Source organism: Pantherophis guttatus, chromosome 9 (assembly GCF_059756535.1).
Source record: "Pantherophis guttatus breed Tessera chromosome 9, ASM5975653v1, whole genome shotgun sequence".
Lineage (NCBI taxonomy): Eukaryota > Metazoa > Chordata > Lepidosauria > Squamata > Colubridae > Pantherophis > Pantherophis guttatus.
In genome coordinates, this window is record NC_142071.1 from 1839654 (window position 1) to 1910194 (window position 70541).

Sequence of the window (70541 nt, forward strand, 5' to 3'; positions counted from 1 at the left end):
TTGATCACACGGCCATTGGGGGGATGCTGCAATGGTCGTGTGGAAAACGGTCATAAGTCACTTTTTTCAGCGTAACTTTGAACGGTCATTAAACAAATTCTTATGAGAACTACCTGTATTGTGTTGTATTGTATTGCATTGCATTGCATTGCATATATTTATTGTATTGTATTGTATTATTTATTGTATTGTATTGTATTATTTGTAAGTCCCTAGGGAGTTGGGCGGCATAGAAATATGATTAATTAAATTAAATTAAATTGTATTATTTATATGGATTGTATTTTATTTTATTGTATTATTTATATTATATTTATTGTATTGTATTGTATTATTTATTGCAGGGGTGGGCAACTGTGGCCCTTTTACAACCTCTGGACTTCAACTCCCAGAATTCCTGGGAGTTGAAGTCCAGAGGTTGTAAATGGGCCACAGTTGCCCACCTCTGATTTATTGTATTGTATTGTATTATTTATATGGATTGTATTTTATTTTATTGTATTATTTATATTATATTTACTGTATTGTATTGTATTGCATATATTATATTTATTGTATTATTTATATTTACTGTATTGTATTGTATTGTATTGTATTGATTTGTATTGTATTGTATTTATTGTATTGTAATATTCCTCTTTTCAATTTCAGATGCTCTGAACTCAGAAAATGTAAATAAATAGTGAAAGCTTAACTCTTGTGACTTGACGGGCCCATCTGTAGCTTTCTTGCCCACAAGTTGGAAATAGTTTGCCATTCTCTTCTGCTCTTGTTTTTGGAAGTTTCCCATTCCTGCCCCTGACCCTTCTAGGAATTGTTTCTTTATCATTTCTCATCTAAGGACTGTTGTCATCTCTGTAGCTGGCCAAGCTGAATTTTTCAAGAGTAGCCAAAGCCCACCAGCTGCTGCCGAGTTCTAGGAGATCTTCCAAAAATTGCCACCACGCTGTAATTTTTAATGCGACAGAAGGGGAAATTATTAAATTTACGGGGACTAATCACATTCATTGCCTGGAATTTAGTTTCCTGTGAATGACGTTTTAGTATAATTAAATGAAATGTTCTCACTCTCTCCATTTTTTTTTTTTTTGATGTGCAGCTGTTAGGATGAGAATGACCAAAATGATCCTAATTGTCAATAAAATTGCACACGCTTGTTTTAAAATCCTATCAGTGTTTCCCAACTTTGGTAGCTTGAAGATATGTGGACTTCAATTCCCAGAATTCCCCAGCCGGTAAGGAATTCTGGGAGTTGAAGTCCACATATCTTCAAGCTGCCAAGTGTGAAAAACGCCATCCTAGATCCTGTATGGGTACAAGTAGTTCTCAACTTATGACCATTCAGAGTTATGACTGACCCCCAAAAAAAGACTTATGATGCAATTCAAGCTTTGACAGTTGTCTGTGGTCATGGGATCACACTTCATGAGCTTGGCATGTCGTCCGCCATTTGCATTATCCCACGCGCATGTCACTGTGTCTTACAACGGTTTTTGTGAAAACCAACACTTTCGATTTTTGGCAAATCAGTGCCCAAAGCGAATGATTGGTTCCCTTAACAACCGCAGCACTCATGATGATTTGCTTAACAACATATAACGCTATAAAAAGATGTTGAGACTCTAGAAAGAGTGCAGAGAAGAGCAACAAAGATAATCATCAGGGGACTGGAGGCTAAAACCTATGAAGAACAGTTGCAGGAACTGGGCATGGCTCGTCTAGTGAAGAGAAGGACCAGGGGAGACAGGATAGCTGCCTTCCAATATTTGAGGGGCTGCCACAGAGAGGAGGAAGGGGGTCAAGCTATTTTCCAAGGCACCCGAAGGCCAGACAAGGAATAATGGATGGAAACTGACCAAGGAGAGATTCAACCTGAAAATAAGGAGGAATTTCCTGACAGAACAATCAACATATGGAACAGAAGTTGCCTTCGGAAGTTGTGGGAGCTTCATCACTGGAGGCTTCCAAGAAGAGTCTGGACTGCCATCTGTCAGAAATGGTCTAAGGCAGTGATGGCTAACCTTTTTGCCATCGCGTGCCAGGAAGTGGGGGGACGGGGGAGGTTTGCGCGCGCGTGTGCCCACACCCATAATTCTATGCGCCCTGCCCCACGCATGTGAGCGTGAACCCCCCTTCCCCCTCTCCTGGCACGCGATGGCCCGGTAGGCCCATTTTTCTTTCTCACCTGGTTCCAGATCCTCTCTATGCATCTGGGGAGGACAAAAACAGCCTTCCAGAGGCCCGAAACAACCCATTTCCCAACTTCCAGTTGGACAGAAGTGACTTTTTTGCTGTCCCCAGCCTCCAGAGACTCCTAGCGCCAGAGCTGAGCTGGCGTGCCAGGAGACATGGCTCCAGGTGCCATCTGTGACACGCGTGCCATAGGCTCGCCATCACGGGTCTAAGGTCTGCTGCTTGGGCGGAGGTTGGACGACTTACAAAAGTCTCAGTTCCTTTGTCTCCTACATACAATTCATGGAATTATCTCCTGCAGAGGATTAAAACCCCAACAGCATGCAGCCTTCTCGGTTAGATCCAGGAGGTGCAACTTATGATGGGATGGGAAACATTTATGAATGGGAAGGCGCGAGACGCTCCAGGAAAGATTTGCCATCAAACCTTGAGAAGATCCCCTTAATGAGGCGTTTTTCTTTTTACATCACCCTCAAGCAGACAAGCCCTTCTTTCCAATCTTCTTTTTTACTCTTACCCCTCCAGCTTGGAGGATCTTCTGGTCTAGAGTTTGGTTAAGCGTGCACTCGTCCAGGCTCCCTTCTCCAGCCTCTGCTTTCCTATTGCCACAGCAAAATTGGCAAGAATCCCTTGACATGCCCCTAAGGGTTGCCAGTCTTATTTCCCAGCACTGTGCCTGTGGCGCTAACGACAACTTCAGATGTAGAAAATAAGCAGGGGAAATTCACAAGTCCCTTTGCACCCTGTGCTGTTAAAGGGTGTGTGTTTGTATGAGGAAAAATGTGTGTGTGTGTATGAGGAAAAATGGGGTTGCATTTTATTTCTCCCTCTCTCGTCTGTTTCTTTAACTCAGCAGAAGAGAGAGAGAGAGAGAGAGAGAGAGACAGAGAGACAGAGAGACAGAGAGACAGAGACAGAGAAACAGAGACAGAAAGAGAGAGACAGAGAAAAACAAAGAGAGAGAAAGAGAAAGACAGACAGAGAGAAACAGACACACACACACAGAGAGACAGACAGACAGACAAAGAGAGAAAGAGAGAAAGAGAGAGACAGAGAAAAACGAGAGAGAAAGACACACACAGAGAGAGAAACAGAAACATACACAGAGAGAGAGACAGACAGAGAAAGAGAGAGAGAGAGAGAAACAGAGAGAAACAGAGGCAGAGAGGCAGAGAGGGAGAAAGTGAGACAGACAGACAAAGAGAGAAATAGAGACAGACACACACAGAGAGAAAGAAACAGGGACAAGAGACAGAGAGAAAGAGAGAGAGACAGAGAAAAACAAAGAGAGAAAGAGAAAGACACAAAGAGAGAAACAGAAACAGACAGAGAGAGAGAGAGAGAGACAGAAACAGAGAGAAACAGAGAAAGAGAGGCAGAGAGAGAGAAAGTGAGACAGACAGACAGACAAAGAGAGAAATAGAGACAAAGAGAGAGAGAGAGAGAGAGAGAGAGAGAGAAAGAGTAAGAGAAACAGAGGCAAAGAGGCAGAGAGAGAGGAAGTGAGACCGACGACAGAGAAAGAGAGAAATAGAGAAGAGAGACACACACACAGAGAAAGAGGTAGAGAGAGACAGAAAGAGAGAGAGAACAGAGACAGAGAAAGCGAGACAGATAGAGAGAGAAAGAGAGAAATAGAGACAGAGAGAGAAAGAGAAAGAGAGAGAGAGAGAGAGAGAGACAGAGAGAGAAAGAGAGAGAGAGCGCGCGCAATCTGTTTCGTTGCTCTTTCTCATACAAGCCTGAGAAAAAGCAAACCAGCCCCTGGGAACAAGGAGCCTGTCAATCCAAAAACTGACAGCTGACATGACTCTGTCCATTTGCAAAAGCACTCAGCCCTTGCTAACCGCCAGCTGTTCCTTGCGCCGTCTAGTTAGACAATTCTGGGGTGCCAGGATGAGGCCCTTGCTCCAAAGTCAGGGCAGGTGATCCTTAACTTGCAATCCCTCCTTTCAGTGAGTAACTCAAAGTTACAACAGCACTAAAAGGGGGAGGGGAGGGACGACGTATGACCATTTCTCACATTTACGACAATTGTAGTATCCCCACGGCCAGTCGCCGGGAAGGCATCTTAAGAAACATTTCTAGCTGGGCATAGTTTAGGAGGAAACGCTTCTCTGAAGATGGCGCCACTCAAAATCTTTTGCCCTAGAACAATGATGGCTAACCTTTTTGCCATCGCGTGCCAAAAGCATGGGGAGCGGGGGGGGTCACACATGCGTGTGCCCACACGCATAATTTAATCCCCCGTGCCCCGCCCTCCTGCATGCATTTGCGACACCCCCCATGCGCGCGACCCCTGTTTTTGGCATGCGGCGGCAAAATGGTTACCTGTGGGCCCGTTTTTTGCCCTCCCCAGGCTCCGGAGGCTTTTTTGGAGCCTGGGGAGGGTGAAAACGGCCTCCTCCATCCCCCCGGAGGCCCTCCAGAGGCCGGAAACGGCCCATTTCCTGACTTCCGATGGGCCCAGAAGGCCCCAAAATCACCTGGCATATGTGTGCTGGAGCTGAGCTAGGGCAATGCTCACGTGCCCACAGATATGGCTCCACGTGTCACCTGTGGCACGCGTGCCATAGGTTTGCCATCACGGCCCTAGAACTTCCTTTGTAACGTTTGGGCAATTGAACTAGATCCGAATCCTGCACTGGGTGAAATCAGGACGGCCATCGCTTGGGGAATCTGATTCCCACAGCTTCTAATAAAATAAAATAGTAATTAAAAAAAAAAAACCATGTATTGCAAGTGGTGTTACAGCAAAGGCTTGCTGACTTGAGTAGAATTGGAAAGAAGGGAGAGAAAAAAAGAGAAGAAAAATGAGTGGAGACGTCATTGAAAGCCTGCCAGAACCAAATGAAAAATCATGACTTAAAAGCAGGGGTGAAATGCTCCCGGTTTGGACCGGATCGCCCAATCCGGTAGCGATGGTGGTGGGTGGTTTGGAGAACCGGTAGCAAAAATCCCTGCGCCCCCCACCATGCTCAGCTGAGTCGTACGATCACCAGAGGCTTTTTTTTTTTAAAGCATTTTTTCTACAACCTCTTCGGATGAAAAAATGCTTTTAAAAGTTTTTAAAAAAAGCCTCTGATGATCGCGCGGCTCAGCTGGGATCGTCAGAGGCTTTTCAAAGCATTTTTTTCTGCAACCTCTTGGACGAAGAGGTGGTTTTAAAAAATGCTTTGAAAAGCCTCTCTGACGATCCCAGCTGAGTTGCCTGATCGGCAAAGGCTTTTCAAAGCATTAGAAAAAATACTTTGAAAAGTTTTTTTTTAAAAAAAAAAAGTTGGCCACGCCCACCCAGTCACATTACCCCCCCCCACCAAGCCACGCCCACAGAACCGGTAGTAACACATTTTACATTTCACCCCTGCTTAAAGGTCAGACCGAGCTGCCCCGAAGAAGAGAAGGGGTCAACCTGGAGGGCAGGACAAGAAGGAGAGACCCCACAAAGAAATAAGGAGGAATTTCCTGGCACAGAGAACAATTAATCAGCAGAATGGCTTCCCTTCAGAAGTTGTAAATGCTCCAACACTGGAGGTTTTTAAGAAGAGATTGGACAACCATTTGTCTGAAGTAGTATACGGTCTCCTGCTTAAGCAGGGGGTTGGACTAGATGCCCTCTGAGGTCCCTTCCAACTCTGTTAACCTGTTAAATAAAGCTGTTCATTAGAGCTGATTTGCAGTGATTTTAAAGTTCCTTACCCTACTCAAAGAGATGATCCTTAATGAAAACCAACACCTTTGTTGCAATTTAGGATTAACTAAGACCTAGGAAGCCCTTGACTTACAAGCATCCGTTTAGTGACCGTTCGTAAAACCGACTTACGACCGTGTCTCCCACTTACAATCTTTGCAGCCTCCCCGTGACCACGTGATCAAATTTCTTGTAGCGTCCACAGGATCACCTGATCTCCTTGTGCGACCTTCGGACAAGCAAAGCCAACGGGGGCAGCTGGATTCGCTTAACGACCGTTGTTGCTAGCTTAACAGCGGAAACATTTACTTAACAATGGCGGCAAGGAAGATCATTAAACGGGACCAAGCTTTGCGTCCGCCTTGCTTAGCAACGGAAATCTGGGGCTCGCTTCTGGTCATAAGTCGAGGACTACCTGGAGAGAGGAAGTCACTAAGATCCAGACAGTGTCCGTGATTATGTGACTGAGCCCACTCTCGAGGGTTGTTTTTTTTGTTTTTGACCATGGCAGCTTTAGCCTCCTTCTGTGCTGTTAGGAACATGCAAAAAAAGTTGGCCATTGAAACATGGATGGATTTGGCAAAGAGCCGATAGCAAAATCTTTTCCAGCTAGAGCTTAAGAGCACGGCTGGTTTTTTTAAAAAATGGCAACCTGCCATAGAGCGAAGCAGAATTATCAACAATGATCCCATCCCCACATCAGCAAATGTTTCACAGTCCACCCAGGAGGCCAATGTCCGCTCCAGCGATGTGTTTATATATTTTTTTTTCCCCTTCTGCATGGACCAAATATCTATATTCAGCCACGTGTTTTATTTTGGGCAGTTGTTATACCTCTGCTGTCTTTCTTCTTCTTCTTCTTCTTGTCCCTGAAAGTCAATTTTCAAACCCAGATTCCTGAACCGAAAGATACTTTGTGCAGATTTATTTCGAAATGCGTTCCATTGCCGCTCCGAAATATTTTTGGGCAACCCAAAACGGCAAATGACAACAAGGAGTGAATCTATTTCCCCCTTAGCTCGGTGCAGAGTCTCCGTACGCAGAAACGCCTGATAATATTTGCCTTCCGATCCCAAATACGCTGAAGAGTTAGAGGGCTTGTAAACTAAAGTTTGCCCATCTTTAATCGTGCCCTTGTCTTGCCCAGAAAGCAGAATAAAAAATTGTTCCCCCCACCTCCCCCGCTCCAAAAAAAGAATTAATCAGAAGACTTTGGACAATTGGCAAGTCATTTTAGTGAAAAACATACATTGGCAAAAACATAAGCAAAAAACACACGTCCGTTTTTGTACACACTTGTCTCTCTCGGGGACACGGTCACACACACTTCCTTCCCCAACCAACTTTCCGAAAAAGCCACCTTAGATCCAGCACTCGCCTCGCTCCCTCACCTGCCGACCCAAAAGGGCCCCCTCCCAATAAATAGGTTTCTGGGTTTTCGTTTATAAGAGTTGCCGAGTTCCCTCTTTTGTCAAGAGAGATGCTGGGGAACCCCCCCCCACAAAAAAACCCCACCTTCCCTCTTGGTCTCTCCCCGTTGGATCCCAGCCGGTCTCACCAAGCCGTTTGAGTCCACTGCCTGCAGAGAATTTTCCGGAAGGCTTTGCGGAAGTCCTGGTTGAAGATGGTATAGATGACCGGGTTCAAAGAGCTATTGCAGTAGCCAATCCAGAAGAAAAACTTGAAGGTGCTGTCCGGGATGGAGCAATAGCCCGAAGGGCAGATGGCACGTAGGCTGTAGAGGAAAAAAAAGGGGAACCAACAAATGATAAACACCCCAATCACCACCGTGAGAACAAAAGTGAACCTCTTCTCTCGGTTGAGGTGAGTCTTCCTCTTCCAAGGGTTGGCACTGAGGGTCTTGACTTTCCTCACCAGCTGGACCTCCCCTCGGGCCGTGGCCAAAGTGTCCATGGCTCGTGGCGACTTGGAAGGTGCTCCGTTGCTCCTCTGGATGTCGTTCCTTGGAAGACAATCCACGGGGCTCGATTCTGAAGATGGTTTCTTCTCCGGCAAAGATGGGGAAGGGCTACCGGCAGAATTTGGCTCTGGGTCTCTGCCATCCTGGCTTTGGAGAGAAAAGTTTTTGGTAGAGAGCGAAGGGGAGTCTGCTTGGTCACCTTCCTGGGGAGGGACCTGAAGTCCATTCGACTCCACTTTTCCTCCTGGCTTTGCCTGGTCCTGCTTGGGAAGAGCAGCCTCAGGTGGGCTCCCCTTGTTCGGCGACTTCTCGTCTTGGGCCTTCTCTTTGGGCCCCTTAGGTTGAGATCCATGTCTGTTCCGGCGCCTGGCTATAAAATAGATCCTGAGATACACCAAAATCATGATGACGCAGGGAGCAAAGAAGGAACAGGTGCTGGAGGACAGGACATACCACGGCTCGTCGTTGAGTTCGCATCTGGGGATGTCCTCTTCGGCAAGGTTCGGGTTCTCCTTGAGGACCAGCGGGGGCAAGGAGATCAACGCCGAAACCAACCACACCATCAGGATGATGCACTTGATCCGACGGGGGGTCCTCTTGAAGTTGTACTCGATGGCCTGGCTGACCGACCAGTAGCGGTCCAAGCTGATGGCGCAGAGATGCACAATGGAAGCCGTGCAGAAGAGGACATCCAGCGCCAGGTAGGACTTGCACCAGGTCTTGCTGAAGTACCAGTAGCCCATCAGCTCGTTGACCAAGGAGAAAGGGATGATGAGGGTGGCCACCAGAATATCCGCCGCCGCTAAGGACACCAGGAAGAGGTTCTGAGGAGCCTTCAGGGACCGACTAGTCAACACGGCGATGATCACCAGCACGTTGCCAAAGATGGTGAAGAGGATGAGGAAAGTGGTGACCGCGGCGATGGTGGCCGTGGCTTGGATGGTGTAGTTCTCCTCGCTCCCTAAGGTGCCCATGGTCCTTTTGGAGCAGCCCACCGGAGGGAGGGGCGGCTGACTTCTCAGCTTCACGGGTGCTTGGAGGGCCACACTTCAGAAGCCTCCATTTGTAGCTGATCCAGAGGAAGAGGAGGAGCAGGAGGAAAGGGGGAGAGAAACTGAGGCACCGGGTCCTGCTTCCATCCTGGGATTCAGCCCTGCAGCTCTGCCAGCTGCAAACTCCGAGCGTTCCTGCTGTTAGCCTAGTAGGACACAAGCATGTTTCTGCCCAGCCATTCCGGCAAATCCCCTTCCTCGGTCTCTCTCTTTCTCTTTTTTGGCCCCTCTCGCTGATGATGGCCAGGTTACAGCATCGCAGTGGCCAAGGACGAGAGGAACCTGGAGTTTCTCCGCTGCCACCTCCTCCTTCTCCTCCTCTCTCGTGCAAAAGTTGGGAGAGGCATGGCCAGCTCCCTTCCTCCCTGCTCTGTGAAGGCAGACCGAGGCTGCCTGCGCCTTTTGAAAGGAGCTGCAAGGGGGGGGGAGAGCTGGGGTTTTTTTTTTCTCTCCCCCTCACTCTCTCTCACTCTCTCTTCTTCCTTCTCCACGCCGAATGTGTGACGTGCGATGCCAGGCAGTTGTGGAGCTCTTGCGAGAGGAAACAAAAGCAGAATGGAAGGAGGAGGAGGAGGAAGAGAGGACCCCCCACACACACCTCTTTCTTGGAACAGCAGGAGAGAGAGAGAGAGGGAGAGAGAGAAAGGGATTGAAGGCAAGAGAGAAAGAAGGAGAGAGAGAGGAGAAAGAGACAGAGAGAAAAAGAGTGAGTGAGAAGGTGAGGAGAGAAAGAGATTGAGACAGAAAGAAAGGGGGAGGGAGAGACTGAGAAAGAAAACAATTGAGAGAAAGGAAGAAAGAGAGAGACTGAGAGAGAGAGAGAGAGAGAGAGAGAGAGAGAGAAAGGAGAAAGAGATTGAGAAAGAGAAATAATAAGAGAGAGAAAGAGCGAGTGGGGAGAGAGAAAGACAGAGAGAGAGGAGAAAGAGAGAGAAAAAGAGACAAAGGAAGAGAGAAAAAGAGGAGAAAGAGATTGAGAGAGAGAGAGACAGAGAGAGAGGAGAAAGAGATTGAGAAATAGTCAGAGAGAGAAAGAGCGAGTGGGGAGAGAGAGAGACTGAGAGAAAGACAGAGAGAGAGGAGAAAGAGAGAGAAAAAGAGACAAAGGAAGAAAGAAAAAGAGGCGAAAGAGATTGAGAGAGAGAGAGGAGAAAGTGATTGAGAAAGAGAAATAGTCAGAGAGAGAAAGAGCAAGTGGGGAGAGAGAGAAAGACAGAGAGAGAGGAGAAAGAGAGAGAGAGAAAGAGGAGAAAGAGATTGAGAGAGAGAGAGACAGAGAGAAAGAGAGAAAGAGAGGAGAAAGAGATTGAGAAAGAGAAATAGTCAGAGAGAGAGAGTGAGTGGGGGGAGAGAGAGAGAGAGAAAGAGAGAGAGAGAAAGAGGAGAAAGAGATTGAGAGAGAGAAAGAGAGGAGAAAGAGATTGAGAAAGAGAAATAGTGTGAGAGAAAGTGAGTGGGGAGAGAGAGAGAGAGAGAGAGAGACTGAAAGACAGAGAGAGAGAGAAAGAGAGACAGAGACAGAGACAGAGAGAAACAGAGACAGAGAGAAAGAGAGAGAAAGAGAGGAGAAAGAGACACACACACAGAGAGAAAGAGAGTTTGGTCGTCTGCTGAATCTTTCCTCTTTGGCCTGACCTCACAGCATCAGGCAGCCTGGGGTTGCCTGGCTGGCCACACAGGTAACTCTATAAACGAATTGCTCATTTACCTGGGGCTCGCCAGGTGTGGGAGGACTCAGAGAAGCCGACTTCGGCCCCGAGGGGGGAAACTTTGATGCAGGATCTGCTTTCCGAATTCATTGGCTCAGGCTGCGATCGCTGCACAAAACGAGAGGATCTACGCAGGGAGGGTGGACAGAAAAATCCACCTGGGCAGCCCCACACCTGAAGCCCTGCCCCCCCTTTTTTCTTTATCAATATCCATCCTGTGGAGCTTGGATCCCATAGAAGCGGAAATGTTTCAGGGGGGCAACTTGAAGCAGACTTGAGGGCCGCTGGGGAGAGGCATAATCTAGTAAAATTGATTTATTACATTTTTATTATTTATTATTTTATTTATTTTATTTATTTTTATTTTTATACCGCCCTTCTCCCGCAGGACTCAAGGCGGTGCACAGCTAAAATAAAACATAGTATACAAAATTTAAAAACAATTAAATAATTTTGGCCCAAATAATTTAAAACAACCCAGATTAAAACCGGATCAATTAAAACTGAGAGGATGGGATCAAGCCATGGGGATGGGATTATGCTGCCCGTCTTCTTTGTTAGGTGATTCTGGGCGGCTTACAAACTGAAGGACAGGTGGAAAATGCCTCCCCCCCCCACCCTCCCCTCCCAGGAGGGAAGACCCTGCGGGCTCACGGAGGATCTTCCCTCTGCAAAGTCTCCGTTCAGAAGAGGCAGCTCTTTTCCGGCGGAAAAATCAGATCGGCAAGCAAAAATATTGGAGCAGTAGGAAGAGGAGAAGAGCTCTTTCCCAGAAATGGAGACATTGGTGGCACAAGATAACAGGAAGGAAGGAAGGAAGGAAGGAAGGAAGGAAGGAAGGAAGGAAGGAAGGAAGGAAGGAAGGGAGGAAGGAAGGAAGGGAGAGAGGGAGGGAGGAAAAGAAAAAAGGAGGAAGGGAAGGAAAGGAAAGGAAGGGAAGGGAAGGGAAGGGAAGGGAAGGGAAGGGAAGGAAGGAAGGAAGGAAGGAAGGAAGGAAGGAAGGAAGGAAGGAAGGGGAAGAAAGGAAAGGATGAAAAGAAAAAAGGAGGAAGGAAAGGAAGGGAAGGAAAGGGAAGGGAAGGGAAGAAAAGGGACGGGATGGGACGGGACGGGAAGGGAAGGAAGGAAGGGGAAGAAAGGAAAGGATTAAAAGAAAAAAGGAGGAAGGAAAGGAAAGGAAGGGAAGGGAAGGGAAGGGAAGAAAAGGGACGGGATGGGAAGGGAAGGAAGGGGAGGAAAGGAAAGGATGAAAAGAAAAAAGGAAGAAGGAAAGGAAAGGAAAGGAAAGGAAAGGAAGAGAAGGAAGGATGGAAGAAAGGAAGGAAAGAAAAAAGGAGGAAGGAAAGGAAAAGAAAAGAAAGGAAAAGAAAGGAAAGGGAAAAGCTGCAATTCTATTGGGAAGGGAAGAGAAATTAATTTAGTTTCGACGTGAATGGGAATATCTGTATTTTTACCTTTTCAAACCAGAATACAAAACTACATTCTCTTCCAACAATCATCACTTCCTCAGTTTCCCAGTGTTATTTGACATGGTTTGTTTTTTTTTAAAAAAAAGGGGGGGGTGGGGAGGCCTATCAAGAGACATAACAGCCATGAACATCAATGCCCATCAATGCACCCTCTTAAGGGAGCATGGCTTGCAAAACAGGTCCATTAGGCAATTACAAATCGGGCACATGTGTTTGGAGAAATGCCCCCCCCCTCCTCCCCAATATGACCATATGTTAGCATTGATTTTTTTTTTTAAAGTCTTTAATTCACTGAAATGAATTTGCCAGAATGATAACAATGAAAACCTGGGCTACGTCCTCCCGTCCTAACCATCATCCAATGCCTTCCAGACAATTCTAAACAGCAGTTCCCACAATTTGCAGCCAAGATAATAAATCATAAATGATGCCGGCACGTGAAAATGAAAACTCGAGGGAGAACGCTGCTTGTTCCTTCTCCCCCTAAGTAGCCAGGATCTAAGAAAAAAATCCTTGTTTACGGCCATAGTGTCTTAAGAGCCCAACAAGCCAGGAATCCCAGTTCAGATATGGCTAATGAACGATAAAACAGAAGCTGCCAAAATTCCTTTAGCAATTTCTGTAGCAGGAAGACCCAAAGAAAAACGACCAAGCTGTTTACTTCGGCAGATTTAGTAATGCCTAATTCGGTGGCTCAGTGGCTAAAGACGCTGAGCTTGTCGATGGAAAGGTCGGCAGTTCAGCGGTTCGAATCCCTAGCACCGCATAACGGGGTGAGCTCCTGTTACTTGTCCCAGGTTCTGCCAACTTAGCAGTTCGAAAGCAGGTAAAAAATGCAAGTAGAAAAATAGGGACCACCTTTGGTGGGAAGGGAACAGCGTTCCGTGCGCCTTTGGCATTGAGTCATGCCGGCCACATGACCACGGAGACGTCTTCGGACAGCGCTGGCTCTTCGGCTTTGAAACGGAGACGAGCACCGCCCCCTAGAGTCGGGAACGACTAGCACAGATGTGCAAGGAGAACCTTTGCCTTTTACCTTTAATCAAACCGATTTTTGGAAAAGAAAATCCTGTGATTCAAGGAAGGATCTTAAAAAGGCCTGGAGTTTTTTTCAAAGGCAAATTTGTCATTTTAATTTTGCTTCTAATATGTTTTTTTTTTTTTTTGGTCTGCGCCGCATGTGATGGCTGGGCCCATACGTGGCCGAATAAAATCCGCAAATCATCCGAAATGCAATTACGGCAAAAAGAAATGTTGAATTTCCTGAGGGGTTGTTTCACGATTTCATAGCACGGGGTACGGCTGTGCGTTTAGCGTGGATTTATAAGAACAATAAAAACGGCTGCAAAATTACAGGGAAGGAACCTCTAACGCTCCCCGGGAGTTGATGACTTATCAATTGTATAATAGGGAGGGGATGTTTATTTACAAAGGAAATGTCATTATCACTTGATGGCTGAGGAAGGAAGCCGTTTTTCTTCCCACCTGCATCATCCATGAGTAAGACGATGATCCGGATCCAAGGATCTTGGATGCGCAGAGCCCCCTTGACTTGCAACCATTCGTTTAGCGACGGTTCGAAGATACAACGGCCCTGAAAAAAAGGGACTTATGATTTCAGAATCCTTCACTCCATCCAAAGAGATGATCCTTATCGAAATCAACAAATCTGTTGCAATTTAGGAGTAATTGCAGAGATGAAGGATTGCAGCTGCTACAGAGAGCCCTTTACTTGCAACCATTCGTTCAGTGACGGTTCGAAGTTACAACGGGCCTGAAAAAAGGGACTCGCGGCCATTTTTCGCCCTTAACGACCGTCGCAGAATCCCCATAATCGTGTGATCAAAATTCAGACGCTTGGCAACTGACTCATATTTATGACGGGGTCAGAAATTCCCCTTTGGCGACTCTCTGACCAGCAAAAGTCAACGGGGGAAAGCCAGATTCACTTAACAACCGTGTGACTAAGTGAACGGCTGCAGTGCTTCGCTTAACAACGGTGGCCAGGAAAGTCGTAAAACGGAGCAAAACCCACTTAACAACTGTCTCCTTAGGGGCGACACTGACTGTTCCTGGATTGTCTTGCTTCGCAAAGGGGAATGCTGGGCTCAATGGCAGTCGTAAGTCAAGGACTGCCTGTATCTCAATGGTGGTTGGTTTTTTTTTTTCCCCTGCCAATTTTTGTTTCCTATCCGAGCCATTTTTCCCCGCTCCATCAAGCAGAATGGAACCGTCTGAGGAAGGGTGGAGATACGGTAAGAGGACTCATTAGAGGCCCCCAGAGATCCTGCAGCCCATCTCTGCTAAGTGCTCTAAAGAGCCGCGGAGGCTGAAGAAGGACCCTGCCTCAGACGGCTCACCATTATCCATGGAGCCAGGAGAGGATGGGAAGGCGAAATGCATGACGCCTCGCCTCCCAGAGACACCTCCTGCTCCCTGAGACCACGATGCCTTGAGTTGGGGGAAGGGGGGGGGGGTAAAGGGGGCTGGAAGCCACAGCTGCAGGACGTCCCAAAGGGGCTTTTTTTCCCCAAGAGGCCACTGGACTTTCTGGTTTTTCTTTGAAGACGTTTCGCTTCTCATCCCAGGAGCTTCTTCAGCTCTCACTGGACTCTTCCCCACCATCCAGTCAGAGCTGAAGAAGCTTCGGGGATGAGAAGCGAAACGTCTTCAAAGCTAAACCAGAAAGTCCAGTGGCCTCTTGAAAAAAAAAAAAAGCACATTTGGGACAACCGTGATTTGAATGACGGAGAATCTCCATGGACACAGCTGCAGAACCACTGAGGAGTGGTTAAAGCGGGGTAGCTCTCAAGGGTTCCAGAATTTCACATCTGGAATAGCTGGATACAGTTTTGGTCACCACAATATAAAAAGCACTGTGAAACGGTATATGAGTCTAAGTGCTATTGCTATTCCTTCCTTCCTTCCCTCCTTCCTTCCTTCCTTCCTTCCTTCCTTCCTTCCTTCCTTGTGCCGCAGTGGTTAGAATGCAGTATTGCAGGCTAATTCTGCGTACTGCCAGGAGTTCGATCCTCACCGGCTCGAGGCTGACTCAGCCTTTCCTCCTTCCGAGGTGGGTCAAATGAGGACCTAGATTGTTGGGGGCAAGAGGTTGACTCTATAAACTACTTAGAGAGGGCTGTAAAAGCACTGTAAAGTGGCTAATAAGTCTAAATCTTGGTGCCCTCCCTTCCTTCCTTCCTTCCTTCCTTCCTTCCTTCCTTCCTTCCTCCCTCCCTCCCTCCCTCCCTCCCTCCCTCCCTCCCTTCTTTCCCTCCTTCCTTCCTCCATCCCTTCCTCTCTTATTCTCCGTCTCCTTCTTGGTGCCGCAGTGGTTAGAAGGCAGTATTGCAGACTGACTCTGCCCACTGCCAGGAGTTCAATCCTCACCGCCTCGAGGTTGACTCAGCCTTCCCTCCTTCCGAGGTGGGTCAAATGAGGACCCAGATTGTTGGGGGGGGGCAAGAGGCTGACTCTGTAAACCGCTTAGAGAGGGCTGTGAAGCACCGTGAAGCGGTATATAGGTCTAAGTGCTGTTGCTAAGGGCTTCTTTGCCTGTTTGGCTTCCCAAACACATGAAAAGAGGGCAGGGAGTCGATCCCATCGTTGGGGCCACCTTGACTCTTTTTTGGACCTTGCCTCCCTGGAAGAATTGATTGAATGCTTAATGGACGATTCAGCACTGAATGAGCGATTTCCCTTTTATTGTTTGATGTCCTTCTGGAGAAATGCACCTGTGGTGACCATGGAAATGTGTCGGTTGAGCCGTGGGGCAACGTGGACTTTGCGTGCCGATGGTGCCGTATCACATAGCATGTCAAAGATGTGGAGATCTTGGAAAAAAGTGCAGAGAACAGCAACTAAGGCCATTAAAGGGCTGGAGACTAAAACATGAGAAATGGTTGCAGGAATTGGGTGTGGCTAGTCTAAAGAAAAGAAGGACTAGGGGGGACAGGATAGCAAGTATTCCAGTACTTGAGCGGCTGCCATAAAGCAGAGGGGGTCAATTTATTCTCCAAAGCACCGGAGGGCAGGACAAGAAGTAACAGAGGGAAACTTATCAAGGAGAGAGCTGACCTTGAACTAAGGAGAAATTTCCGGTCATGAGAACAATTAACCCATGGAACAACTTGCCTCCAGAAGTTCTGAGTGCTCCATCGCTGGAGATTTTTAAGATGAGAGTGGACAGCCACTTGTCCAGAATGGTATATGGTCTCCTGCCCAAACAGGGGGGTGTTGGCGATTTCTCTTCTCTTCTCTTCTCTTCTCTTCTCTTCTCTTCTCTTCTCTTCTCTTCTCTTCTCTTCTCTTCTCTTCTCTTCTCTTCTCTTCTCTCCTCTCCTCTCCTCTCCTCTCCTCTCCTCTCCTCTCCTCTCCTTTCTTCTCTCTTCTCTCCTCTCCTCTCTTCTCTTTTCTCCTCTCTCCTCTCCTCTCCCCTCCTCCCCTCCTCCCCTCCTCTTCCCTCTCCTCTCTCCTCTTTTCTCCTCTCTCCTCTCCTCTCCCCTCCTCTCCTCCTCTTCCCTCTCCTCTCTCCTTTCTCCTCTCCCTTCTTCTTCCCTCTCCTCTCTTTTCTCCTCTCTCCTCTCCTCCTCTTCCCTCTCCTCTTTTCTCCTCTCCCTTCTTCTTCCCTCTCCTCTTCTCTTTTCTCCTCTCTCCTCTCCTCTCCCCTCCTCTCCTCTCCTTCTCTTCCCTCTCCTCTTTTCTCCTCTCCCTTCTTCTTCCCTCTCCTCTCTCCTCTTTTCTCCTCTCTCCTCTCCTCTCCTCTCCCCTCCTCTCCTTCTCTTCCCTCTCCTCTTTTCTCCTCTCCCTTCTTCTTCCCTCTCCTCTCTCCTCTCCTCTCCTACTCTTCCCTCTCTTTTCTCCTCTCCCCTCTTCTCTTTTCTCCTCTTTCTCTCCCTTCCCCTCTTCTTCATGAAATCTGCTAGCCAGAAAAGAGGCCACCAAACTTTTTTTTTTGCTCTCTTTAGCACAATTGGAAAGGCCAAGCCAAGCGATGGCCAAAAATAGGACAAGACTGCCCTCTGCTGGATAAAGAACTTATAAACCCGATTAGCTTTTTTTGTGTCATCATTTTTGTGTCATCTTCCGTCCGGCTTCCAGACAGGAGACTAACACCCCTCCACCCCCCAATTCTTCTGACTTCCATCATTCCCAACCAGATGATTGGAAATGACAGAGCGGGAAGTGCAATCTGTCATGCGACAGAGACCTTTAACTCTCTTCGTTGGGAACTCTGAAACTCAGCCGTAACCCATCCTGACCTGTGTTTTCTATCGGTGCTGGAAAAGATACACGCCTTACAGAATAATAGAGCTGGAAGGGGCCTTGGAGGTCTTCTAGTCCAGCCCTCCCAGTCAAGCAGGAGACTTTATGCCATCCCAGACAAGTGGCTCCCAGGTCTCTTCTTAAAAACCTCCGACTTTTTAATGCTACCTTTTCCCGACAGCGATAATTCCTGCATTTTATCCATTTCCCCGATCAACCCTCTCTGGCGCGGCCTCTTTGAAGGCCATAAACCAAACTTATTAAACTAACCGCATTCAGGGGGGAAAAAAGTATTCCATCAAAGAGCCATTCCCAGCCACAGACTCCACGTCTCCCTATACTCTCTCTCTCTCTCTCATGTAATTTTAATGAACGTAGAAGGGCTATAGAATTAATATCTACTGCAGCTAAAAATGTGACTGATCTTTTTTAAAAAAAGGACTGAACAATTTTGCAAATTGATCGTTCCAAAGTGGACCCCATTGTCTGTCTGGGTCAGCTTCCTCCTCTCTTTAGCCCTAACTCATTCATCTCTTCTTCTGCTGCCTGCGAGGGGATATGGAAACGTATCGTACTGGCAATGAGTGAAAAGCTGGCTTTGTATAGAAAGGCTGGGAAATCTATAGAATGTGGGACGTTTTCAGGCAGAGGAGGAAATCTATTTTTTTTTTTTAATATGCCCTACTTTCCCCAAGGCATTGTATATAATCCCCCAGGCATTGTGCAGAACGAGGACAGAATGAGGAGCTTGGATAGCTCAGCAGATTAATGCATTGTAATTTAACCCCAGCTGCCTGCAATTACTGCAGGTTCGAATCTCACCAGGCTCAAGGTTGACTCAGCCTTCCATCCTTTCTAAGGTAGGTAAATTGAGGACCCAGTTTGTGGGGGCAATAAGCTGACTTTGTATAAAATATACAAAAGTATGAAGGCTATTGCTTAACGCATTGTAAGCCGCCCTGAGTCTCCGGAGAAGGGCGGCATATAAATCAAATTTTAAAAAACAAAACAAAACGATAAGGATTATTTAAGCAAAGTAGGAAAAAGAGACCCAAAAATGCTTTTTTTTTTTTTTCAAGAGGCAACTGGACTTTCTGGTTTTTCTTTGAAGATGTTTCACTTCTTATCAAAGAAGCTTCTTCAGTTCTGACTGGACCGAAGAATGGAAATTCCTCCTTTATTTCCAGGTTGAATCTCTCCTTGTTCAGTTTCCATCCATTCTTCCTTGTTTGGCCTTCGGGTGCTTTGGAAAATAGCTTGAACCCCCTTCCTCCTCTCTGTGGCAGCCCCTCAAATATTGGAAGATGCTATCCTGTCTCCCCTGGTCCTTCTCTTCACTAGACTAGCCATGCTCAGTCCCTGCAACCGTTCATTGTATGTTTGAGCCTCCAGTCCCCTAAATCATCTTGGTTGCTCTTTTCTGCACTCTTTCTAGAGTCTCCACATCTTTTTGATAGATGGGCCTGACTAAGACTTTTTAGAGGGGTATTAATACCTCCTTTGATCTTGATTGTATCCCTCTGTTAATGCATCTTAGATCAGATTAACAGAGTTGGAAGGGGCCTTGCAGGTCATCTAGTCCGACCCCCTTGCCCAAGCAGGAGATCTTACATCTGCCTCTACCTAGGATCGAACTCACAACCTCCTGATTGTGAGGCAAAAGGTCCACCTCTAGGCCACCGCAGCTGGGTATGCCATCTAAAAGGAAAAAAGAAAAATCCTTTTCATTGAAAAAGGACGTAAAATAAGAGGAAGGCAGCCATGCCACCGCGAAGGCAGTAATTAATTCACCACATAGCACGGCGGACATTCGCCTCACCCTGTCAGAGTTTTGGCGGGAACGATCATTGGTGCCTCGATTTAGGCTGCTGGCGGGCGGAAGAGCGGCTTCCTCGACCGCAGACGGCTGGAGAAGGCCGCCTTCCCTCAGGATGGCCAGCGAGGCCGCGAGGCCTGCCCTCCTGGCCGAAGAGAGCGCTCCCGCCACCCGAGAGAGAGAGAGAAAGAGAGAGAGGCGCGCCTGACAGAGCCTCTGACTGGAAAGGAATTCAGCTTTTTGGATGCCCGCTGTTTAGCCTAACAAAGAGAAGACTAGGAGAAGACCTGATAGCAGTCTTCCAATACTTGAAGGACTATCAGAGGGAAGAGGCCCTCAATTTATTCACCAAAGTAACTGAGGGCAGGACAAGAAGCAAAGGGTGGAAACTCGTCAAAGAGAGAGAACTAAGGAGGAATTTCCTGACAGTGGGAACAATTAACCAGTGGGTCACCCTGAGTTGTGGATGCTCCTTCGCTGGAGGTTCTCAAGAAAGAAAAAATTGGGCAACCATTTGTCCAGGATGTTATAAATTTTCCTGCCTTGGACGCTGTCAGGTTTCCAATGGATGCCCTAAATTAAATCATGAGCCTCGAGCCAAGCTTCAAAAGAAATCCAGTTATTTATTAGGAGCTTCATGTCGGCATTTTCCCAAGTGAAGACAGCTCTGACCCTACGTAATTTATGGACCCAATCATGACCCTGTTTCCCCCCTCCAGGGTGTGTCATCAATCACATTCGCCAACAGAGCAATTTCATGGGTTGTAGTGATCACTCCCCTCTGACCGCTGTGGGTAACTCTGAGAGACAGCCTTGAGAGAGATAAGTCTGGAATGTGCATCTGTCTTTGGCTGCCATTGGTTTCATCGGTTTCCCATCCCCCCCCTTTTTTATGGCAACTCAAGAGCAGGCCAGGGATGCTTTGTGAGTTGACAGACAGGGGATTAGACTAGAAGACCTCCAAGGTCCCTTCCTGCCCTAGGATGCTATGAAATACGGAAGACGGAAAGTCACTGAAACTGTGAATCCAAGGTTGCCATATGCTTTATATTTATTTGAATTAATTTGTGACACAGAAGGCGGACCATTCTATTGTAAACATTGCCCACAGGGCTTCTGACAGAGAGACAGATCATCGATTTGAGCTTTGCATCTTACTTCGTTGCCGACGACAATGCCTTCAAGCGCTACCTGTAGAAAGAACACACGGGAGAGAGCACATTCTAAGCACTTGGGTCTTTGGGGGGGGGGAGGGGGGAATCGAATTAAACTTCCGAGAGGAAAAGGGAACCGTTTGCAAGAGTGTGCTATTTTTGTCAGTGGCGAGGACATTTTAAGATAGAGGATAGAGAGAGCCATCAATATCATCTCCACCTTCTTTTGTTTAATGCATTATAATTAAGCAGAGTCCATGTGTCCCAAAAGAGCATTTTTTCAAGAGGAAACTGGACTTTCTGGTTTTTCTTGGAAGACGTTTTGCTTCTCATCCAAAAAGAGGAAGAGGAAGAAGAAGAAAGGAAGAAGAGGAGGAGGAGGAAGAAGAAGAAGAAGAAGAGGAAAAGGAAGAAGAAGAGGAGGAGGAGGAGGAGGAAGAAGAAGAAGAAGAAGGAAAAGAAGAAGAAGAGGAGGAGGAAGAGGAGGAGGAGGAAGAGGAAGAAGAAGAAGAGGAGGAAGAGGAGGAGGAGGAGGAGGAGGAAGAAGAAGAAGAAGAAGGAAAAGAAGAAGAGGAGGAGGAGGAGGAGGAGGAAGAAGAAGAAGAAGAGGAAGAAGAAGAAGAAGAGGAGGAGGAGGAAGAAGAAGAAGAGGAGGAGGAGGAAGAAGAAGAAGAGGAAGAAGAGGAGGAGGAGGAAGAAGAAGAAGAAGAGGAGGAGGAGGAAAAAGAGGAGGAGGAAGAGGAAGAAGAAGAGGAAGAAAAGGAGGAAGAAGAGGAGGAGGAAGAAGAAGAAGAGGAAGAAGAGGAGGAGGAAGAAGAAGAAGAGGAAGAAGAGGAGGAGGAAGAGGAAGAGGAAGAGGAAGAGGAAGAAGATGAAGAAGAAGAAGAAGAAGAAGAAGAAGAAGAAGAAGAAGAAGAAGAAGAAGAAGAAGAAGAAGAAGAAGAAGAAGAAGAAGAAGAAGAAGAAGGAGAAGAAGCTTCTTGGAGGAGAAGCAAAACGTCTTCAAATAAAAGCAATAAAGTCCAGTTGCCTCTTGAAAAAGAGACAGCCATGACTTGGATAACTGAGAATCTTCATAGACATAGTCCACGCAACTACTTCTTACAGATTTAAGAGTTTTTATCAAGCTGCAACATCAACAATTTCAAATTTGGCAGCAACGTTTGCTAAGATTTTGGAAAAGCTTCCAGTGACCCATTTTTAAAGGCACCTATTCAGCATATATAACATAAAAACAATGGAGGGGGAGTTGATTTAATTACTTAGAAAACATGTTTGTTGAATTTTGGGATGGGGAGCAAATAATAGACCTGATAACATCCGTATCATAACCTGCCACGAAGAAGAGGGGGCTCAAATTATCCTCCAAAACACCAGAGGGCAGCACAAGAAACAATGGTTGGAAACTAATCAACGAGAGAAGCAACCTGGAATTAAGGAGAAACTTCCTTAAATTTATTGTGAGGACAATTAACCCGTGGAACAGCTTGCCACCAGATATCGTGGCTGCTCCATCACTGGAGGTTTTTAAGAAGAGACTGGACAGCCACTTCTCTGATATGGTATACGTTCTCCTGCTTGAGCAGGGAGCTGGACTAGAAGACCTCCAAGGTGCCCTCCAGCTCTATTCTGTTCTAATATTCTAATGTTCTACCTGATACACGCTCAATTTACAACATGTATTTAGGATCTGGGGCACAGTGGCCTAGCGGTTAAGACCGCGGGTTTATCAACCAGAAGGTTGGCAGTTCGAGATCCAGCACCATGCAATGGGGTGAGCTCCTGTTCTCCTCACAGTTTGAAAGCATGTAAATGCGAGTAGATAAATAGGTACCACTGGTGGAAAGGTAACAGCATTTCATGCAACTTGGCGTAAAGCCATGCTGGCCACATGACCCCAGAAGTGTCTTTGGACAATGCTGGATCCCTCAGCTAACAAATAGAGATGACCACTGATCCCTTGGACACAACCGGACAGGGGAAACCTTCACCTTTAGGACATGCCATAAATGTTTACCTGTAATGCCCAAGTTGTAGAAATATATACGGCCACTTGATGCCAGCCAATATCTTGCTTTCCCTTCACTGACGTCACTTTATGCCATTTGGTGGAATTCAGACACTTTGTGTAGAAGTTAATTTTGCCTACAAAATATAAACAGCTCAATGACCAGCTATCTACAGAATGAAAAAAAGAAACCATTGCATTTTCTCTTGAAAAAGTATTCACTATTCCTCATTTAGCGACAGTTCAAAGTTACAGTGGAGCTCCCCAAAGCTATGTACGACCCATTTTCTGTCAGAATATTCATGACTGGGAAGACATGGTAACAAGGTCAGCCAATGAATAGGCATAGCAACTAAGTCAGCCAATTGGGAGCTGAGACAGACTGGAGCCAGGGTATGTCTTAGTCTGCAGCTTCTGAGTCTGTGCTGAGAATTGAAACTGAAACCACTGTGTGTGTATTTTTGTGAAGTTGTCTGCTGATCTGAGCTGAAATGAAACTCTTCTCCGCTGTTGGTATTTAATTTAATTAATTAATTTAATTCATTAAATTTATATGCCGCCCCTCTCCAAAGACTCAGGGCGGCTCACAATACATTTTAAAAAACAATTATAAAAAAACATTGAAAAATTAAAAACATTAAAAACTCATTCACGCCATTCATGGCCGGATCTCGCCAGATCACAAGAGTGAGATCAACGGCCCCAGGCCTGCCGGAAAAGCCAGGTCTTCACCGCTTTTCGGAAGGCCAATAGGGTGGGGATGGTCCGGACCTCAGTATTGTATATATATTCTTGCATATAAAGAAGTTTCATAGTTAAATCAATCCTGCTGCATCAGTCCGCCTGTGTGTGCTTTCTGGATTTAATTTTTGCAACAAACTCTGACATTTTCGAAGTCCCAACACCCATGCAATTGCCCGCTCGATTATTGTTGTAAGCCGTGAGCTAAATGCACCAACCTCCCGATGTTCGGCATGCCATTTTCAGGATCAAGTCGCTTAATGCAGCCTGCAGCCGTTTTCAGAATGCAACCCACCCCCCCCAGCTCTGTTGGGAATGCAACCCCAAGATTTTCCAGCCAATACGGCTGAAGATATTTACCTGCAGTGCAGTCTGTCGATCTGTACCAAAATTGGAGACATCGGATGCCATACACAACGGGGCTGATCAAAACAGCCCTTTGCTTTGGGAGATGACCTGAAGGCTTTAGGGAGATATAACCTGGTGAAGAAATGGTATGGGCACAAGTTAGCCTGTCATAATCAAGAGATCTGAAGCTCCTCCCCTCAACTGAATGGTTGCAGGAACCAGGCGTGGCTAGTCTAGTGAAGAGAAGGACCAGGGGAGGCAGGATAGCTGCCTTCCAATATTTGAGGGGCTGCCACAGAGAGGAGGAAGGGGGTCAAGCTATTTTCCAAGACACCCGAAGGCCAGACAAGGAATAATGGATGGAAACTGAACAAGGAGAGATTCAACCTGGAAATAAGGAGGAATTTTCTGACAATGAGAACAATCAACCCATGGAACAGAAGTTGCCTTCAGAAGTTGTGGGAGCTTCAACACTGAAAGCTTTCAAGAAGAGACTGAACCGCCCTCTGTTAGAAATGGAGTAGGGTCTCCCAAACTGACCCACATTGATGAGGCCTACTCCGATCTAAAGGTAAAGGTTCCCCTTGCACATACGTGCTAGTCGTTCCTGACTCTAGGGGGTGTTGCTCATCTCTGTTTCAACGCCGAAGAATCAGCACTGTCCAAAGACGTCTCCGTGGTCATGTGGTCAGCATGATTCAACGCCAAAGGCACACGGAACGCTGTTCCCTTCCCACCAAAGATGGTCCCTATTTTTCTACTTGCCTTTTTTACGTGCTTTCGAACTGCTAGGTTGGCAGAAGCTGGGACAAGTCACGGGAGCTCACCCCACTACGTAGCGCTAGGGATTCGAACCGCTGAACTGCCGATCTTTCGATCGACAAGCTCAGCATCTTACCCACTGAGCCACCACGTCACCACTCCACATCTACAGGGTCGTAAGAGAATGGAATTGTCCCTTACCGTCTAAGCTCCTGAAATGTTTTCCAGAGACTTCCATGGACTCCGAGCTCTTCTCTTCTTCCTTTTCAAGCGTCCAGTCTAGGCTGTCATTTTGTCTTTGCTTCCAGCCACACAAGTTCTCCTTGAAGGAGCAGGATATCAAAATGTCACCTGTTGTTCTCTGGTTGAGCCCTAGTTTATTTCCTCTCTTTTTCTCAGAAGGGGACAACTTTCGGAGAAGACTCCATAACTTGGACTTCAAAGTGGACCTCAATATAAGGTTCTCAGGCTGTGTCACTTTTGTCATGTTTTCTCTTGAAAGGGCCGCATCCTGACCGATGCCAGGATGACTCAGGTATCCTCGTAAGTATCCAGGAAGAAGCAGCCGTTGTACGGTCCCACCTGAAGAAGCCATGATTTTACACATATGCTTCTTTGGGAACAATTTCTTGACTCTCAGTCTTCTGGGGTTTACTTGTCCAATATTTGAGTGTACCAACTTAGGATCAGGAGCTGGTGAAGACAATATGAAAGGAGGTGGAGTTGACGTTATTCCCAGCAGAGATCTCTTGTTGATATGATGGAGATGGATAGGGTTGCTTGCAAGAAAAGATTCATTTTCTTCTAGGTTCCTTTCGTTCTTCTGGCTCCTAGTCATCTGTTCCATGGTCGTTGCTACTTGGGTCTCAGAGATTTGTCGGGACGATTCCGTTGCAAGAGGAAAGAGTTCTCTGTCTTTCACTCTTGTGGGAGTCTCCGTGGCCTTTTCCAGACCTTGGACGACATACGTCGTAGAAGATCTCCTTCCTGTTTCAGCTGAGCCAAGAGTCTGGATCTGGGGCAGAGATATTCCAGAAGGCACCAAAGCCTCTTTAGATAACTTTGTGACCTTATGGTACACATCTGCAGCTTCCACCTTCTCTATATCACGAGGGTGATAGACATCCGAAACAGAAGGTATCACTTTTGATGTTGGAACGTTTGAATGGGGAGGCATCAAAGCAACAGAATATGATTCACTAAAAGGACCACTAGTGCGATGTACATTCTTCTCATTGAAGATTGTGGATTCTTCTGTTTCCTTGGAGGGATTAGTGGGAATTAAGTGAGATGAGGACTTCACACCAAGACCGGTGGCTCCTGTTGTGCCGATATGACTTTCTTCAGATGCTTTTGAGCTAATCCTTGTGAGTTTAGCAGCAGCTGGCTCCTCTGATCTGTAGGCATCATTCTCTTTCGTAAAGATCTTCCATGTCTCCTCCAGAAAGTGGGTTGAAGTTTTTCCATCCAATATTGGCCCAGTGACTTCCTCTGAAGGTTTTGCTTTAGTTTGTGGCCCAGATTCAAACTGTAGGAGCTTGGTGTGTTCCTCATGGGACCCCCTGGTAGAAAGTCCAGCATGAGATGTCCTGTGGGTTTCAGTGGAAGCCAAGGTGCTACCGTTGGTCTCCACTGGCATCTCTTCACTTGGTTTGGAAGGGGTGCCTGTGATCTGTTTTGAATCATATTGCATAATAGTCTGGTTTTCCAGAATGATGGTACTGGACAAATCAGTAGATAGTGCAACTGTAGTGCCCACAAGGGATGTGTTCCTTGGAACCGATGAAGTAGCTGTTCCAAGATGGCCACCAACAGATCCCTCTTTAAGGTTCACAGGCTCAGGAGATAGTAAGGAACCTGTGACTGATGGTGGAGCTGTTTCTTCTAGAGACGTTGGTTGCCTTTCTAATGAAGGAAGCCCCGTGCTATGTCTCCCAGCTGTACCTTCCTGAACACGAGCCGTGGCCAAGCTCATCCCACCCATCGTCAATCCTGCTGTTGAACTGGCTGGCACGAGAGATCTTCCTTCTGCAGAAGGGACAGTTTGATTAAGCTGGAAGGGAAGTTCTGTTTCTGTGGCAAGTTCTAGAGATCGTGTAGGCAAGCTTTCGGGACGCGTTACGGAATCTGTGCCCCCCAAGTGAAAACGGCTTTGGGATCTATTCAGAGTTGGCTTGTCATGAGCCAAGATGGTGAAGAAATGGGAAGAACCAACTGTTAGTGGTGCAACAGGCCTGGTGTCACTTACCACAGTAATCTCTGGAGCCCTTTTCGTTGTAGTTGTTTGTGTGAATTCATTCGTTTTCACTGATAAAGTCTCTTCTTCAAGATGTTCTGTGGAATTACTGGTTCCATTTCTACCTCCTGGCTTCGTGAAACCACCCCAATTTCTGGGAGAAGTATTTCTTTCTCCCCCTAGCTGAAATATCCTACTTGAAGTAGGACCAGATTCTTGAATTCTTGGCCTTGGACTTCTTTTGCCAGTAATCCCCAATTTAAATTGCCTATTTAAAGAGCTGAATTTCTCAGTGGTGTACCCCATAGGTGAAGTCAATGTTCTAGATACAGACACTGCTAATTTCTTACCACATGGTTTTGGGGACACCATTGCCCTCAGCTTATTAGTAGAACTGCTGTCTTGAATCTCATGATGTTCAGCTCCAGCTATTCTTGACAAAGTAGAAGACGGTTGACTTGGAGTTTCTTCATCCCCTTGTTCATGTTGGGTGGACACTTGGCTCCCAGATGGTCCAGTGGGAAATTGTCTCACCAAAGTGGTTCTTCTAAGTCTTTCCCTGTGGTCCAGATCAATCTTTGGAGTCATCGGTAACCTCTCAAAGGTCTTCATTGATGCTGTTTCTGTAGTCTTCCCTAGTGTTTGTCTTTTGACATCTGCAGATGGAGACCATCCCACAGTGACGGACCTCCAAGGATGACTCTCATCGCTGCTCGTTTGGGACCATGACCTATTGTCCCCTGGTCCTGATGCTGTCTTAGAGCTTTGCTCTGTAGGTTGGACAGCCACGTTGGTTTTGATTGCTAAGAAAGCTGCTTTCCCCCAAGTGGGAATTTGGCTTGGCAACTCTGCGTGGTCAACTTCCACTCGCCTTTCTGTAACATGCCAGGAGGAAACAGTTCCAGGAGGCTTACCTGTAATGGATTCCCCCCATTCATAACCATTTCTTGCCAGGTGAGGTGGTAGCGGTGAAAATGATTCTGCTATCCTAGTAGGACTATCATCCAAAGAACCATTCTCCTTTAACTCTGAAGCATCAGGATGGACAGTGACCACTCCCTGAAGAGACGATGGTGCTCCAGAAGTGAACCAACCCATGGATTTTGTTTGAGCTTCCAGAATTTCAGGAACTGGCGTCTCCTTTCTAGGAAGTAGAACGTCTCCATGTTCGCGTATATTTTTCACGCTGGGGGGCTGAATATAAGGAAGCACAGTTGATTTCTCATGGTGTGAACTTCCTGCATCTACTTCCCTCCTCCCTAGGCCAGAAACGGTGACAATGTTTTCTAGAACTTCCACTTCAGTGCCTTGAGATTTTTCTCCCAGTTCCACACGGCTGGAGATGGTGGTTGGGTTCCTGAGGATACTAGAGCTAGATAAAGAGCTGGCCACGATAGTCAAGACATTCTCCACTGGATGTACATAAGCTGGGCTGCCTGTTTCATTCATAGAAGCAGTTACAGCTTGATGGAAAGCCCTCGTCGATTGTCCCTTGGAGTGTTTCTCCACCACAGATGGGGGAGACCTTGGAGAACCCATTCCAACATCTGTCTCATTACTTCCCATGTCCAACGAGCCTGTCAACTCCACAGCTGTAGACAGTTCTCCTTCTCCTGTAGGTTCCAGAATGCTGGCTTTTGAGCCAGAAACTTCCACACTAGCTTCCTTCTGACCAAGTGTTGTTGTAGCTCCATGGATTTTTTCCACTGAAGGAAGGACAGAACCTTTGGCCTGAGAGGAAGATGTCTTCCTCTCCATCTCTGGAGAAGCCGTTACTCTTGTTTCCATGGGGCTTTGCTCAGTTGGTGTATATGCTTTCAGATATTGGTTTCTCAGCTGCCATCCAGTGCTTGGATTCTGGGAAGTCCATGATGCAGGAGATTTCTCAACAACATTGCCTGTTGCCTTTGTCTTCATCTGTCTAGTTTGCGTTGTTTCCAGCACATGTTTTGAAGGCATCTGAAGTTCTCTGCTTGCTTCTCTTGCGTGAGAGGTCATGGCAGATACCACCACACTCTGTTCTGCCACCTCTGTTCTCCTCAACTGACCTGCTACTCTGCTTAGATCTTCACCAACGGTCTTTTGGGATGACAAGATGGGTTCTGTAGTCTTTCTAACAACAGGACTGGCTAAATTGCTTTTAGCAGAACAGGGCTCAGGTTGAACAGGGATGAAGTCCATAACCTTCTCTTTGATGGCTTCCTCAGGCACTGCTTCTGGAAATACAATATTAAAAATTAGATACTCGTGTGCTCCTGGATCATAGAAAAAGACATTCTCTACTCCTTAGCCAGCTACACCTGTGAAAATCCAGTCTTCCTTTATTATGACAACTTGAATAAGCCATAATGGCTTGAGTTCATATATTGAGCAAAGCCATAAAGCCTGGTTTATCAACCAGCATTGAATTCACATTACCCCTTAAACCAAAGCCAAAGAAAACAGCTTAGTGGAACTGATGAATCCCCATAATGTTAAAACAGCCAATGCGCAAGCAAAACATATGAAGTTGAACCTATCCCTGATCAGCTCATCTTCCTTATCCTCTACATATCCATCGCCAGGCACCAAGATTCTCTAATCCCCTTGCAATACACACGGCCAAGAGATTTTGTAAGAAACTAACTGTCAACGGTCCAATTAGCGAACCCAAAACAAGGAAATTGAATTCAAGGAGAACTGAATTCCGAGAAGTAAAACTTTATTGGATACACCATGTTGGTACTGAAGGAAAAAAACCAGCTCTGGTTTTATCCGCGCAAATGCAGTTAAACAAAAACTTCCCATTCTTCCCTAGTTGATCACATTGTCCAATTATGAAATGTTCTTTTGTTATGGGAACAGTCCGTCTCTTTCTCAAGCACCTGAAGTGGTGACCTTGATTGGTTTCCGGGCTCTCACAATCTCTACATACATTCTCCAGATTCCATTTCCCCCTTGTTCCCCCAGTTCATTGCCAAGTTGAAAAGCATTAAGGTTTGAAAGAAGGAACACTCTTGACACAAGCTCTGTTGGTTACTGTCCAGACCTCGACTCAGTTTTGAGCATTACCTGGCTGGGCTGCCACCTCTGAACATTTGTAGAGTTTGTTGATTTTTGCAATGTCCGAAATACTCAGGTTCCATCTTTGGCCAAGGAGCGCAGGAGGACTGGAAAGTGGGACGATGGTTGGTAAGCCAGTCATGCTGAAGGCATTCCTAGAAAGGGTGAGAAGACGATGTCGCTCAAACATCTCTTTCGTAATAGATCAAGGGAGACCAGGACAAGAAGTAACGGGTGGAAGATCCTTAAAGAGAGATCCAATCTAGAACTAAGGAGAAATTTCCTGACAATGAGAACAATTAATGAGTAGAACAGGTTGCGTTCAGGAGTTGTGGGTGCTCCTTCACTGGAGGTTGTCAGGAAGAGATTTGTCTAAAATGGTGTACTGACTGGGGAATTCTGGGAGCTGAAGGCCAGACAATTTAAAGTTGCCAAGTTTGAGAAACCTCAAGTTAAACTCTCCCATTCAGCTTAACATGGAATGTTGCCTTCTAAAACATTAGATGATCTTAACGTAACATAAAATAATAAGAGTTGGAAGGGACCTTGGAGGTCATCTAATCCATCTTCATCTAGGCCAAGTCCATTCTCAGCAATCCTGGTTTGTTCAGATCTTAGGCAGCGAAAGTTTCTTCCCATCCCCTTCTCTCTTTCTCTCTCTCTCTCTCTCTTTCTCTCTCTCTCTCTTTCTCTCTCTCTCTCTCTCTTTCTCTCACTCTTTTTCTCTCTTTCTCTCTCCCTGTCTCTCTCCCTGTCTTTCTGCCTCTCTCTCTTTCTCTCTCTCTCTCTCTTTCTCTCTCTCTCTCTTTCTCTCTCTCTCTTTCTCTCACTCTTTTTCTCTCTTTCTCTCTCCCTGTCTTTCTCTCTCTCTCTTTCTCTCTCTCTTTCTCTGTCTCTCTCTCTCTTTCTCTCTTTCTGTCTCCCTGTCTTTCTGTCTCTCTCTCTCTCTGTCTGTCTGTCTCTCTCTCTCTTTCTCTCTCTCTTTCTGTCTCTTTCTAGCTTGCTCTCTGTCTCTCTCTGTCTCTCTCTCTCTCTCTTTCTCTCTCTCTCTCTGTCTTTCTCTCTCTCTCTCCCCGTCTCTCTCTCTGTCTCTCTCTCTGTGTGTATGTGTGTCTCTCTCTCTGTCTGTCTGTCTCTGTCTCTCTCTCTCTCTTTCTCTGTCTCTGTCTCTCTTTCTGTCTCTTTCTAGCTTGCTCTCTGTCTCTCTTTCTGTCTCTCTCTCTCTCTCTCCGTCTCTCTCTCTCCATCTCTCTCTCTCTGTGTGTGTGTGTGTGTATGTGTGTCTCTCTCTCTGTCTGTCTGTTTCTCTCTCTCCCTCCCTCCCTCCCTCCTTCTCCCCCCCCTCTCTTTCACATAAAGAAATCTTCTCCAGGTAGAGGACGTACCCCCCCCCCGAGTGGAATATTCTTCCCAGCATGACCTCTATCAAACTAAAAAGGTGCAAATCATTAAAAAAAAACCTGTTCATAATAATATGGCAATCTTCTCTACTTTTTTTTAAAAAGGGAAAATGTTACAGTCATTTGCATTCATAATGCTTTCTATGAATCGCTCCTAATTTCTGTAATAACGAAGATGAATTAGCCCCAAAGTTATTTTTTTAAGTGCACCGCTGCTTTGTTTAAATGCCATGTTATCTGAAACCCCCGTGTAGCCTTTTCAAATGCAAATTCCTCTTTTTAAAGTGGTATGGTACCCTTCCCCCCTCCCCCGCCAGACATCCTAAGAGAGAATAAGTTGGGTGAGACTTTTAAGCGAGCTTTGCAACTAGCATTTGTCAAACTCAGGAAACTGTTGAGAATAGAACCTCTGCATCTGCCTTTTAGCAGAATTGGTGACAATTCTCTGGCATCCCTCTTCTGGGTATCTCTTGGTCAACATATATCCCCTTTCCAGATAGTTAAAATGGCTAAATCCCTTCCTTGATTAGGTTCTTAAGTAACGTGCACCCAAAAAGATAGCCATAGCAATAGCACTTAAGACTTGTACACCATTTCACAGTGCTTTTACATCCCTCTCTAAGCAGTTTACAGAGTCAGCCTTTTGCCCCCAACAATTTGGGTCCTCATTTGACCCACCTCAGAAGGATGGAAAGTTGAGTTAACTTTGAGCTGGTCGTGATCAAACTCCTGGCAGTGGGCAGAGTCAGCCTGCAATACTGCATTCTAATCACAGGGAGGGAGGGAGGGAGGGAGGGAGGGAGGGAGGGAGGAAGGGAGGAAGGAAGAAGGAAGGAAGGAAGGAAGGAAGGAAGGAAGGAAGGAAGGAAGGAAGGAAGGAAGGAAGGAAGGAAGGAATAGCAATAGCCCTTAGACTTATATTCCACTTCACAGTGCTTTTACAGCACTCTCTAAGCGGTTTATAGAGTCAGCCTCTTGGCCCCAACAATCTGGGTCCTCATTTGACCCACCTTGGAAGGATGGAAGGCTGAATCAACCTTGAGCTGGTCAGGATCGAACTCCTGGCAGTGGGCAGAGTTAGCCAGCAATACTGCATTCTAACTACTGCAGCACCGGTATCTTAGAGAATTATTTATTTACCATATCATACATGGACTAGCAATCTATATTAACATTTCAACCAGATTAGTAGAACCCAATAGAATATAAATGTTAAAAAGGTCTAAGTTCAAATACCAATTCTAGGCCAGGGGTCTCTCCAACCTTGGCCACTTTATGGCTTATGGACTTCAACTCTGAGGAATTCTGGGAGTTGAAGTCCACAAGCTGTTAAGTGGCCAACTCTGTTTCCCCGAAAATAAGACATCCCCTGATAATAAGCCCAATCGGGCTTTTGAGCACATGCGCCAATATAAGCCCTCCCTGAAAATATTTAAATGCAGAGTTGAAAATCAGACAAGACGTCAAGAGGAGCCCCATGTTGATCTACATGCCCCAAAATAACAAGAACTCCCTGAAAATAAGGCCAAGTGCTTATTTCGGGGTTAAAAAAAAATATAAGACTGGGTCTTATTTTCGGGAAAACACGGTAGTCGCAATGTGATCTACAGCTTGACGTGGAACCTTTAGAATAGATTTTATTTGTAAGCCTCTCAGAGTCACCTCCGAGAGTGAGTGGGCGGCCGTATAAATCTTCTCACTGAATAAGTAAATAAATTTTGCGTACCTCCCGTAATGCATAATGGAGGAATAGTCATAATCGTCCAGCATGTTGGTATTCCAGTTCTTGATGAAGTTAATTTCAAAACCTGAAAAAAACCAACAAGGCCATTTTTAATCATCTAGGAGTCATCTTAGCAGACAATTAGCAATCGGAATTCAAAGACAATAAGAAAAGGTGAAAATTAAGCAAAATTTAAACACAGGCATGGATATGTTTTCCTCTGCATCTCTAGAGCTACCTTCTCACGGCTGGTGGTTACACGAACCTATAATTGTATTGGACTACAATAATGTGTAGACGTAATGTCAGCATTCTGATGCTGCCATAAAAAGGAGGAGACGAGGCTTGACTTTTCACCTACTTATTTTCTCTGTAGATAATATCCCCTAGGAGATGGGATGGGAGGGGGACATTCCTGAGGTTGAAGGCAGGAGCTGGGAAGACTGATTTGGAAGATGGCCAATGAGAAGATGAGAATTGGGGAACGGAAAGGGAAGGATTTGGAGGTCAGAGGGTTAGTATCGGCTACGACGAAGTCGGGGCCAGATCTGTCGTACTCAATAAATGGAATATTTCAGCAAAGATTAATAGTTTGGGAGTGCAATTTATTTGAGATGACATCGAAACCTGACACGAAGTTTTAAAACTACAGTTTTAATTCTAACCTAACTTCCGTGGACCTCATCTCACCTGACAGGGAGCCACAGCAGAGGACCCAAAGAGCCGCATGTGGCTCTGGAGCCACAGGTTGCTGATTCCTGATCTAGTCCCTTGATTGGGAGACCATTTGCAAGCCGCAGAAAAAGCCCTTCCTCTGAACCAAAATGGCTGCGAGAGCGGCCCCGTTCTCTTACCAGTCAAGATCTCATTCCAGGAAATGTGGATGTATTTGTCTCGGTCAGCCCTGGAGTGTTCGTGCCAGAAGCCCAAGACATGCATCAACTCATGTAAAACCACTCCTTTGCCATTCTTCAGGCAGTCTGGAGCCAGGGACACCACTTGCATGCCTCCGATGCGTCCCGCGCTGGAGAAGCAGCTGGAAAAAAAAAAGAAGAAGAATTAAGACGTTGTGTTGCAAATTAGATGGGCTAATGCCCAGCCGCCTCTTTCAATAAAAACGACTCGGCCATTTGCCATGCTGTACTTATAGTAGACTTCTGGTAAACAGAAGCCATTAAACTGTCTCAGAAGCTAAAGCGAGATGCAATATTTACAACTCACACCTCCAAAGCAGTAGAAGAACTGTCGACAACTGTTCCTTTCAATATATAACCATTTTTCACACGTAACGACCATCGCAGCGTTCCCCCCCCCCCAACTCCTATTTATGACGGTGGCAGAAATGGACTAGAAATGGGGCAAAACTCAGTTAACAAATGTTAACATTTTTAAATGTTTAAATTTTTAAAATGTATTGCGAGCCACCCTGAGTCTTCAGAGAGGGGCGGCATATCAATTGAATTAATTAAATTAAATTAAATTAAAAGAGAGAGACAGACAGAGAGAAACACAGAGGGAATAAGAAAGAAGATACATCTTTACAAAACATGTGGGATACCAGTAAAGCATACATAAGAGGATTGGCAATAACATATTTAGAAAAACGAAATAAACAAAACAGACAAATGCAAAAGAACTTAGAGGAAGAATATTAGAGATTAGAGAGGGAACTACAAAAAAAAACCCCGCGCGACAAAAAGGTTAAAACTTGAAAAAAAACTAAGATGAATTTAATGGAAAGTGAAGAATTGGCGAATAGAATAAAAGCTACAAAGCAAAACTTTTTTGAAAATGCAAATAAAACCAGGACGATGGTTAGCATATAAAATGAAAAAAAAAAAGAGAAAGAAAAGAAATTAATAAGTCAATTAATAGATCAAGATGGAAAGATACGTTATAGAAGTGGAAGGAAAAGAAGAGGATAATTGAGAAATACTACAATGGGTTGCATCAACAAGAAATAATAGAAGACGACGAGATAGAACAATATTTGAAGAAAATGGTACTGTCTAAAATCCTGGATCAAAACATTATTAGAAGAAAGAATATCTATGATGGAATTAATGGAGGGAATTAAAAGATAAGAGAGACACACACACAGAGAGAGAAATTATCTGCAGCAACTTTCTCCAACTTGGGGGACTCAAGTGATGTTGGACTCCAACTTCCATCAGCCCCAGCCAGCCAGCACAGAATCAACTCAAGGAGACCATCTGAAAAAGCTTCCTTGGGCGTGATCGGTTCGTGAAGCAGAAGTCTTCAGGAAGGAGCAAAATTTGAGAAAGGAAGCCGAGGAGCTTCGGCAAGATACGTCTTCAGCTATTACTTACCCAGAAAGTGGAACGATGGAGATGAAATCTCTCTGGTAGGAATAAGGGACGAACTGAATGCAAGTGAATTTTGCAAAGTCTTCAAATGCTTCCTTGATGATCTTCACGCTTTGTCTGTCTGGAATGGACAATTCAGGGACAAATTACTGCGAGTTCAATTCTCCCCAGGCTCAAGGTCGACTCAGCCTTCCATCCTTTCTAAGGTGGGTAAAATGAGGACCCGGTTTGTGGGGGGCAATAAGCTGACTTTGTATAAAATATATACAAAAGGATGAAGGCTATTGCTTAACGCATTGTAAGCCGCCCTGAGTCTCCGGAGAAAGGCGGCATATAAATCAAAATAAATAAATAAATAATAAATAATAAATAAATTGGTGGTGGGTTTTGTTTTTTTTTGTTTTTTTTGGTCCTTAGAGGGAAAGCTTTTAGAAGGAAATAGGCAGTGGTGAAATCCAATTTTTTTTTTTTACTACCGGTTCTGTGGGTGTGGCTTGGTGGGCGTGGCAAGGGAAGGATATTGCAAAATCTCCATTCCCACCCCACTCCTGGGGGAAGGAAATTGCAAAATCTCCATTCCCACCTCACTCCTGGGGGAAGGATATTGCAAAATCTCCATTCCGTCCCCACTCCTGGGGGAAGGATATTGCGGTCACTCCCCTTCGGCTGCTGTAGGTAACCCTGGGATACCGTCTTGAGAGAGATAAGTTTGGAATGTGATCTGTCTTTGGCTGCTGTGCTGTTTCGTCAGTTTCCCATCCCTCCCTTGCTTATGGCAACTCGAGAGCAGGCCAGGGATGTTTTGTGAGTTGACACTCTGGTCCTTCCAAGAAGATGGAAGCCTGCTATTGTTTCTTTTCACCCATGTGGAAATTTTCCCAGAGTTTGCTCCTTACCGTATTTATAGGAGATGATATAGGGAATTTGGACAATTCCTTTCCTCTTCGGCCACCTCGGACTGGCAGCGGAGAATCTCCTGAAGGGGCTCTAAAAAGAAAAAGGCAGTCCCTCTTTCACGGACATACACACACTTCTCTTGACAATTAGGATAACTGTAGTTATTCTCCATGCATTTAATAAACAATCCATTTCTGTACTTTAGAAGTTCAAATTCACCATCTGTTTTTAAAGGCTTCGTCAAAGTTAATTTACCACCGGCAAGATTGGCGAAAATGTTTAAGGACAAATCAACTAAATGTTGGAAATGCCACCAAATACCTGGATCATACTATCATATGTGGTGGACATGTGGCAAAGCAAAAAAGTATTGGACAAGAATCAAGTCATGGTTGGAAGAGATGCTACAGCAATGTATTGAATTGAAACCAGAAATATTGCTGCTAGGAATTTTACCTGAAATTTATAATAAAGAGAATGTATATTTGATTATTCATGTATTAACTGCAGCTAGAATTGTATTTGCACAACATTGGAAAAGTGGAGCGATTCCCATTGATGAGAAGGTGATAGGGAAAATATTAGAATGTGCAGAAATGAACAGATTAACATTGGCAATTAAGGAGAAAGAACAAACTGAATATTATGTGATTATGGGAGGTATTTTATCAATGGCTGGAGGGAAAAAAGGGGGGGTTTGGAAATGAAGAAGATTAAAGAGAAAGTAAAAATACATTAAGATAAAGATATAAATAAAAAAGGAAATTGTTAGTGTGTACATATATACATATATATATATTTTCTGAGGTTTTCACGGGTATTTGTATGTAGGTCTTTGGTTATTCGGGTTTTCTCCCGCGTAAAATTGGAAGTGTCTTGGCGACATTTCGACAAAGTCTCATTCGTCATCTTCAGGCTGGTGTTTTCGGCTTCGTGCTTCTTTCTGCGATCTCACATTGCTCCTAGAAGCCCGAAGCCGAAAACACCAGCCTGAAGATGACGAATGAGACTTCGTTGAAACGTCGCCAAGACACTTCCAATTTTATGCGTGAGAAAACCCGAATAACCAAAGACGTACATATAAGGACATTTAAAGTTAAAATGTATTATTATTATTATAAGATATTAAGAAGAAAATGGAGAGCATTATAATATTTAAATGTTATTAGAATATTAATCTTAGGAAAATAATGTTATGTGAATGCGAATGAGATGGAATGTTGTTGCACAGAGATTTTGTAACCAGACCACACCCTGCAGATGGGACAGATGGAATCTGTTCACTTTTATCATTGAAAAATAAAAAACTTTTTGAAAAAATAGGCAACAGAGTTAGAAGGAGACCTTGGAGGTCTTCTAGTCCAGCCCCTTGCTACATCAACCTGGACAAATAGTTATCCAAACTCTTTTTTTTTTTTTAAATTTGCCCAGCTGCTAGAGATCTTCATCTCTCTAGCACTTCTTGACTTACCACCTTGATGATATCGCCTTCAAGCAGGAAACTGTGCTCAGGTGCCTCTAGCGGAATCAGTCCTGGGAACAGAACGTGGGAATGGTGAAAAAGACAAACTACTGGACCTGAAGTCTGAAACTCAAGAAACATCATTACTCATAGCTTGGCTCCAAAGGGGGGCAAAAATTTATAAATATTGTAATTAACCCATGCACAAAAGGGGGGACGTTTGAATTTCCTTTCTCTTTTTAAAAAAATCTATTAGTGCTCTGATCCTCGTCACAAGAGTGTTATCTTTTCTTTTTTTAAGTATTTAGAAACAATATTAAGGAATAGAATAGAGTGGAGTGGAATAGAAAATAGAATGGAATGGAATGGAATGGAATGGAATAGGAATAGGAATAGGAATAGGAATAGGAATAGGAATAGGAATAGGAATAGGAATAGAGTGGAGTGGAGTGGAATGGAATGGAATGGAATGGAATGGAGGATAATGGAATGGAATAGGAATAGGAATAGGAATAGGAATAGAGTAGAGTAGAATAGAGTAGAATAGAGTAGAGTGGAGTAGAGTGGAGTGGAATGGAATGGAGTAGAATGGAATGGAAGAATGGAATGGGATAGGAATAGGAGTAGAGTAGAGTAGAGTAGAGTAGAGTAGAGTAGAGTAGAGTAGAGTGGAGTGGAGTGGAGTGGAGTGGAGTGGAATGGGATGGAATGGAATGGAATGGAGTAGAATGGAATGGAAGAATGGAATGGGATAGGAATAGGAATAGGAATAGGAATAGGAATAGGAGAAGAGAAGAGAAGAGAAGAGAAGAGAAGAGAAGAGAAGAGAAGAGAAGAGAAGAGAAGGTGGAAGGGACCTTGGAGGTCTTCTAGTCCAGCCTCCTGCTCAAGCAGGAGAACCTATACCATTTCAAGTGACTGTCCAGTCTCTCCTTAAAAACCTCCAGTGATGGAGCGCCCACGATTTCTGGTGGCAAGCTGTTCCACTGGTTAATTGCCCTCACTATTAGGAAGTTTCTCCTTAATATAGAGTGGTGATCTTAATATTAGCACTAGATTTGGAAAGGAAATATTTATTGTATAGCAAACAATTTCCTACAACTTCCCACTTTTTTTTTATTGCTCCACTCCAGATGTAGATGCCCAATGCTATGATCGTTACATATATCAGATGGCCAAAGGTAGTCCCCAATTGCACAAAAATGTTAATTAGAGATGCTTTTTATTGTCTTCAATTTTTTCCCGTTTCCTAAGAGCATATCCTCACAGTGCTGCTTAATCTGGATGGATATTAACCGACCCAGTGTGGCTGCAATATTATATTTATCAATTTTATTATCTTCCTTATTTCCCCTTTTATTGGTATTGTTACTACTATTATTCTCTCTGTTGCTTTGCAAGTACTGTAATAAAGATAGTTGAGTGATCTGATTCTTATTAACGTTAATATTTTAAAGCGTAATTAGGATTGACAATACTTACTTCTTTTATTAAAAATTCAATGGCTTAAATTAATTAAACATTCGAGTGCTAATCATTCTTCATCAACATTGTAGAAATATCACAGTATTGAACTAATACAATGTGCAAAGCAAGTTTTATAACAGTATAATTAGAATAGAATAGAAAGTGGAATGGAATGGAATGGAATGGAATGGAATAGAATAGAATAGAATAGAATAGAATAGAATAGAATAGAATAGAATAGAATAGAATAGAATAGAAAGTGGAATGGAATGGAATGGAATGGAATGGAATAGAATAGAATAGAATAGAATAGAATAGAATAGAATAGAATAGAATAGAATAGAATAGAATAGAATAGAATAGAATAGAATAGAATAGAATAGAAAAATATGGAATGGAATGGAGTGGAGTGGAGACTGCAGTGTAGAGTAGAGTAGAGTAGAGTAGAGTAGAGTAGAGTAGAGTAGAGTAGAGTAGAACACAACATTGGCCATGTGTAATTGGACACAAGGAATTTGTCTCTGGTGCATAAGCTCTCAGTGTACATACAAACAACAAAGTGATATAATCATAAGATACCAATAGGAGAAGGTAGTAGAAAAGATGAGAAGGATAATAGCACTACAGCCCTACCACATGGGTAAATACCCTTAGACACAAGACAGCGCTATGCTAATTAGGTGTTCAGCGGAGTGATTAATATATATTTTAGGAAAGGACCATAAGTTCTACCTTGGTTGATGTCAAGGATGTCATCATGAGGAGCTTCCTTCTCCTCTTCCTCCAGGTCATAATCCGGAGTGGGCGTTACTTGGAAGGTGTCTCCACGGCCGTGCACGGGCTGGGCTGAACAAAGAGAAGTGGGTGTGGGGAGAGAATTCAGCCATCCTGTCTACCTGCCTGGTGAGTGCAGGAACCCAACAAAGTCTCTCTTGCTTCTGAACTCATCACCTCCTCGGTCCTTAGCCCAATGGACCAACCTTCTAGGGCAGCGTTTCTTGGCTGCTTGAAGACGTGTGGATTTCAACTCCCAGAATCTCCCAGCCAGGTTTGAGGCACACATCTTCAAGCAGCCAAGATTGAGAATGGAAGGGAATGGAATGGAAGGGAAGGGAAGGGAAGGGAAGGGAAGGGAAGGGAAGGGAAGGGAAGGGAAGGGAAGAGAAGAGAAGAGAAGAGAAGAGAAGAGAAGAGAAGAGAAGAGAAGAGAAGAGAAGAGAAGAGAAGAGAAGAGAAGAGAAGAGTAGAATAGAGTAGAGTAGAGTAGAATAGAATTCCTTCCTTCCCTGCAACTCTCCTTCCTTCCTTCCTTCCTTCCTTCCTTCCTTCCTTCCTTCCTTCCTTCTTTCCTTCCCCCTCCCTCCCTCCATGAAACTCTCCTTCCTTCCCTTCTTCCCTCCCTCCCTGCAACTCTCCTTCCTTCCTTCCTTCCTTCCTTCCTTCCTTCCTTCCTTCCTTCCTTCCTTCCTTCCTTCTTTCCTTCCCTCCCTGAAACTCTTCCTTCCTTCCTCCCTCCCTCCCTGCAACTCTCCTTCCTTCCTTCCTTCCTTCCTTCCTTCCTTCCTTCCTTCCTTCCTTCCCTTCTTCCCTCCCTCCCTGCAACTCTCCTTCTTTTCTTCCTTCCTTCCTTCCTTCCTTCCTTCCTTCCTTCCTTCCTTCCTTCCTGAAACTCTCCTTCCTTCCTTCCTTCCTTCCTTCCTTCCTTCCTTCCTTCCTTCCTTCCTTCCTTCCTTTCCTTCCATAAATTACGTGACCCTGGGGATGTTGCAACAGTCGTAAGTGTGAAAAACGGTCATAAGTCTCTTTTTTTTTCAGTGCCGTTGTAACTTCAAACGATCCCTAAATTTAAGCTTGTAAGGACAGCCTGCCTTCCTTCGCTTGAGCTAATACCAGCCTCCGTCACAAGAGGGCAGCTTTTCACCAGGGATTTCAAAAGGAGGTTGGCTCAATTATTTATGGTAATAAAACCTTAAGATCCTTGTGGCATCTTAAGAAGGTTGCCATGCCTACCTTCTGGAGTTTGGCACAATCTACTTGAAATGCCACGCCGAAAGCCTTCCCCTGCTAAATGCTAAGCTGGATGGTTTTTATCGGCGCTATCGGGGGATACATTAAGAGATTCTGTAATTCTAGAACTTCCTAAATCAGATTGTGTCTCCAGCAGAGGTTTGGTTTCAGCAGGTTCTGTAGAACCGGTAGGGGAAATTTTGAGTAGTTCGGAGAACCGGTAGTAAAAATTCTGACTGGCCCCGTCCCCATCTCTTCTCTGCCTCCCAAGTCCCAGCTGATCGGGAGGAAATGGGGATTTTGCAGTATCCTTCCCCTGCCACGCCCACCAAGCCACGCCCACCAAGCCACGCCCACAGAACCGGTAGTAAAAAAATTTGAAACCCATCACTGGTCTCCAGACATGGTAAGATCCATTACTCAGACTTCTTCTTATTTCATTTATTTATATTTAAGGGCTGCATAACTCCGGGTTTTGGGATGTTCGCAAGTCAAAGTATTAAAAACAAAGAAGTAAAAGTAAAGGTTTCCCTCGCACCTATGTGCTAGTCGTTCCTGACTCTAGGGGGCAGTGCTCATCTCCATTTCAAAGCCGACTCAATGCCAAAGGCTCACGGAACGCTGTTCCCTTCCCACCAAAGGTGGTCCCTATTTTTCTACTTGCATTTTTTACCTGCTTTCGAACTGCTAGGTTGGCAGAAGCTGGGACAAGTCACGGGAGCTCACCCCGTTACGCGGCACTAGGGATTCGAACCGCTGAACTGCCGACCTTTTGATCGACAAGCTCAGCGTTTTAGCCACTGAGCCACCGTGTCCCTTAAATGTAAGTAAAAGACCCCCCAAAAATGAAAAATAAAAGATACCCGAGATGACCAGAAAACCACACCTATGGAAAAGAAAATCCTCCCCAATCCAAATGGGGAAATGGAATCAAAGGAGTATAACAATCCTGGTTTATTGTCTGCACAACACAAAACACGGCCAGCCATGTTTGCTTAGCTGGTTGTTGTAACCTTCAGAGCAGGAACAATGATTAAGTATCATGCTCCACTAAGCAGTGGTTTGCTTTAACTAAGCAAAGGGGTCTCCAAACTTGGCAACTTTTAAGACTTGGGGACTTCAACTCCCAGAATTCCTCCGCCAGCTTTGCTGAGGAATTCTGGGAGTTGAATTCTGGCTGAGGAATTCTGGGAGTTGAAGTCCACAAGTCTTAAAAGTTGCCAAGTTTGGAGAGCCCTGAACGAAGCCCTATTAAACAGGCCACCATGGCCTGGTTCAGATGTCACACCAAGCCATGATGCAAAAAAAAACAAAAAAACAAAAAACCACACCACCCCATAACGTTTCCTGAAAAACGTAGAACAGGGAATGTCCAACACTGACTATTTTTAAGACTTGTGGACAATACTGAGGGGGTTGAAGTCCACGGGTCTTAAAGTTGCCAAGGTTGGAATACCCCTGACCTAAAACATAGAATCTTAGGTCTGGAAGGGACATTAGAGGCCTTCTAGTCCAACCCCGTTGCTGAAGCCAAGGAGGCCTTATCACCTTCTGGTAAAAAGCCCAATCAACATCTGGTCTTTGCATGGCATAGTAGCAACTCGAGGTCAGAGTGAAGATGGCCAGAGTGGAAAATATGGTAAGAAAGAAGGGTGTTGGGAGGGGGGGGGACGGACTCCCAGATGGCCTTCAGGGGCCTCCAGGGTGGGCCCACTGCCCCAAATCATGGCTTCTGAACTGTGAGGCCTAGAGTTAGAATAGAACAGAGTAACAGAGTTGGAAGGGACCTTGGAGGTCTTCTAGTCCATCCCCCTGCTTAGGCAGGAAACCCTACACCACTTCAGACAAAGGGTTGTCCAACCTCTTCTTAAAAACTTCCAGCGTTGGAGTTTGCGTTAAGTCAAAACGAAAGAGAAACGTGTTTGAACCCAACCTCTGACAACTTCTTGATGGCACTAGGGCAGGGATGGCTAACCTTTTTGCCGTTGCGTGCCAAAAGCGGGGGGGGGGAGAGCGGGAAGGTCGCCCACATGCGTACCCACACCCATAATTCAATGCACCCCGCCTCTGCAACACCCCGGTGCCCCCCTCCCACACTTTTAGCATGTGATAGCACAGTGGGCCCGGTAGGCCCATTTTTCCCCCTCCCCAGGATCCAGGGGCTTTCTAGGAGCCTGGGGAGGGCTAAAACCGCCTTCCCAGCCCACCACACCAGAGGCCGGAAACAGCCCACTTCCCAATTTCCGGTGGGACCGGAAGGCCCAAAAATCAGCTGGCTGGTGCACACATGCGCGCTGGAGCTGAGCTACGGCAATCCTCGCGTGCCCACTGATATGGCTCGGTGTGTCACCTGTGGCACCCGTGCCATAGGTTCATCATCACGGCACTAGGAATTCTCGCCCAGGGCCTTACCTGAAAGAAGCCAAAGGCAGCCTATAACCAGGACCCCAAAGACATCGCAGAGACCCATGGCTGAGGAACCAACCTGAGGAACCAACTTTTGCAATGCTAGTTCTTGGCTTAACTACTAATTAACTCCAGGAGGAGAGAACCACAAGCATGCTTAAGAAGGGAAAATGCTCCTTGGGCTTCTTATATAGAGCTCAGGTGTAGCCAACACAAGCAGGTTAACCCCTTGTGTGACGGAGCCCATCAGCCTCTGCTGCACTCAGGGCTGGGAATCCTAGAATCATAGCATTGCAAAGTACCATCATCCGGTGGTCATCTGGTCAAACTCTTACTCAGTCCAGGAGACACAAGAGCCAGCTTCTCCAAAGTAGTCAATGAGGCTATTCCTTGTTGTTCTTTGTAGTACGGATAATTAAAGTAGTGTTTTATTGCATTATTGTCATAAAATAAATATGGGAGGGGGTCATGAACCATCTGAAACTTGATGAGCTGAAAAATTTGGGGACTCCTGTTTTAAGAGAATTGGCCAACAGCCTGTGAAGACTTCTGGGGAAGGAAAATCCAGCTGGGTTACTCCACTGCCTGAGAGCACCTACAACCAGGAAGTTCTTCCAGATGGCTACCATAGATCTTCTCCTTGTAGACTTAACCCTTGGTTCTGGTTCTGATTTTGGAGGTCTTCTAGTCCAACCTCCTGCTCAAGAGGAGACTCTATAACAGGGTTCAGCAACCTGCAGCTCTGGAGCTGCATGTGGCTCTTTCATCCCTCTGCTGCGGCTCCCTGTCGCCTCCACAATTGATAGGGCTTTCGGTTAGGACAGATAGAGAAAAAAGGATGCCTCACTAGGAGGAGACTCTATGATGGGGGAACTGGACTTCCGGTCGGCTCCAGAATTGAATGGGAGGCATCCGGTTAGGACCTTTGTGGCTCTTTGAGCGTCTAAGATTGCCGACAAGACGTTGAGACTTTGGAAAGAGTGCAGAGAAGAGCAACTAAGAGGATGGGAGAGCTGGAGCCTAAAATATATGTTGAATGATGGCAGGAATTGGGTATGTCTAGTCCGATGAAGGGAAGGACTAGGGGTGACATGACAGCAGTCTTCCAATATTGGAGGGGCTGCCACAAAGAAGAGGGGGTCAAGCTATTCCTCAAGGCAGGAGAAGAAGCAATGGATGGAAACTTATCAAGGAGAGATCCAGGAGTGAAATCTACTTACCTTGCCTACCGGTTTGGAAGTGCTCTTGGACCCTCTGCGCATTTGTAAACTCTTTTGCACATGCGCAGAGGGTAAAAAACAGGTTACTTCCTGGTTAAAACCAGGAAGTAATGTCGACCAGGCGGGTGGGAGGAGCCTCACACTGCCACCGCTACTGGTTCTCTGAACCACCCGCAGCCGCCGCTACCAATTCTCCCGAACTGGTGCGAACCGGTAGCATTTCACCAGTGGTAGGTTGCCCCCAGTTCGGACCGGTTCATTAGAACCGGTAATAAAACCAGCGGGAGGCTCCGCCCACTGATCCGGATGTCATCATAGGGGATCTGCGCCTTCGCGCGGGCGCGATGCGAACCAGTAGTAAAGGTAAGTAGAACCCACCCCTCCATTTCACCCCTGGAGAGATCCAACTAGAACTAAGGAGAAAATTCCTAACAGTGAGAACAATTAATCAGTGGAATGGACTAGAAGACCTCTAAGGGCCCTTTCCAACTTTGCACATACGACAAAACCCCCCCCCTCGACTGTCTTACCACATTTCGTAACCCTGCAGTGCAAAGGAACCCATGTTCCAGGGGTGAAATCTACTTACCTTCCTTACTGGTTTGGAAGCGCTCGCGCCGCGCGCACGAGCTCGCTTCGCTCGCGCGCATGTCCCATGCCCGCACACACCTTCTGCACATGTGCAAAACTTTCTGCGCGTGTGCAGAAGGTTAAAAAAAAAACATTAAAACCAGGAAGTAATGATACCCAGGCGGCGATCGCTACCAGATCGCCGAACCACAGGGAAAAATCTCTACTGGATCGGGCGATCCGGTCTGATCCGGGAGCATTTCACCCCCTGCCATGTTCCTTTCTGATGTTCTCCTTACGCCTGCAGGCGAGGCTGTGCAAAGTCTGTGAAACTCAGGTGGAGCGTTGATTGCACTACGCCACCTTGACTTTTTTGACCACGCTGGAGGAGATGTCTGCTCACAGGAGTTTGGGGGCCCAACTCAATCCCCAAGGAAACATCTTCTCCCACTGCATCGTGTGTGTTCTGCGTTGCTGGCTTGGGGGGGTGACTCTCAGGAAGGCGAGGAAGCTGTAAGTCAGCCTCTCCCTTCCCGCCGACTGACGCCAAGGCTTCCTGTGGAAGAGAAGCTCCAGATGAGAGGGTGGAGGAAGAGCAAGGCAGACAGTCCCTGAGCGTTGCAGGTTTGGCCCCGGGTGCAAGGACTGGTCTTATTATCTCCTGGCCAAGACTAATGCCTCTCATTTCCATCCTGCCCTGACACTTGAGAAGACAATTTCAGTCTGGCAGGATCAGTCAGTTTCAGAGCCAGGGGGTGTCTGCATGGTGTGTAAGCTGACAAGATGGTGGGTGCAGTTTTGTGATTCAAATCCTGCCCCCTTTGAAGACTGACTTAGAACAGGGGTGTCCAATCTTGGCCACTTAAGGCTTGTGGACTTCAACTCCCAGAATCCCCCCCAGCCAGTTAACCCCTTTAACCTGGGTTAAACAGGAGTGTCCAACCGTGGTCATTTTAGGTTTTGTGGACTTCAACTCCTAGAATCCCCCAGCCAGTTAACCCCTTTAACTGGGATTAAAACTGGGGTGTCCAACCGTAGTCACTTTAAGTTTTATGAACTTCAACTCCCAGAATCCCCCCAGCCAGTTAACCCCTTTAACCTGGGTTAAACAGGAGTGTCCAATAAACTGGAGACAACATTGGAGCGGTTACTTTCCTTTCGAATGGCGTAGACGCAAAGGGTTTTCCAGATTTTCGGATTGCTTTCAACCAGTGGTGAAATCCAAATTGTTTTACTACCGGTTGTGTGGGCGTGGCTTGGTGGGCGTGGTTTGGTGGGCGTGCCAGGGAAAAGGATACTGCAAAATCCCCACTCCAGGGGGAAGGATACTGCAAAATCTCCATTCCCACCCCACTCTGGGGCCAGCCAGAAGTGGCATTTGCCGGTTCTCCAAACTACCGTATTTTTCGGAGTATAAGACACACCGGAGTATAAGACGCACCTTAGTTTTTGGGGAGGGAAATAAGAAAAAAGCTGATTGGCAGGTGGATCAGCCTCCCGGAATACCCCCAATCAGCAGTTCTCAGAGGTGAATTTTAGCAACAGGTTCCTTGGTTGTGAGCTCTGTGCCTTGCTTTTTTTTGCTTTTTTTCCTGCCTCTGAAAGCCTCCGAAACAGCTTCAGAAAAAAAACCTCTGAAACTCTGTTTGGAGGCTTTTTTTCTGAAGCTCTGTTTGGAGGCTTTTTTTTCTGAAGCTTCGTTTCTGATGCTTTTTTCAGCCTCTGAAATCTCCGTTTGAGAAGCTGGGCGGGGCTACATTCGGAGTATAAGACGCACCCAGATTTTCACCCTCTTTTTTGGGGTGAAAAAGGTGCATCTTATACTCTGAAAAATACGGTACTCAAAATTTCCACTACCGGTTCTCGGAACTGCTCAAAATTTCCGCTACCGGTTCTCCAGAAGCTGTCAGAACCTGCTGGATTTCACCCCTGCTTTCAACCCTTCAACCCAACTACCAAGAGCCTTGGTAGTACAGCGGTCTAAGGCACCCTGTTATTAAGCTGGTTATTAAGACCAGCTGCCTGCAATTACTGCAGGTTCAAATCTCGCCAAGGCTCAAGGTTGACTCAGCCTTCCATCCTTTCTAAGGTGGGTAAATTGAGGACCCAGTTTGTGGGGGCAATAAGCTGACTTTGTATAAATATACAAAAGGATGAAGGCTATAGCTTAACGCATTGTAAGCCGCCCTGAGTCTCCGGAGAAGGGCGGCATATAAATCAAATTTAAAAAAAAAAACCCCATTCAATCTCCATGCCTTTATTCTCTTTTTCTTCTCCTTGTTTCTCCCTCCTGCTGGCTTCCCGCCCTCCTTTTTTTCCTGGAGTAAATATAGGTTACATTCTTCCATCGACCATTCACGGATGCAGCTCCCTTCACCCCAGGCCCTTCGCCCTAGTGACTTGGGAAGAAGCGGTGCTTCTTACGTCTTGCGTTAAAGATTCTTTCGGCTCCCTCCCGCTGGGTCTTGAGAAGAAACCCACGTGCGGTCCGTGACTGCTTGTCACTTCCCACCCACCCAGCCAGCCAGAAATATTCCACTGGGGCTCGATTTAATCAGCTCTGCTGCTTCATCACAGCCCACTCGCTTGCCACAGCGCCCGAGCACATCGTGCCGCTCCAGATGTTTCCGTGAGTCTCCTTGTGGACTCTTCTCCAACGCAGCTCCTAAACTTAGTTGTGGTACATTGACTCATTGCTCAGGCACACGCACACACACCTGCACACAAGACAGTGAACCAGAAGGGAAGGGAAGGGAAGGGAAGGGAAGGGAAGGGAAGGGAAGGGAAGACAAGACATGAAAAGAAGAGAAGAGAAGAGATGAAGAGAAGAGAAGGGAAGGGAAGGGAAGAGAAGAGAAGAGAAGAGAAGAGAAGAGAAGAGAAGAGAAGAGAAGAGAAGAGAAGAGAAGAGAAGAGAAGAGAAGAGAAGAGAAGAGAAGAGAAGAGAAGAGAAGAGGATTTGTCAACCTAGACAAGCAACCAAGAACTAAAGAGAGAAGCAACCTAGAATTAAGGAGAAAGTTCCTAACAGTGAGAACAATCAACCAGTGGCAGAACTTGCCTCCAGAAGTTGTAGATGTTCCATCACTGGAGACTTTTAAGAAAAGACTGGACAGTCATAGAAATGGTCTATGGTCTTGGACTAGAAGACCTCCAATGTCCCTTCCAACTCTGATGATGTTCTCTGTTCTAACCACAGGTTATGGGTTGTTACATGTCAACTGGGTCATTATGGTTGATTAAACAAACCATGATTGAGTGTATAGACCCTGATGACTAGAAGCTCCATCAAGCTCCATGAAGTCAAGGGAGGCTAGCTCCTTGTTTATTTTAGGGGGTGGGGGTGGGGAGGGGAGCAAATTATAAAACGTGACGTCCCACAACGTTAACCACCTGACACACTCATGTCAAGTTATAAATACATCATAATGCCATCTTTAGCCACGACATCCTTGTTTGCATCATTATGTTTGTGGTTTGCTGCAGATGCTGCTTTGTGGGTCATGAAAGAGACCGAGAGTTCTCTATAGGGCCTCATCAATAAGGATTTCAAAATGGCGACCCTAACATAATTTAACACAATAGGTTGTGTGCACTGAGTAACGTGGCTTATTCAGTCAACCGAGGTTAAGCAAACCATGGCTTAGGGTGTTGCATAAACGAAGCCTCCATTATTTTATTGGTAGATAACTGGGTATGCTTAGTACGATGCAGTGGCCTAGAATTGGAGCTCTCCCCTCACAGTCAGGAGGCTGTGAGTTCAATCCTAGGTAGAGGCAGATATTTCTCTCTCTGGGCACAGTGAGAATATATCTGCCGAATAAAACTCCGCATTGGTGACAGGAAAGGCATCTGGCCATTAAAACACTCTGCTCGCTCCATTCAGTTGGCCAAGACTCCACCCCGCAAGGGATTATGGGATCTTTAAAAGAAGATGAGGATAACCGGGCATGCTTAGATTGTCAGCCAAGCATCCAAGCTGGAAATTCCTGAACAAGTGGAGCTGTGAATACAACATCGTTGCCGCCATTTTGACTTTTTTTGACCATGCCGCCGGGCATTCCTCTTAAGCACACTGAGGGCAAATGAATTATTTCATCCTACAGGCGATAAATAAAGGACCCTCACCCTCACCCAACCAAGCAAGCATTTTGAGACACACATCCTGTCAGGGGCTGATTAATCCCATTCTGCCTTTGGGATAATCGCACCTTGATTAAGAAGTCGATGGATCGAAACCATCCTCTGCTACCAGGTGTCAGGGCGCTGATTAATCCCATTCTGCCTTCAGGATAATCGCACCTTGATTAAGAGGAGTGGATCGAGACTTTTCCTTGCCAGCATACTTTTAAGAAAACAAACTCGAAGATATATCTTCTAAGAAAACTCATTTATTTGTTATAAAGAAAATAAAACATCTTACTATCTAAAAGAAATTAATTGTTACATTTTTGCAAAAGTTCTTATCGGCTACTTCTCAGCAGCCAGACATCTCTTGGCAAGAGAAGAAAGAAAAGTGTGAGAATGTGTAGGAATATGGGTGGAGAGACATGCGCAGTTTAGCTTACTGATAACAATTCTTGGCAAGCTACGGAAAGTCTGATAGTCCAGAAATGAGAGCTCAGCTGGTAAATAAAAAAACACAGTGACACATCCTGCCATATAAAAAGTGGTTGTTTATTGCAACAGGTGATAATAAATATAAAGTGCAGAAGACATTTTGAAATCAATGTCCTTCAAGAAAGAGGTTCTCCTAACAGCACACGCATGGTAGGAACAAGTGAGTATTGCTTTTTGGGAGAGAGTGAGAGAGTGGAAGGAAGAAGTTTGGGGCCCAATCCACCACTGCTCCAGACCCTCCTCTTCCCCGCCCCCGATGATTGTGCTCAAAGAGAAAGAGGGCCCCGAATTGTCCCATTTCACTTCACAGATGGGGGAGGTCGACCTTCATCCCAGTTGGACAATTCTGTCCACACAACACATATCCATTGTCGATTGTTGGTTCGTCTGACCCAAAGGTGCCAGATTAGGCTATCTGGATGGGAAACACTAGTGTGTGTTTCACGCAAGGCATTAATAACGCAGGGGTCTCCAAACGTGGTCCACTTTAAGACTTGTGGACTACAATTCCCAGAATTCCTCAGCCAGCATGGCTAGCTAGCTGGGGAATTCTGGGAGTTGAAGTCCACGAGTCTTAAAGGGGAGGGCGACATTTGGAGAGCCCTGCACTAATGGGATATCGGTGTGCCCCAAGCATGTTGTTGCGTGAACTCAACTAGGGTGATTTGCAAGCCAGGATTTAAGGCTTGGCATCCTTCAGCCAACCGAAGATGCTCGGAGGCCGACGCCTACCTAGCTATAGGCTTTCTAAAGAGCAAACTCATCTGTCGTTCAGGCCACTTCAATCTTCGGGGGCTCCAGTGGGATTTCTCGACGTCTTTTCGTGCCAAAAATGGTCAAGAAATGCAAAGTGAGGCCCCATGGGTACAGCTGACCAAGACACTGAGATGTTTAGCAGAGAAGGGAATAAAATGTTGTCCCTCAGTTAGATGACAATGGACATTTGGACCAGGGGTCTCCAACCTTGGCATCTTGAAGACTTGTGGACTTCAACTCCCAGAATTCCTTTCCTGTCTGAGGAATTCTGGGAGTTGAAGTCCACAAGTCTTCAAGATGCCAAGGTTGGAGACCCCTGATTTAGACATCTCTCTCTCAGTTTGCTGGTTTTCTTGCAAATGTTTCACTACCAAACTAGGTAACATCCTCAGTGCTAGAGGAGAATGGGGTTTGGTCTTCACACCCTACTCCCTTCTCGTTCTGATGACGCTACCTACTTTGGCAATGAAACGTTTTCAAGAAAACGGCTGTGCGCACGGAGCAGAATTCAACCCTGAGCTACAAATACTGGTACCTCCACCTTAGGGGGCTTCTAAGCTGTTCCTCCAAAGTACAAGTCAACTTTTTCCAGCTTTAGCACAAATGAACTTTCGAGCGTTGAAGTCATGGCAAAAAAGAACATATCAATGTCACTTTGGACATTTACATGTTCATATGACTGTACTCAACGTAATGGTCTACCCAAGGCAACTGATGACCAACAGCATAGCAAGGTCTCAGCTGTCCATCAACCTGAACCTGCTCCCACTATCCAATCCATAAGACCATTAGCAATCTGGACCTCTTTTTTTTAATAAAAAAACCTGTCATTTTAATACACATTATGACTTTTTAATTAAAAAAAAATGCGCCGATTTCCGTCTATAACTTGACGTCCTCCGAGACACCCAAGGATTTAGTCGCCTGGGCTAGAAAGAAATGGCCCCCTGTCCAATTTTGGAGGACGCAAAGGGAGGGACAGGTAGTCCTTGACTTACGACGGTTCATTTAGTGACGGTTCGGCGTTAGAACAGCGCTGGGAAAAAGTGACTTGCAAGCCTGGCCGTTTTTCACACTTACGACCTTACGTTGCAGGATCCCCAGTTCGGAGGCTTGAAAACTGACTCGCATTTATGACGGTGGTTGTGTCCCTGGGGGGTTTGGGGATGTGGGGTGTCACGTGATTTTCTTTGGGGGACCTTCTGAGCAGCAAAGTCAATAGGGAAACCCGAATTTGCTTCATGACCCGGTTGCTAGCTTAACAACTGCCGTGATTCGTTTAACAAATGCGGCGAGAAAAATCGTAAAATGGGGGGGTGGGGAAAACTCACTCATCCCATGTCTCTCACTTGGCGCCCTCAACGCCGGGCTCAATGGTGGTTGTACATCGAGGATCACCTGTTACTCTGGTTGATTTATGCAATGCATCCAAAACTAGCAGTCAGTGGGATTCGCGCGGACAACGGACAAATAAATAACATTTGGCTCTCTTCGGATGGGGGACGGTTCGCCCGAGGGGAGCCGAGCAGTTCCTTGCTAATGGGGCTGAACCTCTTGTCTCACATTTATTTCTCTTCGTTTCCAGCTTATTCGCTTTTTTCCTTTCATAGTCATGCAATAAAAGCCAATTTCACACGGCGGAGGAGAAGTCCGAGCGGGGTGGAGGAGTGGGTGGGGGAAGGGCATGGCTCCCCCCTTCTTTCCCCATCTGGGATGTAAACAGAAGTGCCCCCACCCACTCCCAAATCTGTCGTCCGTAAGGAGCCCCTCTTGGCCTCCTCCTCCTCCTTCTCCGCAGAGCGACGAGAAGCAGCGGGCTAATGGCACAGCACCTCGGTCTCGAACTGCAGGAGCTGTCCCATGAAGCCGAAATTGGGCGAGATGACCCCGCGGCGCTGTTTGACGAAATCGAAGGCTTCCTCCAGCCGCACCCGGCGGCTCTGGATCAGGTAGGCGAGGCAGATGGTGGCGGAGCGAGAGATGCCCGCTTGGCAGTGTACCAGCACATGCCCACCGCTGGCCTTCACGGAGTCTGCAGAGAGAGAGAGAGAGAAGAGGAGAGGAGAAGATCAGAGGTGGGGAGGAAGACCTTAGGAAAACCACCATGCCTAAAAAAAAAGACCCTTTGACTGTCCTGGGGTGGCACAGAATGGGGGTGATGAGGTCTCACGGTGCCACCTGGCAAGGTGTAAGGCTTGGAAGGATGGCCAAAGCAACTTTCTTGCTCCAATTTGCTCCAAATTGAAGAGATCGGACAGGTCAAACCAAGGGGAGAACGTTCAGTGTTTGGTGTCCATTCATCAGTTGAAGACAGAACTTTATTTATTTGTCTGAAATGGTCCCTGCTTGAATAGGTACCTTGCCGCCCTGAGTCTTCGGAGAGGGGCGGCATATAAATTGAATTAATTAAATTAATTTAATTTAATTAATTGGTTGGACTAGAAGACCTCTCCCAGGTTCCTCCCAACTCTGTTAATCTGCTAATTTCCCACTTGGTCTAGGACTTGAGTCTCCAACTTGGGTAATTTTAAGACTTGTGGACTTCAACTCTTAAGAGTTCCTCAGCCATCAAAGCTGGTCGGGGCTTAAACCTGGGTTTAAAGTTGGTTTAAAGACCATTGGTCTAGGAAACAGCTTCTCGTGTTAAACATTGCTCGGGTAGGATCTTTCTCAGATTACCAGCTGCTCCGTAAAATTCACAAGAAAGACACAGGACCTCTTGTCTCTCCAACTGCCCTTTGGAAAAACTGGATCTAGAACTTTAACTGATTCCAGAACATTAGCTTGCAAACTCTATATTTAGCTATTGCTGTTCTCTGAAAGACCCATCCTCCATAAACAGGTCCAAAGCTCTAGCCTCATCTTTAAAGCAGGCCTCCTAATTATGTAACGAGTTGGATATGAGTCACGATTCTATCATATTCCCATGTACGGCCATATAATAGAACGTTAACCCAAAGAGATCTCAAGTTGGCTTAATTTAATTCTCTGCAGATATTCTTAAAACAACGACCGGCAACCTAGAGATGCCCCCTCCTCCCACTAGCACCCACTTTCAAGATCACATCATCAACATTTTGTGGCAAAAATGGCCAAATGCCAGCACTATGATTTTCATCAGTTATTGACGATTTAGAGTGGTTTAATGGTGTAAATAGGAATGGTTTGCCTATGGAAAAGTTTTTATGACTAGAAATTAGGATAGGATAGGATAGGATAGGATAGGGTAGGATAGGGTAGGGTAGGGTAGGGTAGGGTAGAGTAGAGTAGAATAGAATAGAATAGAATAGAATAGAATAGAATAGAATAGAATAGAATAGAATAGAATAGAATAGAATAGAATAATGAAGGAGAGGAGAGGAGAGACTAGAAGAGAAGAGAGAATACAGTAGAATAGAGTAGAGTAGAGTAGAGTAGAGTAGAGTAGAGTAGAGTAGAGTAGAGTAGAGTAGAGTAGAGTAGAATAGAATAGAATAGAATAGAATAGAATAGAATAGAATAGAATAGAATAGAATAGAATAGAATAATGAAGGAGAGGAGAGGAGAGGAGAGGAGAGACTAGAAGAGAAGAGAGAATACAGTAGAATAGAGTAGAGTAGAGTAGAGTAGAGTAGAGTAGAGTAGAGTAGAGTAGAGTAGAGTAGAGTAGAGTAGAGTAGAATAGAATAGAATAGAATAGAATAGAATAGAATAGAATAGAATCTGGAAGGGACCTTGGAGATCTTCTAGTCCAACCCCCTGCTTAGGCAGGAAACCCTACACCACTTCAGACAAATGGTTATCCAACCTCTTCTTAAAAACTTCCAGTGTTGGAGCATTCACAACTTCTGGAGGCAGGTTGTTCCACTGATTAATTGTTCTAACTGTCAGGAAATTTCTCCTTAGTTCTAGGTTGCTTCTCTCCTTGGCTAGCATCACCCTTATCCCTTCCACCCAACAGATCAAACCAGGCCAACTACAGTAATTCAGCCTTGTTTCTTCCAATGACTTCATCGTGTCAACCAAAGGAGACCCTCCCCCATCCTTCCGAAGGCCAAGAGGCCAAATGACAGCCTTCCAGTTTACCCTAGAAACCATGGGTTTCTCCAAATGATGGCACTCACCGATGAAATCTATGGCTTCCTGGAACCATATGCTGATATCGGCCATGTGATTGTCTTCTACCGGAATGCTCTTGTACAGGAAGTGTCCTTCAAAGTAGTTGGGACAACTGGAAGAGACATTAAGGACCGCTGTGATTCCCAGTGACTCCAGCACTTCTCGGTTGGAAGAATGGTAACAGCTACCCAAGTAAAGGAAGGGTAGGATCTCCACTGGTCCATCCTGAAAAGAGAAGAACCAAGAAGACAATGTTCAACTTTGGGGGTCCATCAATTAGACAGAACAGCCCTTCAGCATAGCTTTATGGATGTCCACTAAGTCTTGCATCGTTAACAGTTGGAAGGGACCTTGGAGGTCTTCTAGTCCAACCCTCTGCTTGAGGTTCCTTGAAGACCTCCAGTGTTGGAGCACCCATAACTTCTAAAGCAGAGGTCTTCAAACTTGGCAGCTTTAAGACTTGTGGACTTCAACTCCCAGAATTCTCCAGCCATTCCACCGATTGACTGTTCTCACTGTCAGGAAATTTCTCCTTAATTCTAGGAAATTCTTATTTCTCCTTTTATTCCCTCCTATGGCTAATGTTGAAGCAAAACTTAAATGCAAGTGAGATTGTTCTCTAGATATCTGGGTCTTACTTCCAAATAGAAAGGCAGAGGATTAATACAAATGAAGCCCACTTTTGAATGGGGCGTGAATATAATGTGGCGTGAAAAACTCTGAGCGTATAAACTGTTGCAAATCACATTCAGTTTTCCATCATTGGCCAGTCAGCAGAATGAGAAGAAACTTCCAAATGTCAGGAGGAGAAAGAAGCATCTCTGTTGAAGACTTCTGGGTTAAATTGCATTAATTCATTAACAGGAGATGTAATTATAGAATGGATGACAGCTGAGAATTAAAGGGACTTTAGGACTATTTTGGCTCTGGTATTACCTGCAATTAAGCCACCAAGGAGGAAACATGAAGAGACAAATCTTTATACCACCCCCTTCGTTATCTCCAAGACATTCCTGCCCGGAGATGGTTGCAATAGGCCATTAAAACATAATTAATTGATTTAGAAAATGATTATGTGACAGCTAAAATCCAAGCTCAGCTCCGAGCCTTAAGGAGAGGCTGGATGAATAAAGGGAAATGCAGCTCTTCTCCCATGTCAGTTGCAATCATTTCACCAAAGGATTACTCACTCAACAAAGTCTAGACAGTTTAATTAAAGCAGGCCAGAAGATTAATTAAAAAAAAAACATATATATTTGGCTTGGGGAATTACAGGTGTGTCAGTAGGTCTGTAGCTGCTTCTTATCCGTTTCGCTCTACACTTTTCCCTGGTCCAGGAACTTACCTGGTCATACAAGGGTGTCACCACTTCTGTGCCATTGTCTTCAGGGCTTCTCAAGGCCGGGGAAGGCGCCAACGTAGGTGGTGCCACCGCACACAATTCTGGGAAGTTGGCTTGGAAGTGTTCAAAGCCACCTAGATGAGAGAGATTGGAAGGAAGTGGGCTGTTGAGTTGGGAGACAGGAGATAATAGCTACCTTTCCAAACTATTTCCGTCTGGACGGGGAAACCTGGTTAAGCAGCAAGCAGGACATCCTTTACCCACGCCTAAAAGCAGCGTTTCCCAACCCTGGCAGTTTTCTGAAGAGGTGGACCTCAACTCCCAGAATTCCCAAGTCGTCTGGGGAATTCTCCAGCCCGCTGGGGAATTTTGGGAATGCGGAATCCACCCCACGGAAAAGCTGCTAAGGCTGAGAAAGGCCACTTAAAAGCATCTGCTGGAAGAAGCCTTTATCCTTAATTTTATTTTAATATTTCTATTCTGCCTTTATTTTATTTTTTTTACAAATAACTCAAGCCAGAGAATATATCCAACACATACCTTCCTCCTCCTATTTTCCCCACAAGAACAACTATGTTGTGGGTTGGGCTGAGAGAGAGAGAGAGGGACCAGCCCAAATCAAGTCCAAAGAGCCTTGGTAGTACAGTGGTCTAAGGCACCCTGTTATTAAGCTGGTTATTAAGACCAGCTGCCTGCAATTATTGCAGGTTCGAATCTCGCCAAGGCTCAAGGTTGACTCAGCCTTCCATCCTTTCTAAGGTAGGTAAATTGAGGACCCAGTTGTGGGGGCAATAAACTGACTTTGTATAAATATACAAAAGGATGAAGGCTATTGCTGAGCACATCGTAAGCCACCCTGAGTCTCCGGAGAAGGGCGGCATATAAATCAAATTAAAAAAAAAAAAAGTCAACCCAAGTTGGCTTTGATGGCTAAGGTAGGACTTGAACTCAAGATTCTCCTGCTGCTTTCTAGCCCAGGGCCTTAACCACTAGCCCAAACTGTCTCTAGTACAGTGGTCTAAAGCACCCTGTTATTAAGACCAGCTGCCTGCAATTACTGCAGGTTCGAATCTCACCAGGCTCAAGGTTGACTCAGCCTTCCATCCTTTCTAAGGTAGGTGAAATGAGGACCCAGTTGTGGGGACAATAAGTTGACTTTGTATAAATATACAAAAGAATGAAGGCTATTGCTTAGCGCATTGTAAGCCGCCCTGAGTCTCCGGAGAAGGGCGGCATATAAATCAAATTTAAAAAAATAAAATAATAATGACTCACATCTGCCAGTGGAAAGGACTCAAAGCAGACAAGGGACATTTTTAGTTCAGAGTATAATTTTATGCGCTTCGGTGGTGACAAGGAGAAGCCACAGCTAATATTTGCGAAGTGATCTGATTGAGGAGATGCTAAACCATGTTTGGATAGTCCAAGAATGCTAACATGGCCTAAGCATTGAGGCATGACCGAGGGAGGACCAAGTGAGGAAGCAAGAGCCAAAATCTCGCAGGAAGATCCAGACACAAAGGATGTCATTGACACCTATGCTTGACTGTGGAAAGAAATAATTGCAGATGTGCCAAACTATAGATTTTGGGGGCATCAAACCGGGCGCCCATCCAGTTTAATTCCTACTACAAGATTCCCAGCTGGAATCTCCTTGGAAGTCGGAATGAAACCTGGCCCTGATGTTCCACTTTGCCCGAGATTGGGCATTCGTGCCTTTTTAATGAGATGCCACACAATCCAAAAATGCATTTATGATGGGCAGGTCATGAACAAGTCGCCCATCACCCCAAAGGAAGAGGTTGCAAGTTGGGGTGATGGAGTATCCATCATACCATGAGAATGGTTGACATCTTGACTTTTTTGACCATGCTCCTGGGATCATCCTGATAATATTATGCTTTAGTTCTGTAAAGATTTTCTCTTACAGAAGAGAGAAGCCAAGACTTCTATCACCAATCCTCAGCAGAGGCTCCCCGTTCTGTCTTTCCTTGAAGGCATCTTTTGAGTTCACAGAACCTGCCCTACTAGCCTAAAATAGACAGTTGGGTATTTCGAGGGTCAGATGGTGAGGAACCAACCATCCTCCAGCACCATACTGTGCCCAGGAAGTGGAACGGTGTCTAGGCATGACATGAACCTGTGGTACAATGTGTGGGTTGACCCTGGTTTAGGATGTAATGTGTGAATCCAGATTGTATAAAGCAAAGATAGCTTGCTTGCTTGCTTATTGATTGATTGATTGATTGATTGACTGACTGACTTACTTACTTACTAACTTATTAACTTATTTATTTACTAACTTATTTATTTATTTATTTACTTACTAACTTACTAACTTAGTTACTAACTTACTTACTTATTACTAACTTACTAACTTATTTATTTGTTTGTTTGTTTGTTTGTTTGTTTATTTTGCCGCCCCTTCACACATGGTGACCCAAAGCAGTTTACAGAATATAAAACCTCATGTAAACCTCATAACAAAACCTCATATAAAACGGTGAAACTAATAAAAGAAGAGCCATCTAATAAATTCATATAATAAAAATCACCCCCGTAAGTTGTGTTGTGTTGTGTTGTGTTGTGTTGTGTGTGTGTGTAGGAACTCCAGGCCGGCTTCTTACCTTGCCAGCTGGATGCAGACCCCCATCTCTTTGCCTTCCCTCTGCCCCCAGCCCTAGGCATTGTATGTTGTGTTGTGTTGTGTTGTGTTGTGTTGTGTTCTGTGTAGGAACTCCAGGCCGGTTTCATATCTTGCAGTCCAGGTGTAGACTCCATCTCTTTGCCTTCCCTCTGCTCCCAGCCCTAGGCATTATGTTGTGTGTGTTGTGTTGTGTTGTGTTGTGTTGTGTTGTGTGTTGTGTTGTGTTGTGTGTGTGTGTGTGTGTGTGTAGGAACTCCAGGCTGGCTTCTTACCTTGCCAGCTGGATGCAGACCCCCATCTCTTTGCCTTCCCTCTGCCCCCAGCCCTAGGCATTGTATGTTGTGTTGTGTTGTGTTGTGTTGTGTTGTGTTGTGTTGTGTTGTGTTGTGTTGTGTTGTGTTGTGTTGTGTGTAGGAACTCCAGGCCGGTTTCATACCTTGCAGTCCGGTTGCAGACTCCATCTCTTTGCCTTCCCTCTGCCCCCAGCCCTAGGCGTTGTGTGGGTCTCTCTGTGTCTTTGTGTGTGTCTGTGTGTGTGTGTGTGTGTGTGTTTGTGCTTGTGTGGGCTTCTTACCTTCCCAGCCGGGTGCGGACCCCGTCCTTTCGCCCTGCCTCTTCCCCCAGCCCTACGCTTCGTGTGGGTCTCTCGGTGTGTTTGTGTGTTTGCGCGTTGCGTTTCTTACCTGCCAGCAGGTAGATGTGCGACGTGCCGGCCCGCTCCTCCCGCAGCAGCGCGTTGAGCAGCAGCCTGGCCAGGCTGTCCGGCCGCAGAGCCGAGACGGAGCCGCCGGTTTCGTCCAGCACCACCAGGTGAGCCAGCTCGCCTTTCCGGAGCCGAGCCAGGAGAGCCCGATCCGGCACCAGCCACTCCAAGCTGACGCCGCTCCGGCCCCGCGATCTCCGCCGCAGCAGCCCGTTCCAGTGCACCGGCCGGGCGTCCAGCAGGTGAGCCTGGCAGTAAGCCAGGAACGGCCGGCAGTCCAGCACCACCGTGCGCCCGCTTTCCTGCGGGTCCCGCAGCAACCGAGCCAAGCCGGAGCTGTCCAGCGGCACCACCACCTCGATCACCATCCTGGCCGGTGGGAAACAACCCTTGCGGGGGCTTACAACGGCTCGGAATGCCCGGTTCCCACGACGATTCCCCCAACACGCGAGCCCGGGGATCGCTCTTCCTCGCTTCTGCCTCGCTGCCGGCCTGGAGGGAGCTTAAATCTGCTTGCAAGCCCCGCCTGGGCTGCCCATATATGGAAGTGTGCGTCATCAGGAACTCCCTACCTGGGCCACGCCCCTCCCTCCCTCCTCCTGTGGGGCTGGGAGGGGGCTGGCCAGGAGCCTCCGAATGTCCTCCCTGTGCAGAAACTCACACGTGCGCTGCGCGTCTCTTCCTCACCCAGGGATAGGAGTGATGGGGTGGCATGATGGAAACAACCCAACTATGTGGGTAGCCTCCCTCCAAAAACGGCTCACTGGGTGGGTGGGGGTGGGGAAGAAGGCCCCGCGGAAGGGCTAACCCTACCACCTACCCACCCACCCACCCCGAGAATGAAATATTTGGGGGAAATATTAAAAGAGGCAGAATAGTACATTTCCCCCCGAAGGAGAAATGGAGAGAAAAATCTCAACCCAGGCAGAAAGCAGCCCCCTCGACAACCTCCAGCAGATGCCTGAAGAGATGGAGGTTTTGGTGCCCATTAAGAAATCCAGGCTGGGGGATTCTGGGAGTTGGGGGGTCCACGGGTCTTGGAGTTGCCAAGTTTGACAAAAGAAAGGAAAGAAAGAAAAAGAACGAGAACGAGAAAGAGAAAGGGGAAAAAAAGAAAGAAAGAAAGAGAAAGAAAGAAAGTTAAAGAAAAAGAAAGAAAGGAAGGAAGGAAGGAAGAAAGGAAAGAAGAAAGAGAAAGAAAGAAAGAGAGAGAGAGAGAGAGAAAGAAAGAAAGAAAGAAAGAAAGAAAGAAAGAAAGAAAGAAAGAAAGAAAGAAAGAAAGAGAAAGAAATCCAGGCCAGCCACAAACAAAACACCTTCAGGTCCAGTTAATGGGATTAAGAATGTACATCCCCCTCCCACCCACCCAAATTCTAAGAACAGGACATGACATTTAGGACCAAATAAGATTAACCCACCGCAATTAGAATAGCAAAGGACACAAAACACTACATTGCACAACCCCCTGGGAGCATTTCACACACATTTCACACAAAAACCCAAAGAATGTATCCCTCCTATCCCAACCCCATTTGGTCAGCTGTCCCAGAACTACATGCTACGGTTGCTTCTGCTCATCGATAAACAGAGTCCTTCTTTCCAATCGACCTCCGTTTTAATTCCAGCGTCTTTTTCCGCCAGCTTGGAACCGGACTGGATTTTTCTTCTAACAGCCTGTCCTGCTGACACTTGAATCCATCCATCTGGATGTGCGAAGGGCTTGATGGAGATGCACCTGGAAAGGGAATAAGGGGGCGGGGGAGCTCATGTTTTCGGAGAGGGGGGCCTTTGAAGGGCATCTTCCCCGGAAGAACTACAAACACGTCTGAATTGGGTTTCCCACAGGTTGTTAATAAAAAAAAAAACTTAGGTGAAACTGAGATTGTAGTAAGATTCTTGATCGAGAATATCGGCCTGTGGCATACCCAGCATTTTCCAAAAACCAGTTTTCCCTTGATTGAGGGGGGCACGGGGTAATTTATACTTGGGCATTTGGGTTAGGAATTGGCTGGATCCAATTTCCAGTGGACAAGCGAGATGCTCTTTCACAGTGATTTTCCTAAATGATTTTAGCATCATTTTCAATCTGGAAAACCCCCATTCCTATACACTCCTTATCTGAGCTCTCTTTCAAAAGGAAAAAAAAAAACCAAATTATTCTAAAACAGACCCAGTTTAAGGACCATCCGAGGGCTAAATTCCCTTATAACAAAGATTTGTGGTTTCAAGTTGGAGCTAAATTCTGTTTCTTCCTCCTCATCCCGGGCTCCAGTTCCTTGCCCCAAGAAGCCCCCTCCCCATCCCATCCAGGACAGATCAAACGATGAGTGGAGAAAGCAAGAAGGTGAGCTACTATTAACCTCGGTTAGATTTGTGGGGAGTTGTGCGAATCCTGCCTGAATTATTCTGCTGCCCTGGATTTTGTAAATCCAGGTTAATTCAGTACCCAGGTGAAACAGGTGAACAGAGGCCAGGTATTTTTTTGGCCTTTCTTGCATTAAAGGAGAGTCAACTTTACACAGGTGTTAAAATACAGGCTCGGTAATCAAGGATAATCTGCACCAAAAAATATAAGGATTTTGCACTCAGAATGCCAGAGCATATTTCTTCCATGCATTCCGAGCTCTTTATTTTTGTGGCTCTTATTTCATGTAAATTCTTGACGGTCCCAATTTATGTGATGGATGTGATGTGTGTGAGAGAGAATCAGTTTTCTCATTTTTCACATTAACAGCCATTGAGAAAGAAATCAGGGGAGGGAGGGAGGAAGGAAGGTAGGATTTTAAAAACAGGAAAAAGAAAGGAAAGAAAGAAGAGAGAGGGAGGGAGGAAGGGAGGAAGGATTTTAAAAACAAAGGAAAAGGAAAGGGAAAAGATAGAAGAGGGAGGGAGAGGGAGGAAGGCAGGAAGGAAGGATTTTAAAAACAAAGGAGAGGAAATAAAGACAAGAGGAAGGGAAGGAAGGAAGAAACGAACGAAGGAAAGATTTTAAAAACAAAGGAAAAAAGGAAAGAAAGACAGGAAGGGAAGGGGAGGGAAGGAAGGAAGGAAGGAAGGAAGGAAGGAAGGCAGGCAGGCAGGAAGGAAGGAAGGAAGGAAGGAAGGAAGGAAGGAAGGAAGGAAGGAAGGAAAAGAAATTTAAGATTTTCTTGGTTCTCCTCCCTTTAGCCGCATTGTCCAGCCTGATATTTATGCTGAATTTTGTACTATACTGAGCCCACTTGACTGATTTATTTTGCGGTAGGCAGCAATCAAAGAATATTTGAAATAAATAAAATGACCGTCAAACTGATTTGGAGAAAGGAATGAGAGAGCCATTAAGGGAGGAAAGAGGGAGTTTTTAAACATTCATTTAATTTGTACGCCTGCTGCCTCACTATCTTAAAAAGATGTTAAGGAGGGATTTACAAAAAAAATAAAAAAATCTTAGTCCCGAGAAAGAGGGAGAGGTGTGAAAGAAACTCAAAAAAATCCCTGCCTTGATGTTCTTCAGTATAAGATGCGAAAGGAAGAAACCAGGATAATAAAGTCTCAAGGTTCTCTTATTCTACCTTACTCCAAAGGAGACCATTGCTGGAAGAGCATTTCGTAGCTTGGATTACCTCACAGGGCTGACATTGTGTCAGCATTTTCTAAATTTAAGGCATTGTGGGTTTTTTCCCCTCACGTGGGCCATCGGCCTGCTGTTTTGGGACATGTCCAGAAGTTGTGGTGGAGGTTCTCAAGAAGAAACTGGGCAGCCATTTTGTCTGGAATCTCCTGCCTGAGTAGGGGGTTGGACTAGAAGACCTCTAAGGTCCCTTCCAACCTATTCCATATTCTGTGGACAGGGCGTTTACGCAGAAAAGAGAAGCTGGCACGTGGGCTCAGCCTGGCTTGGCACCAGCAGGTGGCACTATAGGCACTGAGCCATCCAAAGGCCGGGCAAGGGATCAGCTTAATGCAAGAAAGAAAGAAAGAAAGAAAGAAAGAAAGAAAGAAAGAAAGAAAGAAAGAAAGAAAGAAAGAAAGAAAGAAAGAAAGGGAAGGAAGGAAGGAAGGAAGGAAGGAAGGAAGGAAGGAAGGAAGAAAGGAAGAAAGAAAGAAAGAAAGAAAGAAAGAAAGAAAGAAAGAAAGAAAGAAAAGGAAGGAAGAAAAAAAGAAAGAAAGAAAGAAAGAAAGAAAGAAAGAAAGAAAGAAAGAAAGAAAGAAAGAAAGAAAGAAAGAAAGAAAGAAAGAAAGCAGGTGGCACTACAGGCACTGAGCCATCCAAAGGCCGGGCAAGGGATCAGCTTAATGCAAGAAAGAAAGAAAGAAAGAAAGAAAGGGAAGGAAGGAAGGAAGAAAGAAAGAAAGAAAGAAAGAAAGAAAGGGAAGGAAGGAAGAAAAAAAGAAAGAAAGAAAGAAAGAAAGGGAAGGAAGGAAGAAAAAAGAAAGAAAGAAAGAAAGGGAAGGAAGGAAGAAAAAAGAAAGAAAGAAAGAAAGAAAGAAAGAAAGAAAGAAAGAAAGAAAGAAAGAAAGAAAGAAAGAAAGCAGGTGGCACTACAGGCACTGAGCCATCCAAAGGCCATTGCAAGCGATCAGCTTAATGCAAGATGAAATTCCATTGAGAGCATCCAAGATTATTTCGTATTTGCAAAGATATACTGTATGTAGATGAGGCTTCCTTGACAGATTCTGGAGAGTTTACAGGTCTTTTTTTAAAAAATATGATAAGACCTTTCAACAAAACGGTGATTTATTGCACTCAACGTTGTACGCCATGGGTCCTCCATCTCAACGTTCCTACAGAAGGTCACTTCGGAATGAAAGTGCCTTCAGGATGAATAAAATGGGGAGGGGGATGACAATTTTGGGGGTCACCCTCTTCCATAATGCTACTGAAAGTTGAGCTTTTAGGTTCCTGTTCTCCTATCTCCTGGAGGGTGGACATTGGCAGGTTCTGGTGGCCTCAAATGATCTTCTTGAAGAACCAACTCATGTAGGATTTTATAGGGGAGCATCAGCCCCTTAAACTGGGGCCCCCAAATTCAGCTTCCACAAGGTAGAGGGGATTCTACAAGAGTCACCTTCAAGGGTCGTCTTATGTAGAACAAATGGCAGTTGTCCACCCGGGAGCTGAGAAGAATGTGAGTCACGTTATGAGTTTCTATTATGTGTTGAAACAAAGAGCCTATTTGGATGGATGAGGAAAACTTTGCATCACTACACATGGCACCTACTCCTGCGCTCCTTACTCCCAGTGGGGCTGGGTTAACACAAACCACTTCATGTCAGGCGCAAAGGATCAGGACCGTACATTCAGTTGCTGCTCAAAAGGTTTATTGCTCAAGCAATAAATATACAAGAAGCGACCTTCTGAAAAGTAAAGGCGACGGGGAAATCAGACTCAACAATCGTGATCATCTCAGGGGCTGCCCCAAAGAAGAGGGGGTCAAGCTATTCTCCAAAGCACCTGAGGGCAGGACAAGAAGCAATGGATGGAAACTCATCCAGGAGAGAAGCAACCTGGAATTAAGGAGAAAATTTCCTGACAGTGAGAACAATTAATCAGTGGAACAGCTTGCCACTAGAACTTGTGAATGCTCCATCACTGGAAGTTTCTAAGAAGATGTTCATTTGCCTGAAGTGGTATAAGGTTTCCTGTTTAGGCAGGGGGTTGGACTAGATGACCTCCAAGGTCCCTTCCAGCTCTATTAATCTGTTAATCTTAGATTTCCCAGTAAAATACCAGCTGGAAACTTCTATTCCCACCATATCTGAGTGGAAACCAAGAAACTTTTCTTCTTGGTCTCTTCTTGCGTTGACCACACTGGAAGACGCCACATCTAGGAAGTCTGGTTCAAAGCAGTCCAGTAGCCACTCAGATATTTTTACTATATTATCAGCAGATTTCTGCATGTTTTCCCCCCCCCCAAACTTCTATGTCTAGCATTAAACCCTGGGATTTCCTGTGCTCTAACTGGACATATTTGAGGCTCTTCTCAATTAATCAAGCAATCAAGTTCTCTAATTTTAGGTTCTATTTAATTGGGCCACACTATGTTATAATAATAATTTTAATTAGCAATTTTATGATGTTTGTGTATCTATAGTTTTCTTGACTGTACACCGCCTTGAGCCCTACGGGAGAAAGGCGGTATAGAAATATAATAAACAAATAAATCTCATTATGATTTTTTTTTTCCTGGGTGCCAATAAAGCATTCCTAAAAGCCTGGCACCACCCCAATGCTCTCCAAAACATTGCCATGACTAAGAGTTCCTCGTCCAGCGTGATATGAGCAAATTCTTTCCATTCAGGTGTATGGAAACTTTGAGCTACCAACAAACATCTCTCGGCTCTTTTGCAAGTTTGCCAAAGCAAACCGAGCTGATATCGGCAAGCTGGAGTCAGGCTGTGCAAAGCTATGTAGCTCATGCTCAGAACAACAGAGTTGGAAGGGACCTCGGAGATCATCTAGTCCAGGACTCTGCAACCTTAAACACTCAAAGAGCCATTCGGACCCGTTTCCCACAGAAAAGAAAACACCGGGAGCCACAAAAACCCTTCTCGTGCCTGACTGTTTCTTGAGTGGCCACAAAACTGCTGCTAGGTGGGAGACTACTAGCAGGAAGAGCTTGCTGGCTGCTAGAAAGGAAAAAAGCCCAGAATCGAGTGGATGTGATTCTACTGAGCTAGGGCTGCAGAAAAACCTTGGTTACCTAGGGAAAACCTGGCTAGAAGAAAAACACACACACACACACACATATATGTGTGTGTGTGTGTGTGTGTGTGTGTGTGTGTACAGTTAATATCTCGGGTTTCTTCCCGTGTAATGGCAAACATATCCCTAGAAGTTTGCCATTATACGGGAAGAAACCCAAGATATTAACTGTACACATATATATACCCATGAAAACTTACATAAACAAATATATATATAGTGCAAAATGACTGCTAACATAAGCCTGATGATGGCAGATGGGATTCTGCCGAAACGTCGCTTCTACCCTTTTAGGGATATATCCACAATTACACGGGAAGAAACCCGAAATATTAACTATACACACATACATACCCGTGAAAACTTACATAAACAAAAACTTACATAAATATATATGTATGTATGTATGTATGTATGTATGTATGTATGTATGTATGTATGCGATCACACACTGCTCCTAGAAGCCCGAAGCCGAAAACACCAGCCTGAAGATGACGAATGAGACTTCGTCGAAACGTCGCCAAGACACCTCCAATTTTACGCGGGAGAAGACCCGAATAACCAAAGACCTACATTGAGGTAGATTGAGGTCCTATATTGAGATAGATAGATAGACAGACAGATAGACAGATAGACAGATAGACAGATAGACAGATAGACAGATAGATGATAGATAGATAGATAGATAGATAGATAGATAGATAGATAGATAGATAGGGATAGATAGATAGATAGATAGATAGATAGATAGATAGATAGATAGATAGATAGATAGATAGGGATGGATACATAGATGATAGATAGATAGATAGATAGATAGATAGATAGATAGATAGATAGATAGATAGATAGATAGGGATGGATACATAGATGATAGATAGATAGATAGATAGATAGATAGATAGATAGATAGATAGATAGGGATAGATAGATAGATAGATAGATAGATAGATAGATAGATAGATAGATAGATAGATAGATAGATAGATAGATAGATAGATAGGGATGGATACATAGATGATAGATAGATAGATAGATAGATAGATAGATAGATAGATAGATAGATAGATAGATAGATAGATAGATAGGGATGGATACATAGATGATAGATAGATAGATAGATAGATAGATAGATAGATAGATAGATAGATAGATAGATGATAGATAGATAGATAGATAGATAGATAGATGATAGATAGATAGATAGATAGATAGATAGATAGATGATAGATAGATACATAGATAGATAGATAGATAGATAGATAGATAGATAGATAGATAGATAGATAGGGATGGATACATAGATGATAGATAGATAGATAGATAGATAGATAGATAGATAGATAGATAGATAGATAGATAGATGATAGATAGATAGATAGATAGATAGATAGATAGATAGATGATAGATAGATACATAGATAGATAGATAGATGATAGATAGATAGATAGATAGATAGATAGATAGATAGATAGATAGATGATAGATAGATAGATATAGCAAATGTTTCTTTTCCTCTTTCCAAATGAGGGAGGCCATTGAAAGCATTTGCACCTGATACAAGTTGCTAGATGAAGAACCAAAAAAAAAAAAAAAAAAAGAACAGCAGGGGGAAAGAAGCTATCACCCCCGCTCCGAAAAACCAAACTAAACCAAACTGTTAATGTGAAATGAAACGAAACCTAAGCATGATGTAATATCCTCCAACACTTCAGTCTAACCTGCCTCTCCTCCTTTCTCTTGGGTTTAGTGGCAGAAAAACGTGACGCCCACACTTTCAACCTACAGCCTCGGCAGGAAACGTGCCCACCGCTGGTTCAAAGCACCGACCGCTTCCTATGGAGCAACTTGTTCCGTTGGGGTTTATTTTTTTTTTCTAGCTCTCCCCCAACTCTCACCTGGGGCCTCTTCGGTGATGGTTTCCTTTTCAAGAAAACAGAACCCAGATCCCAAAAGACGTAAGAATTTCTCCTTGCCCTCCTCCCAGATGCAAAAACCTCCGAACCTTTCGCCGGGCTCCGAAAACGTTTTGATTTCGGCAAGCCGGGCTGGCTTAGAATTTTTATTGGTGAATTTTATGGGTGAGGGGTTTTAAATTGGGGAAAGCCATTGGATTTCATTTTGTTTTAAATGCATTTTAATGTTTGTATTGGATGTTTCTTAATCTTGGCTGTTCACCGCCCTGAGTCCTTCGGGAGAGGGGGCGGTATAAAAATTTAATAAATAAAATTAAATAAATAAATAAATAAATAAATAATGTGAAGTTTTGATAAACTAACTTCATCCCCTACCCTTTAGAACAGAGGTCTTCAAACTTGGTAGCTTTAAGACTTGTGGACTCCAACTCCCAGAATTCTCCAGCCAGCTATAACTAGGATTTAGGACAGTGATGGCTAACCTTTTTGCCGTCGTGTGCCAAAAGCTGGGGCATGCGCACGTGACCCCCCCCACACACACACTTCCTCCTGCTTTTAGCACGTGATGGCCCGGAGGGCCCGGTAGACCTGTTTTTCCCCCTCCCGAGGCTGCAGAGGCTTTCTAGGAGCCTGGGGAGGGCAAAAACAGCCTTCCCCATTCCCCACGGAGGCCGGAAACAGCCAGTTTCCCGACTTCCGGTGGGACCGGAAAGCCTGAAAGTCAGTTGGCTGGAGCTGAGCTAGGGCAACACTCGCGTGCCCACCAATATGGCTCCGCGTGCCACCTCTGGCACCCGTGCCATAGGTTTGCCATCACGGATCTAGGATCCAGGTGTAATCTCAATCATAGCCAGCAAAGCTGGCTGAAGAATTCTGGGAGTTGAAGTCCGCCAGTCTTAAAGCTGCCGAGTTAGAAGACCTCTGCTTTAGAAGGTCTAGGATCCAGGTGTAATCTCCATCCATCCATCCATCCATCCATCTCTGGAGGCTTTCAACAAGAGACTGGGCTGCCCTCTGTCAGAAATGGGGTAGGGTCTCCTGCTTGGGCGGGGGGGTGGGGTTGGGCTAGATGACCTACAAGGTCCCTTCCTTCCAACTCTGCCGATCTGTTAATTGAGACGTGTTCCTGGTTTGGGTTTGGTTGTTTTCCTGGCTGCTTTGCATCTGAACCTTTGCAAAGATTGCAATTGTTTTCGTTTTATTTCAATTCTCTTCACCGCCCCAGAGACACTCACTGGGATGAGTGGCCGAATACACTGGATGAACAAACAAACAAGCTCCTGTAATTCCCCAGCCAGTCGGCTTGAAGACATGTGGACATCAACTCCCAGATTAGGAGCGTTGACCTCCAGACACGTTAAGGTTGCTGAAGTTGAAAAACACTGTCTCCATTGGAGCAGGAGGAGGAGCAGGAAGAGCAGGAGGAGGAGCAGGACAGGGGTGGGTTGCCTCCGGTTCGGACTGGTTCGCAATAACCGGTAGTAAAACTGGTGGGAGGCTCCGCCCACTGACCCAGATACCATCAGGAAACTTCTGCGCATGTGCAGAAGTGCGTGGGGGGCCCTGTTGCAAACTGGTAGTAAAGGTAAGTAGAATCCACCCCTGGAGCAGGAGGAGGAGCAGAAGCAGGAGGAGCAGGCGCACCAGGAGGAGGAGCAGGAGGAGGAGCAGGAGGAGGAAGAGGAGGAGCAGAAGCAGCAGGAGGAGCAGGAGTAGGAGCAGGACAGTAGTGGGTTGCCCCTGGTTCGGACCGGTTTGCAATAACCGGTAGTAAAACCGACAGGAGGCTCTGTCCACTGACCCAGACATCATCAGGAAGCTTCTGTGTGTGTGCAGAAGTGTGTGCATGGCCCTGTTGCAAACCGGTAGTAAAGGTAAGTAGAACCCACCCCTGGAGCAGGAGGAGGAGCAGGAGGAGCAGAAGCAGCAGGAAGAGGAGGAGGAGGACTGTGGGGGCCTTGGTGGTCTCTGAGCTTGGTTCTTTTCTACTGTCCTTCACTGTTGCACAGTCCTAGCACTGATGATGTTACCTAGTGGGCTAATGAAACGTTGGCCCAGCTCAGGGAGCGCCGAGGGCCCCTCAAATGAAGGCGTCCCAACCTTCTTTCAGGGCGGCCCGAACGGGCCCTTCCTTGTCCCTGTGGAGAAGAGCCTCCCCGGAGCTTGAATGGGTCCCTGCCCTCCTGAAGGACAACCTCCCAAGGACGATGCGTGCCGAGGGCCAGGTGAGAGCTGGGCTGCTCCAGGGAGGCAGGAGGCTTAAAAAAGCCCACAAACTAATAGGCACCTGGAGCAGAGAATGGAGGCCGGCAGGCAGCTTTGTCCTTCGCTTGCCTCTTGCTTCCCCGTCTGCGACCTCGGATTTAGCTAGAAAGCTGTGCAAATTCCAAGTCCGTGACGCTGGGAGCCCTTCCCTGGGTGGGGTTCTGCCTTCTTTGCTGGAGAGGTTCTCGCTTCATGAACGCTACTCGTTCGAGCGAAAGAACAACGGGAAAATGTGTAGACATCAGGCTGAACGGGTTAAGGAAAGGACTGAGCTGCTCCTTCTGTGCACGAGGCTTGGTCCCAGCTCCCCTTCCCCAAGGGATCTCTCTGGATTACTATCTGATTGGATCCATTCATGGGGGACGGCGTCTTTTTTTTTTTTTAATTTGATTTATATGCCGCCCTTCTCCGGAGACTCAGGGCGGCTTACAATGCGTTAAGCAATAGCCTTCATACTTTTGTATATTTATACAAAGTCAGTTTATTGCCCCCACAAACTGGGTCCTCATTTCACCTACCTTAGAAAGGATGGAAGGCTGAGTCAACCTTGAGCCTGGGGAGATTCGAACCTGCAGTAATTGCAGGCAGCTGGTCTTAATAACAGGGTGCTTAGACCACTGTA

General features: G+C 45.6%; 3 protein-coding genes across 3 annotated transcripts; all 3 read right to left on the bottom strand.

The window, feature by feature from the left end:
• Window positions 1–7095: 7095 nt before the first annotated feature.
• On the bottom strand, window positions 7096–10464 carry ADRA2B (adrenoceptor alpha 2B). Its single transcript, XM_087875953.1, has one exon. The coding sequence runs from the start codon at window positions 8777–8779 to the stop codon at window positions 7439–7441; it is 1341 nt and encodes a 446-aa protein (XP_087732079.1). The 5' UTR covers window positions 8780–10464; the 3' UTR covers window positions 7096–7438.
• Window positions 10465–20126: 9662 nt separating this feature from the next.
• On the bottom strand, window positions 20127–43160 carry ASTL (astacin like metalloendopeptidase). The gene is given in 13 exon segments (XM_087875852.1): window positions 20127–20213; window positions 20215–20307; window positions 22288–22415; window positions 23380–23589; window positions 24331–28581; window positions 29417–29562; window positions 32534–32615; window positions 33385–33566; window positions 34861–34978; window positions 35754–35844; window positions 37226–37287; window positions 39416–39529; window positions 43103–43160. Coding segments are annotated over 13 exon segments (5622 nt in total).
• A 6382-nt stretch (window positions 43161–49542) lies between these two features.
• Window positions 49543–59534, bottom strand: DUSP2 (dual specificity phosphatase 2). Its single transcript, XM_034430761.3, has 4 exons — window positions 59033–59534; window positions 55706–55836; window positions 54366–54585; window positions 49543–52294 (listed from the first exon to the last, which is right to left on the bottom strand). The coding sequence occupies exons 1-4, from the start codon at window positions 59418–59420 to the stop codon at window positions 52080–52082; spliced, it is 954 nt and encodes a 317-aa protein (XP_034286652.1). The 5' UTR covers window positions 59421–59534; the 3' UTR covers window positions 49543–52079.
• Window positions 59535–70541: the final 11007 nt, after the last annotated feature.

What these genes read in the sequence shown, in the direction of transcription:
- ADRA2B (XM_087875953.1), bottom strand. Translation starts at nt 8,779, where the DNA reads ATGGGCACCTTAGGGAGCGAGGAGAACTACACCATCCAAGCCACGGCC.
- DUSP2 (XM_034430761.3), bottom strand. Translation starts at nt 59,420, where the DNA reads ATGGTGATCGAGGTGGTGGTGCCGCTGGACAGCTCCGGCTTGGCTCGG. An exon ending in GCACATCTACCTGCTGGCAG is followed by an intron (nt 55,837 to 59,032) that starts GTAAGAAACGCA and finishes TCTCTCATCTAG; the next exon opens with GTGGCTTTGAACACTTCCAA. An exon ending in TGACACCCTTGTATGACCAG is followed by an intron (nt 54,586 to 55,705) that starts GTAAGTTCCTGG and finishes TTCTCTTTTCAG; the next exon opens with GATGGACCAGTGGAGATCCT.